Source organism: Piliocolobus tephrosceles, chromosome 11, assembly GCF_002776525.5.
Source record: "Piliocolobus tephrosceles isolate RC106 chromosome 11, ASM277652v3, whole genome shotgun sequence".
Taxonomy (NCBI): Eukaryota; Metazoa; Chordata; class Mammalia; order Primates; family Cercopithecidae; genus Piliocolobus; species Piliocolobus tephrosceles.
Window position 1 is genome coordinate 2689093 of NC_045444.1, and position 71718 is coordinate 2760810.

At 49.1% G+C, this 71718-nt stretch overlaps 1 long non-coding RNA gene across 1 annotated transcript; it reads right to left on the reverse strand.

Moving 5' to 3' along the window:
• Positions 1-13553: 13553 nt before the first annotated feature.
• On the reverse strand, positions 13554-54596 carry LOC111521671. Its single transcript, XR_002725027.1, has 5 exons — positions 54522-54596; positions 53468-53544; positions 17185-17271; positions 13890-14108; positions 13554-13690 (listed from the first exon to the last, which is right to left on the reverse strand). It is a non-coding gene; the product is annotated as an uncharacterized LOC111521671 (long non-coding RNA).
• Positions 54597-71718: the final 17122 nt, after the last annotated feature.

The following is a 71718-nucleotide window of genomic DNA, read 5'->3' on the forward strand; positions in this document are numbered from 1 at the left end:
AGAAATGCAATGCAGGTGGGTTGGGCTGCGGAAACTGGACGGACTCAAGTTCAGGCTTAGCAAGAAGATATATTGGTAGGTGATTATGTGCTTTGTGAAAGCTTTGCTGTACAAAAGGGAACCACCCCCCTACCCCAACCACCACCCTTGGATTCCACCCACCCACGTGCCCTGCCGGGAAGATGTGGCCCCATCTGCTGTTGTGGAATTGTGTTGGAAACCTTTGGGGATAAAGAGGAAAGAGCAACTAGCTTGGCCATCCACGACCTGGAGCTTGTTCTCACCCGTACCTTGCTTTTGGGTAACTTTAGGCAAATCACTGCCCTGCTCTGAGCCCCATTCTCCAACACCTCTAAGGCTCAGCACTGTCTCTTGGGGTGCTTACAAGCTGTGTGTCCTTGTGCAAGTGACTCAACCTTTCTGAACCACAGCCTTTTCAGCCATAGAAAGAGGAAAGTCATGACACCTATCTCAGAGGCGTCTTGTGAGAATTAATTCAGATACCAACGACAGGCGCCCGGAATGAAGAGGCCAGCCTATCCAATGCAGTGAAGAGGCCCAGCCTGTTACAAACCTGGGCTCCAGACTCCAGCCCAGCACTGCCTTCTGAATCACATTGGTTGGTCCCTGGGTGGGTCTCTGTTGCAGAGGGTGGAGGGGCAGCCCAGGGACTCAATGCAACAAAACTTACTGAGCCTTCAGTCAATATTTGAAAAATCAGGAGACCTGTCTCTCTCTCTCTCACTCTCACACATACGCACACGCTCTCTCACACATGCACACATAACGCACATACACACCTTGCATTTCTGCCTTCTCTAGAAAAAATCAGAAGACCTGGCCACCCTCGGTGCCAATTCCTGCCAGATATCAAGCAGCTGTTGCTGAATAGGAGCTGCTCCCTTTGGACAGGAGCAGGAATGTGTCATTTCTCCACAGTCCCGCCCCTCCGGAAGGCCTCTCACCTGGGCCGCGCCCCGCTTCTCTGGGCCTCTGTCACTGATTACTCTCCTGTCTGTTCTGTGTCTATGGGGCTCTTGTCTCTTGCATCTTCGCCCTGCACCCTGACTCCCAGAGCCAGCCCAGGGCTGCGCCCAGCATTGGGTGCAGTGGATGCTTGCTGGCTGTGGTCCTTTGTTCTTTGGTGTGCAGGGCCCTGCATGCCCACCCTACAGGGCTGGCCGGGTCTCACAACCAAGTAGGTGCTCATGGTGGAATGAACCTTTGAGCTCAATGCAACTGAACAGATGCTCATTTCAAGAAGATCAGAACTCGATTTCTGTGCTCCCTGGGGGTATGGAGCAGCAAACAGAACCTGACCTGGCTGGGGAGCAGGGTGGCGGCTGACCCAGGAATGCATAGCCATGTGCTGGAGGCTGGAGCCCCTGTCTTGTTCTCCTTGCAGCCATGGTGTTTGGTGGAGGCCCCGGGCTCCCCCTCTTTGTTCTGTGAAGAGCAGAGGCCACAGAGAGTTTCTGTCCCTGTCTGAGAGGCCAGTAGGACTCGTGTTCCCTGTTTAAAGGAAAGGTCTGCAGATAGGCCCCCATCCATGAGCCGTACAGGTCAACTCTCCAGCCCACCTGTGAGTGCACACTGAGCCTCAGCCGTCCCGAGCCCTGCCCTCTGTGCTGCAGGGATGCCCGGAAACCATTCCTGCCTTTAGGGAGCTCACGGCTGGGATTAGAGTGAAACATGAAGCTGAGGAGTTAGGCCACAGCAGGGGGCTGGGAACCCTTGGGAACAAGTTCTGCGGACACCCCATGGAAAGAGAGGGCTGAGGACTGTAGGCAGGGAGGCAGTCAGGGAGGGCTTCCCGGAAGAGGTAGGGAAGGGACTACAACTCTAGAAGGAATGAGCTGTCTGTGAGTACACTTTCTTTGACTGTTACCATCTCTCCCCTTCCTTAGAGCCCAAGTCCTGAAAATGTCCCCTGAAGCACATATGAGCAGGTAGTTTAGATTTCAGTCTATGCAAAAAAGCAGCTGTAGGAGCTATTCTCCACGGAACAGCATCTCTGGTCACCTGTCAGCAGCTCAGAGGCCCGGCCACAGTCCCGGCTGTCCCTTGTGCCTGGCCTCCACTGCCTGTCTCCGGCCCTTGCCCTCCCCATTCCCTGGCCCTCCACATGGTCCACCCTCCGCCCTTCCGGGTCAGTGTGGCCCTCCGTCGTTCCTGCTGCTCCCCGGCCACTGCTCACTGCCAGCTCTCAGCAAGTCTCTCTGCCCTCTGGATCCTTCTCTGTGTGTTTCGCTGCCCAAAGCCCCAAGAGACAGCATCTGCTTGGCTGGACAGACGCTGGGCACTGTGCCACACTCGAGCCAGGCTACTGACAGCTACCCTGGGCCAATGTCCGAGGCTGGCCTCCCCAGCTGTGGCCAGAGCAGCGGGGTTGCATGGAGGTGCTGGCCCTCCACAGGTCAGCAGCATGGCAGAGTCCTTGGCTGCGTGGGGGGAGCAGTCTAAGAACCCTCACATCCAGTATCGGTCCAGCAATTCCCAGCCCTCGGGCACCCTCAGACAGTGCCACAGCCAGGCGCGAAGAACAGAGGCTGACCAGAGCTGAGAGACGCCATCTCCGATGCTGCTTCCAGTATGCCTTGCACCAGGGCCCCCCGTGGGACCCAGGTGGCAGCTTTGCTGTTCTCGACAAATGCAAACCCCATACTGTGACACCAGCCAAGGAAGCAGGCATCGCCAACAGCTTGGCGCTCACCAAACCGTAAGACTTTTGGGCAAAAGATTTTGTTCTCTCTGCCCCACCAAACACTTGTCTCCTTTGATTTTGCCATTGTTCTTTCCAGGGAAATCTAATTTTAAAACAAAAAAAAAACATGTTTCCTAACCAACAGGACACATGTGTGTGCCAACAAATATTTGATCTGAAAGCAAGTCTTTGCTCAGTGTAAGCTTTGTTTTTAACGGACAGGACAAAACACCGGGACCAGCTGTGCAGAGCATGTGTTCAGCCCCGGAGGCCCTGTGTTCCTTTCAGCTCGGAAATCTGGCTCGAGGTGTCCAGCTGGGACCCCATCGTAAGGGTCACATAGTTTCCAATCTGGAGGGTGAGGCGGGGCCCGGTGGCAGTAAGATCTTCCCTTTCAATAAAGAACCAAAATATCCCGGTCTGCAACATTATGAACCCCGGATGTGTCTCCACACACAAAGCCGCTTGCAAAATAAAGCCACATTTGAGCCCAGGCCAGGGACGATGTTGAAAACAATGCAGCTAATAAGTCACCGGTCGCTGGATGAAATCAAACTGTTTTTGTTTTGTGGCTGTTTCTCAGCTTCTGGGACAGCTCTTCCGCCCCGGGGGGAGAGCCTTGTGTCAGCCACTCTCCTCCTCCGCCCGGGAGATGCTGCCGCGTCCCCACAGGCCTGGGGCTCCTAGGGCAGACCTCAGTAACCCACACATATATTCAGTCACGTCTTCCACAGCATGGGCTAAATCACACCCTAGACCCAACCCAAATAAGAAGAAAAAATACCAGTTCCATCCAGTGGCAAGAAATCTCAAAGGTCAGTGGTGACTGTCGGGTGTCTGGATGTCCCTGGGATCAGCGCTGTGTTGGCAGCGGGCTTCATACCGTGGAAGCACCAAGCAGGGATGTGTGGGGGCCCCCGTGTTAGGGGCAAATCCGCGTGTGAAGTGAATGCCCGCCGCTCAGAGGCTGAGCCTCACACACGATGAAACCTGTCTGGGCTATAGTTTCTCTTTCGTGCCGTGAATGTGTATTTCACCACCTCGTGAGGTCGGAGGTGGGGAGGAAAGGGAAGAAATCTGTGAGGCCCAGGCAGAGGCTGCAGAGAGTCCTGCCCATACACATTCTCCTGGGGCTGCCTTAGAGACACAAGCCTAGTGTTTCACTGAGCACGGGGCCGCCCAGTCTCCCTAGTGGCTGGGTGTGGCCACGTGAGTGACCTGCTGGCTGCGAGCCTAAGTGCTACATGGAGCCTCTGGAAATGTCCTTAAAGGACAGGTAGCAGGCACCTGCGCCCACTGCTTGGAATGTAGAAAGCATGGCTGGTGCCAGGGCCCATTCTGGACCACGAGGCCTGGGCTGCGTCCTGAGCAGGGTGCAGCCGGGGTCCCACTGCGTCTGTCTTGGCCTTCCTCCCTCTGGACTGCTTCTCCACAAGACAGAAACTGCTTTCTCCTTTCCTAAGGGATCTCCACCCTTTCTGCTAGCCCCCGTCTCATGGCCACAGGCCTGGCATTGAGTACGGGAATGAGCTCAATGTTTGTTCTCCAGGGATGGATGTGTCCTGCGAGACCCTGGGGTGACTGAGTGGGGTCTCGGTGGTGTGGAGAAGGTGGCCCACTCCCCTCCGGACAGACAGATAGGGGCTGCAGGAGGAAAGCGGGCCAGTAGACAGATAGGGGCTGCAGGAGGAAAGCGGGCCAGGGGGATAAGCTGCCTTCATTCTAAGGTTATTGTGAAGATGAATGCCAACGAAGTATATGAATTTTGGGGCTTGCTGGCCAACAGGTGGCTGATAAGAGTGGTTAGGAATATTTCCGAGGAGACTGGTTGTCCGAATTTTTTATGCAATGGCTTCAGGCAGAGCACTTAACCCTAGCTCTTGGTCACAAGATTCAGGGGAAAGCATGAATGGCTCAGTGTAAATCCATCCTAAGGGCAGGGACAAAGAGCAGGGAGTGACTGGAGCCACCAGTATCTGCGGGTGTGTCTGTGGCCTATGGGGGGCATCTCCAGGGCAAAGCCTTGGCCTATTGGCCTCTGTCAGCTGTCACGCACAGGAGGTATGCAATACAGTCTTGATGAATAGGTGAGTCATTGTCCATGAGCCCCTAAAAACAGACCTGGACTCTCTCTCCCCAACCCTGTCCATGTGTGTGCATGCTCGCTCACACACGTGTGCACACACAAGCACAGTGGCTCACTCGCCTGGCTGGAGTCTTATTGCACATCTGGGGCTGCCCTGGGAGAGTCAGGTGATGTCACTGTCTGCAGCAGCTCCCTAGCCCACAGGGACTCCGAGTGAAGCACAGAGCAGACGTTCATCACCTGTTTGCAGAACTGCCACCTTGGGCCACAGAACAGGGTTCTAATGGCACTTGCCCTCTCACCGTCACTCCTAAGCTCCTGCTCAAGTGTGGGGAACTGAGGGTTGTCTGTCTTTGTGTTTTCCCCAGTGATATGTACAGAAATTGCTCAGGACTTGCTAACCGGATGGATGCACGAAAGAATGAGGTGGATCCAGTTGGGTAACTGATGAGAATGAATTCTATGCAAGATGGGTGATGAAAACGGTAAGCCACGCGAACCAGTTAGAACACAAGCTCACTATTGCTGTAAAATACAGGCTTGCTGTAAAAAGGACAAAGTAACTGTCATGTAAACCAGATCAGAGTCTACTGGCCCCTCACACGGCGGGCTGAATGGAAGCATGATGGGCTTATCTGGCAGCTCCACCGCACCGTGGACCCAGGCTCTGCTGATTACAAGAATCAGCTCTCACCACTCAGTCTAAGGTGGCTGCTCCTGCTCCTGCCATCACACCCACATTCCTGCCAGCAGGAAGTGGGAAGGGAAAGTGGAAGGCACTCTTTTTTCTTTCGAAAACATGGCCCAGAAGTTGCTGCTGTTCACATCTGACCAGTCAGACTTATTCCATGGGCCACACCCTGCCGTCAAGGAGGCTGGAGAAAGTGGTCTTCAGCTGGGAGGTCCCGTGCCCAGCTTAAACTCGGAGGGGCATTTAATGAAGCAAGAAGGAGAGAACAGACACTGAGGGCATCTTGTTTGCTGTGCCCTGCCTCATTTTGAAAGGTGGAACAGCCTGTGCATTGGCACTTTTTGAATATCACTAAGTGGCCCAGCTGCCTCACATCCTCCATGGGGACCACACTCTGTTTTAGGAGATCCTGGGAGCCCCACATCCTTGCCGGTGCAGCACTACTATTCCTTTAAATTTTGCCCCCAATGTATTCTTGCTGTTTTATTTTGATTTCCCAGGTGACTGAGGAGGGGAAGTGTCTCTTCAGCCATTCACTGGCTGTGAGAATTTCTTACCCTACGAACTGCCCATTTCTTTCCTTTACCCGTTTTTTTTCTACCGGGTTATGTGAGTTTCTACTGACTGACTTATAGAAGCCCATTATATGTTATGATATTAATCTGTTGTCAGTGGTACATGCTTTCAGTCTTTTCTCCTGGTCCATCAGATATCTTTAAACTTTGTTTATCATGTATTTGGCCATGCGGAAGCTTTTTATTTATTTTATTTATTTATTTTTTATTTATTTTTTTGAAACCGAGTTTCATTCTTGTTGCCCAGGCTGGAGTGCATTGGCGCAATCACGGTTCACCGCAGCCCCCACCTCCTGGGTTCAAGCGATTCTCCTGCTTCAGCCTCCCAAGTATCTGGGATGACAGGCATGCACCACCACACCGGCTAATTTTGTATTTTTAGTAGAGACGGGGTTTCTCCATGTTGGTCAGGCTGGTCTTGAGCTCCCGACCTCAGGCGATCCACCCATCTCTGCCCTCCCAAAGTGCTGGGATTACAAGTATTTTACTTTTTTGAGATGGGGTCTTACTCTGTTACCTAGGCTGGAGTGCAGTGGCGCTATCTTGGCTCACTGCAGCTTCCGCCTCCTGGGCTCAGGTGATTATCCCATCTCAGCCTCCCAAGCAGCTGAGATCACAGGCACACACACCCCGCCCGGCTGATTTTTGTTTTTTTTTTTTTTTTTTGTATTTTTGGTAGAGACAGAGTTTCGCCATATTGCCCAGGATGGTCTCAAACTTCTGAACTCAAGTGATCCGCCTGCCTCGGCCTCCTAAAGTGCTGGAATTATGGGCAAGAGCCACCATGCCCTGCCAGAAGCTTTTTATTTTTATGTAGTCAAATCTGTCAAGCTTTTGTTTTATAGCTTCTGGATTTCGTGTCTTGCTTAAGAAGGTTTCCCTCCTCCAAGATCATGTAAATGTGCTCCTCTCTTTTGACACTGTGGTGTTACAGCTTTGTTTTTCCCTTTTACAGTTTTCTTCCATCTGAAATGAATTTGGCAGAATGACACTCCCTTCCTTGTGAAACCCAGTCCTGCCTTGGGATCCACAGATGCCCCGACATGTCCTACCCTCCCCATCCCTTGGTCCTTCATTCAGTCACTCTACAAGCATGTTTTGAGCCTTTGTTAGGCACCAAACTCCGGTGATCCTGCTTTGACTAGGTCATGCCCCTGTCCTGGGAAAGATGTGTTCAATGGAGGAGACCGAGAGCAAACAAACAAACACGTGGTGCTGTGTCTTGGATGTGTGTCCCTCCTAATCTCATGTTGAAATGTGACACCCCCGTGTTGGAAGTGGGCGTAGCGGGAGGTGTGGAGTCATGGGGGTGGGTCCCTCGTGAATGGGTCAGCCCCGCCCCTTGGCCGTGGGTGGTAGTGAGATGCCAGAGCTGATTGTTTAAAAGAGACTGAGGCCGGACGCCGTGGCTCACGCCTGTAATCCCAGCACTTTGGGAGGCTGAGGCGGGTGGGTCACGAGGTCAGGAGATCGAGACCATCATGGCTAACACTGTGAAATCCTGTCTCTACTAACTAGACAAAAAATTAGCTAGGCGTGGTGGCGGGCGCCTGTAGTCCCAGCTACTCAGGAAGCTGAGGCAAGAGAATAGCATGAATCTGGGAGGCGGAGCTTGCAGTGAGCCGAGAACACGCCACTGCACTCCAGCCTGGGTGACAGAGCAAGACTCTGTCTCAAAAAAAAAAAAAAAAAAAAAGAGAGAGAGCCTGGCACTTCCCCTGCTCTCTTGCCATGTGACACACCTGTTATCCCTTTGCCTTCTACTATGAGTAAAAGCTTCCTGAGGCCTCACCAAAAGCTGAGCAGATGCTAGTGTTATGCTGGTACAGCCTGCAGAACTATGAACCAAATAAGCCTCTTTTCTTTATAAATTACCCAGTCTCAGATATTCCTTTATGGCAGTGCACAATGGACTAACATCTGCTCTTAGCACAATTTCAGGTAGTGTGGGGGAAAACACAAGAGTCTGGGGAGGGAGGGCATCACACAGGGCCATATTCACAATGATGAGGTCAGGAAAGGCGCCTCGGAGGAGACAGTCTAAGTCAGATATGCAATAGGGTGGGGGAGCGTGCCCCACCACTGCCAGGGTAACAGTGCTGCGGACAGAGGGACAGCAGGGCCCGGACCTGGGAGGGGACTAGAACAGCAAAGCAGCCCGCAGCTCAAGGTGAGCAGGAGTGTGGGCCAGATCACGGACAGGCCTTGGAGGCCAGGGGAGGGTGTCACTTTATTCTGAATCTGACTGGAAGGTTTAGATGAAGGACTTGGGTGCAGTGTGTGTGTGTGCACGCACGCACGCACACACACACATAGCTACATCTTCCTTATCAGCCTTTTGATGTGGGTGCCCAGGGGCCACCCCTCACTCTCATTCTTGTGGTCTTAACTACCCCCATGTGCAGCGGTGTAGCTGGTATAGCCGGCACAGTGCCTGGCAGGCAGTAGGCCCTCTGTGTGCATTTGAGAGTGACTCAGGTTAACTCCAGTTCAAGCCCTGTCCTGGCCTCCAGTGACCCCCAACTCCTGCACCTCCAGGCACCCCATCGGAGCCTCACTCCAGCATGTCCTGAAGTGAGTTCTTTCCCTCTCCCCAGTCTTCTGCTCCTCCTCTGCAGACCCCAGGGGCCATGCTTGACTATTGCCTGCCCCTCTCCCTATCACCTGCCTGTGTGCCACTGAGGGCGTGGGTTCTACCCCTGCACAGTTGCAGAAGACACTTTCTCACATCTATCCCCTGACTGCTCGCTTTCTCTCCTGGATGCTGAAATCAGCTGCAACCTGGGCCACTCCCCTCAGCCTGGCCCCTCCAATCCATCTCCAAATGGCAGCAAGGTCAATTCCTCTGAAGAGCACCCCTGCCCATCACCCCACGTCCTCCTCAGGTCAATTCACCCAGCTGCACCTGCACACACATACACACACACACACACATTCATCCAGCAGGTATGAGCTCAGCAGGGAGAGTGCAGAGAGTGAGGTGGAGGGGGGTCGGGGAGAGGAGGTGAGAAAAGGAGAAGGAAGGGAAGGAGACAGGATGACAGGGAGATGGAAGGGAGGGCAGAGGAAGCCAGGACAGATGGGGCCGGTAACGGGCCAGGGAACAATAAATAGCGTCAAGGAACAGTCAGGGTATGAGGCCCCCAGGAAAGAGGCTGAGGGATGGGGAAGAGAAGCTGGAGAGATGGGACCTCTGAATTCTAGGGACAAGTAGATCTTTAATAAGCAAGAAGGAACAGATAAAAGAGGGATAACAGCGTCGAGGGCATCTGGGATGAATGAAACAGGGCAAGGCTGAAAATGCCGTTGGGTCTGTCCCTCTGAGCTCAGCGACCTCCACCCCACCGTTTACTAAACATACAGCATCTTCTGGATTCTCCCTGCTGCACTTCCTGTGCCTGGTGATGAACCTGTCTGTGGGTGGGGGACCCTGGCTGACCTATGGCAGCCGTTGATCACCAGCGTTTCTGTTCCTAAGACCCTGGGTGCTGCCTGGTCCTGTCAGCTCTCTAGGCGGGCAGAGGCTGCTTGTGGCGCCTGAAAGGGATGCAGCCACCGAGCCAGGGCAGGAGGCAGGCCCGTCACTTGCTTCTGGCACACCTGATGATCTGCCACACTCACACATCTGTGTCACAGACATGCTCTCCGGATTCAGGGAAGATGGTGTGAGGTTCAGTGACCTGCCCATGGCCACATGGCCAGGAGAGGTGGAGCCTGGAGGGGACCCAGCTCTGCTGCCTGGGTCTGGTGCCATCAGAACAGGACACACAGAATCTGCCCCCTCACTCAACTCAACACTACAAGGGGCATCAGGTGCCACCAGGGCAGTGAGGATACAGCTGCCACTCCAGGGCATGAGGGAGGGAATGGGGTCAGGCTGTCCCTTGTAAAGCCTGCCAGGAGAGTTTTTCGCTATGAGTAGCAGACGACCCTACCCACAGTGACCCCAGCAAGCAGGGCCTGAGGACAGAGGCACCCTCACGCTCCAAAGGCCATCTCTACCCTCATCCTCTAGCACCAGGTCACACCTTCCCCAGGACCCACCCGCTGCAGACCTCTCTTTCCTCCCTACCACCCTCCAGAACTGAGGCTGTGAGCCCTGTGTTAGAAGGAAGCCAGGAGTGCGTGCTTCCCTCCCAGCCTTTGGCGAAGGTCAGTCCCCGGCCACCACATGAGCCGTGCAGAGGGGTAGCAAGTACACCCCACCCAGACAGGAGCAGGCTGCGCCAGAGGAGGCTGGGCGCCAGCCTGCAAGGTTCCCCTTATGTGGGACACTGTGACAGCGCTTCGGCCAAACAGAGTTGTCACCAACACCTTGAGGCAGTCGGGCAGGCATGCAGAGCTGGCCCAGGGTGAAGAGCCCAGAGCCAAACCAAGAGATGGAGGGTGTGGCAGGGCTGGCCCCGGGACGGATGCCTGAGCTGATCCCTGAGGGGCAGCCAGGGCACAGAGCAGGAGGATGCAGAAAAGTGCTATGCTTCTCTTTGGGAACTTTAGTGGGGGTGGGTAATGCATTGAATTCAAGCTCAGGAAGGAGGAGAAGAGGGAAGCGGGGAGATGCGCCACCAAGTGTCAGACCCAGCACAGGCAGGTTACCCAGGGCTTAGCTCACTTTTGTCCACCATCCCATCAGAGAGCTGCTATTATTCAGATTTTACAGGTGGCAAAACTGAGGCTCAGAGTGGCGCCCTGGCTTGCCTGCAATCACAGAGCTAAATGCCCATGCTGGCTTCCATCCACAGCCCTCTCTTCCGACCGTGTGGTCCACCTCATAGCGACAGCCCTGCACACAGACAGGCAGCTGCACCAAGCCCTTCACCATGCCTCCAGCACAGCTCAGCCAGTCCTCCCCGCCACTCTGCCTTGACGCATCATGGCCCCACCCCTGGGCAGAGCTCAGAGGGTCGGGCAAGGTGTCCAAGTTTGCCCTGGCCTAAGATACGGGGTCCCAGCCAGGGCCCCTGCCCTCTCCCCTGTGTCCCTTTCATTTCTTTATTGATCGTTTTCTTAAGAAGTGTCAAGCGAAGCCTCACATGCTCATCTTTAACAGTTCTCGTGGAGCCCGCAGCAAAGACAAGCAGGTCAGCCCATTCTTGGGGAACCTGAGCCAGGGAATCTTGTGAGTAAAGGGAGCCAGGCCAGGTGCCCAAGGTCAGGGAACCCAGGGGGGCTCAGGATGTCAGGGACACTGGCAAGCAAAGTTAGGCTGGCAGGTGCTGAGGCATAGAAGGGGAGCAGGGGAGGTCCCAGGCCAGGTCCCCTCGGTCATGGCTCACCTGGAGGGAACAGGTGCTGTCCCAGGCCTGGGGTCTGCCATCTTTCCCTCATCAGGAGGAGCCATGTGAAGGGGCACACTCAGGAGTGAGGTGGGCAACGGGTCCTCCAGGGGCAGAGGCAGGTGGGAGAGGGAAGCAGGGTGGGTGTGGGAAGGGGCCCCGGCTCTGGATTCGAGAGATCACAACTGCAGTCCTATGTCCAGCATGTTGAATGAAGGAATGATTATACCCGTGGGACACCCATCCTAAGCCATGTCAGATATGGGGCAGCTTAGAGAGAAGGATGAGGGTCCCAACCCCAAGGAGCTCCCAGTGCAGGGGTCACCCCTGTTGCTGGCTCGTCCCCATCAGAACCTCAGCCCTGACCACAGCTTTCTTCCTTGCTTCTAAGCTGCCCCCACTAGCATTCCCACCCCTGAGGAAGCTCCTGGGAGCTAGAGCCACAGAAGGCTGCCTCTGCGCCTACGGCACTCTGAGGCTTTCCTGAGACCATGAGCCCTGGTGCTCCCAGAAACCTTGCTTGTTCCCTGGTTGGAGGAGATCCTGGGTGAATCCAACCTCTGGCTGCATGGTGGGGAGACAGGCCCACTTTCTTGCTGTGGCAGAGATAGAAAAGCCCTGGTCCCTGGGGGTGAGGGGTGTGAGCAACAGCTGCAATAGCCCTTGGAAGATGGAAGCCCGTGGAGCAGGAAGGCTCACAGTGGCGCCAACTACAGAGGGATGATCCCAACACCCAGGTGAGGATGAGCGAGGATCCCCCAGCTCTCGGTCCTGGCTGGGGTTGGAAAACAGTGGAGCGGACACGGAGTGGGAGGGTCCTGAGACCCTCTTTCCCTCTGGAGAAGGCCTTTGGGGGTGCAGGGGCTTCATGCTACCAGCATCCAAATCATCAAGCCACACATCTTTGGGGCAATTCCATGCAATGTAACCACAGCACTTTGGTGACCTTAGCTGAGATTGTTACTGTTGTTTTTAATGGAGTATGAGGCTACCTGACTGATCTGTGTGGCTCCTAAAGAGGAGGAAAGGGGCTGCCAGCAGGTGGAGACAGGGATTGAGGCAGTGGGAGGCTTCCACTGCAGGGGCAGAAAACTCAACCCCACTGGCACCAAGGAAAATGTCACACAGGGGCCGGGCTCGGTGGCTCATGCCTATAATCCCAGCACTTTGGGAGGCTGAGACGGGCGTATCACGAGGTCAGGAGATCAAGACCATCCTGGCTAACACGGTGAAACCCTGTCTCTATTAAAAAAATACAAAAAACTAGCCGGGGGCGGTGGTGGGCGCCTGTAGTCACAGCTACCCGGAGGCTGAGGCAGGAGAATGGCGTGAACCCGGGAGGCGGAGCTTGCAGTGAGCTGAGATCCGGCCACTGCACTCCAGCCTGGGCAACAGAGCGAGACTCCGTCTCAAAAAAAAAAAAAAAAAGAAAAGAGAAAATGTCACACAATAACTCTTGAGGAAGCACAGCACCAGGGTTGATTAATTTAGTAATTCAGTGACATCATGGCGGGCCCAGGCTCCTTCCATGTTTCAAGTCTGTCCCCCACTCAGTATGTTAGCTTTGTCCTCAGACTCACACCCCTCGTGGTCTCGGTATGGCTGCCAGTGTTCCAAGCATCACATACAGATGACACTACTGAGGGAGAGAGAGAGCACCTCTCCCTATGTGTCTTTTTTATCAGTGAGAAACCTTTCCCAAAGCATGCTTTCCCTCACATCTTATTGGCCAGAACTGTGTCACAGGCCTACCTCTAGACCAATCACTGACAGAGAGCCATGTTTGGCTTATAGTAATTAGGATTTACCCTTCAGTCACGGAGTGAGTGTGGACAACAACAAAACCAAGTCTTACCAGGGAGGAAGACTGAGTGGGGGCCGTTGAAGAAGTGACCAGCCTCCAGGGCAACATAGGTTGGGGCCTTCAGAACCACAGTGTCCCAGGGCCTATGGGACCCAAGCACACAGGGTACAAAGAAGGCTGGAAGGCCAGCCCTTGTCTGGGTCCTCAGGGTTACATAGCAACACACACCTGAGAACCACTGTTGCTGGGGGAGGGGACCCTGGCTGGGGCCAGGGCTGCAAAGATGAGGGCCAAGGAAGCTATGTGAATCTGGAGTCAGACAGGCTGGGCCCCAGGAGCCCTTCTGGGTTAATGCCGCCCAGCACGAGTGATGCCTGCTCCTCAGTGTGGGCTCTGCCACATCTATCAGATGAGGCCCTGCAGGAAAGAATAAATACAGCCCGACGGGGTGGGCCTCAGCTCAAATGCCTCTCCAGAAAAGCCCAGCTCCACAGGATCTTCACGGGATGGTCAATGAAGGAAAAGTCCGCACCCTCCGGGACAGCATCCACTTCCTGCCAAGGAATCGTCTCATTGTTTTACAGCCCAGAGGCTTTCCTGAGAGTTATGAGGCCCTCCCCCCAACTATGAGCGAGGCCACATGAGCGAGACCCCGCCAGGGTCGTGTCTCCTCACGTCATTAGCTGCTGCTGTTGGAAAGTCGAATGACCCTCGGTGGGAGGTGGGATGCGGAGGAATATATACGCTGCTTACCTGGGCTGAAGTGGGGCTGCTCCTTCCAACCCCTGGTTGCACTGTCATTTGCTTTTTAAGAGGAGCTCAGGAGGGCCACAGAACTGGTCCCGGACAGGAAATGAACACTGTGCTTTCAGAGATTTCAGGGCCAGCTCAGGCAGAGGAGTTGTGGAAAGATCTTTTTAACTTTCAAGTTAGTTTTCTCATCTATGAGCTCATCTGATTCTCTTCACAGCCCTGGAAGACAGTGGAACCAGAGATATTTACTCATTTGACAGATGAGAGAGCTGAGTGACTCCTTCCACTTTGGAAGAGTCATAGCTGTGAGATTAGAATCCTCCGAGATCCCTACGCTGTTCCACTGGACCATTCGTGATGCTCGTTGAGAGGTGAGCAGGCCTCGAAGTGGGAGGGGGCTTTCGGAGACCCAGGCCCTCCCAAAAGAACGCCCAGATGTCATGAGACCCTTTCTGGAGGCATCCAGCTATCCTATACTTGGTTGAAGCTTCATCTGAAAAGCTGGCGGACACGTGTCGGTTGTGACGTGGTGCTTTGAACTTAGTTCCCAATGCCGTGTTTGGTATGGTGCAATATTGTGACTGGTCTTTAGCAATATAATTGTAGAGGATTGGTGGGGACACGGAGTCACTTGTGCCTGGCAGAGCTGCCCAGACCTTTTCATCAAAAGTGAGGCAGGACTCCACCCAGCTGGCCCCATGAATAGAAAGGGCACATAGCCTAACTGTCTGAAACAGCCAGAGCCACGAGTCACCCCGCCTGGCCCAGTGGCAGCTGTGTGTCTGCTGAGCCCTCCTGAAGGATGTGTGTTTCCCTTGACTACAGAAGGCAAGCTCATTTCCAGGCATCCTTGGTGCCCAGTTGCTTGGGGCACCGCAGTTCCTGGCGGGGCTGAGCCGGCCTCAGTTCTGCCATAGGCATGTGCTGCCCGCATCTGGGTGGATGAGGAAGGCGACCCTTGGCTTCCTTGCTCAGAAGCCACTTGCTTTTCCTCCTGACCCACAGGTCCACACGCCTGGGAAGCTGTGCTGAAGCTGTCCTGGCTTCACGCCCCTCTAAGCCTTTGACTCTGGAAAGGGCTCATCATTAATGGACAGAACGTGCTTCTGGTTCCACCTTGAAACTAGAAATTGAGGCTTCAATTGGCTGTTGTAGCAGCTGCAACCAGGAGTCTCCTTGTCCTAGATCCCTCCCTCCAAGGGACAGGAGGTAGCCCCCAAGGTGCTTGGCAAGTAGAAGGTGTGGCTCTCGGACACCGCGGCCCTCCCATGGGCCTGCTGAGAGGAGATGTATGTACTAGGACACCTTCTAGCTCTTGCCTTTGTGGGAGGAGCAGAAATGACTGCTGAAGCCTCCCTTCTCTCCCCCCCTTCCTCTCCCTTTCTTTCTGCAAATGTTCAGTCAGCCGTGTCATGCTCACAGCTAGGCTGGGAGGGGAGCAGGGGAGATGGGGTGTCTCTCAAGGGCTTTGGTCTTCCCTCAATTTCAAGTCCCCTTTTTAAGGCTTGAAAGCTCATCCAAAGCTCACCCCAACCCCATCCTGAGCCTTCTCTGAGGACACGGCCCTCTCTGAGCTCTTCAGCTCTTCTGGACCACACCAGAAAATCGGCTCCCGAGGGGCCTCTCCCGCACTCCAGCCCTAAGTGCACAAAAGCAGCCATGCTGGGCACTAGCCCACTTCACCTGGATCTCCATCCGGGCTCATCCTGGAACCCCGCTTCCCCTACCAACAATCTTCACATTCGGGGTGGCTGCCGATTACACCTGGGCGTAGCTCCTGAACGTGTCCCTTCTCTCTGTTCCCCTGCACCCTCTCCTCTCCAGGATCCCTTTAGCAGCCTCTTCACTGGTGTCTTGCCTTAGCCCTTCCCCTTCCCAGCCTGCATTTCCCCAGGAGGGAAGACCACTCTGGATGCACACTTGTCTGTCTCTAAGGCCTGTAAGACAAAGTGCAGACACTCCGGCAAGGCTCAGAAGGCCCCTCTTTCCCAGGGAAGAAGCTGATCTATCCCCCCAGCTTCCCTGTTCACAACAGTCCACTCCCCGCACTAAGCCCCACCTTGCACTTCACTTTCCTAACACTGTAACCTCCCTCTGGCACCCCTCTCCTTTTCTTCCTGCTCCCCTTTCTCTTTTAACTCAGGCCTCACCTCCTGCAGGAAGCCTTCTCAGACTACATTCCCATATTCTTCCCCCAGCCTGGGTTCAGGGACCCCGTGTGGGTTCACCTCTCTTCTTGCATCTATCACACCACGTTACCTGTATCTGTTTCCGTGTCTGTCCCCACCTGACAGTGGGCCCCTAAGGACAGGAGCCATCAAGCTGGCCTTCATAGGGGGGCTCCGCATGCAGACCTATCAGGTGTCCCCGCTCGCCGCCCTCACCCCAGAGAAACAGAGCCAGCAAGAGCCCAGGGAAGATGCGGCAGCAACGAGCTCTGGGAGACGTGGATCTGGGACAGACCCTAGGCAAGGCATATCCTCTCTCCAATCCTCTATTGCTTCTTCTACCGTGAAAGGAAAAGGACAAAACTCTCTGCCCCTGTCCCCATCTCCAGGTGGGGTGGCAGTGGGGAGCTGGAGACGCATTGGGTCACAGGATTACCAACATTCCCAACAGGGTGTGTCCCGGGGACACAGAGCAGGGTGCCTTTGCCAGCCGAGGATGATAACCAGGCAGAAATTAGCTAAAGTAACTCCAGTTCTCAGTCTTCTGTGCAACAGGTGTGACCTGCCTCTGTGGCACCAGGACACACAGTTCTCTTAGCTGAAGGACGGAACACCTTCTCCACGGCATAAGCCACCCCCAAACACCTACTGCACATCTCCGTGTCTCCTTTTCCTTCCCCTTCTTGTTCTTCACCCCTGTATCCCCAGAGAACCCCTCCATCTCCACACTTGAGACCAAAACTCTGTCTTCTCTGGGAACCTTCCCTGCTCCCTCTTCAAAGCAGATTCTGGGCGCCACCTGGACCCCAGCATTTAACAGCTGCCATCCTCCCCAGGGTCAGAGCGCTCACAGGCTACTAAAAGTGACTTCAGTCCATACTCAAAGTTCAGGAAAATGCCCTCTACTCCAGCACACTCGTGCGTGCACACACACACGCACTTCATTTGGGAGACCTGTCTCCTGAGCATGGCCGCTGTAGTTTGGAGGCTCTATCTTTTGCAATCGGAGTTGGTCCCACTCTCACCCCCACCCCCACTCCCATTCCCAGGCCCAGTCCAGACCCCCAAAATCCCAGGGCCAGCTACGGGTCCTGGAACTGGCTTTCAGCCTCCAATGTTATCCTTACCCTCTCCAATGCCCTTCTCAGCAGGGACTCCTGTCCTCTCATGGAAACTTGCCGTCCTGTGTCCCATTGCCCAAGATCATCTCCCAGCTGAAAAAGGAGCCGTAATAAATGTTCAAGGTTGAGCAGATCATACATATTTGCAATGCTATTGGAGACGGAGGGAGAAAATGCGTTAGCCCAATGGAATGAACGGCATGGGTGATGTGGATGATGGCAGAGAGACTGGGGCGGGGAGGGCAGGGGCCAGTCCCTTCCTTCACCGCCCTCACTGCGCCTGTGCCCAGGGCTAGCACCACCCTGGAGGTGAGGAGAAAGGCCCAGAGCTTTGCCCCTGATTTCCCCAGCTCCGCCCCACCCCGCCTGCCATCCCTGCATGCAAAGCCAGGCCTCTGGAATTGTGCCGCCAGGCCCCGGGCTGGAAGAGAAAGGGCTGCCAGGGCTTGAGTCCAAGGGAAGCCCACGAGCTTCAAATTTAGAACTTGAGTCTCTCAAGGTCTGAGTCTATTTAGACTCCTAGAAACACAATCTCCGTTCCTCAAACATAACCAGCGAGTGGTAGGTGGGGAGTGCAGGGAGAGAGCATAAAACATCTCATAAAAAGGCTGTGCGTCCTGCAGGACATCAAAGGCCTCTTAAGGAGCGCATGCGGATGAGTTCAGGGTAGAGGAGTCATCAGCATATGGATTAAATTCCCTATTCAGTATGCATCCGCCAGAGCGTCAGGAGGAAACTTCACACAGCATGGCCCCAGTTCAACGAGCCGGAAAACTCTCAGAGTCACGGAGAGACCCCAAAGGCAATCAGCCGCTCCCCGCCATCCTGAATCTTCTTCCGCTGTGGAAAACCCTGTGCTAGAGGAAACCGGCTGTGCTAATTCAGACAGGCTGGCCTCACTCACCGCGGTCAGCCCCTCCACGCCTCTCCAAGGTCCGCTGCAGCCGGGTCAGCTCACCCAGATATAGCTGGGCCATTCCTCTGCATCTGGCCCCTCCTGGCTGTCCCCACCGCCACCCCAGGGCTGTGACCCTATTGCCTGTCCCCATCCCTTCAACGGTCCTGAGAGGAGAGGGAGGACAGAAAGGTGCCCCGCGCCCATCCAGCAGGCCTGTCCTGCTCGGGTAGGTCTTTCTGATTGATGGAGGACCCTGTACGTCCCCTCCCTACGTTCATCCTAGCCCACCTCACAGGTCAATCTCCTCTTCCAAATTCATCCCAGCATCCAGGCCTTCCTGAAATCCCCATGCTCCACGCAGCCCAAGGCCTAGAGTGCTCACTCCTCTGCCGTCTAGAGTTAGCGGGAGGTTCTGAGAGCATGTGCTGTATTTAGCCACAGGACCCAGCAACGCAAGATTCCTGCTCTGCGAATTGCTGCCTCTCCTCCGGGCTCCTCGGCAGATGTGTAGGAAGAAGACCAATAGTAAGGTGGCCACAGGACCTCACTTCAGGAATGGAGGACTTACTTCCCCAGCTGCTAAGATGTCTCCAGTGCCCCCTGCCCTCCTCTTCCTGCAGGCAGAAGAGAGCCCCCTTGCCCAAGAGCACGTCCTTTCCTCCATGGGACCCATCGATGACTGATTGATGGCACTGAGGTACAAGGGCTGGGGACACACCTCCAATGCAAATCTCTATCTCAGCTGCTTCCCAAAGAACCCCACCTGTGACATACCAAGTAGGAAACTAAGAACCACTTCACTAAAAACTGGCCTCTCGTCCAGTATTGCCTGGTGCAGAGCTCCAGGAAAGCTGGGACAGAGAAGGCACTTTGGTCCTCCGGAGTGGGGAGGCTTCCTATCTCCCCACAAGCATGAATCCAAATCTCTCTGGCCAGCCACGCCCAAACCCACACACTTAGCATGCAGAGGAACAAAACAAAGTCTGAGACTAAACCTGGGCCCTCTTCCTGTGCCAAGAGGGACAGACAACTGCAAAGGAGGCGGCCTGTTCATAGCGGGTGGTTTGCATGCGCAGGACCCTGCCTACCAGCACAGGTGGCCCACTGGTGGGCTTTGCCATCTGACTAGAGCACGAACTTCTCTCTTGGAGATGATGGGTGCATGGAGGGAGCCCAGGACTCACCAAAACCAAGTTCCAGGCCCAGCTTCAGAGAGTATTGTTATGAAGCAGGCATTCACCGCAGTCCTAGGTGAATGCCGAAGTCTCCTGACTTCGTTTTCTCAGCTATAAAATGGCATCAATGGCTCCATCCCGCTGGTATCATGGGTAGGGGTGAGGACATACTGGGAGAGAATAGTGGAGACTCCCTGCCCTCGAGGGGTGCACACACGCCAAAACGGACTATTAAGGTGTTGATGAATGGTCTTGCCTTCCCCTCCAGCGTCCCCTCCTCAGGAGGGCGGGGATCAGGCTTCACATCTGGGTTTCCCTCCAGCCAGCAGAACCAGCCTAGACACAGGTGTTCCCTGAAGCTGACCAGAGATGGATGATGAACTAAGGACTGAAGGAATCAAGAAGACAGGTGATGACTCAGTGTGGTGTAGAGCCCAGGCCAGCTGTGAGGGCCCTTCACACAGCACTCCCCTCCATAATCGTTTCACTAACTTTGTCCTAAAATCCACAGCTTGCGAGTTGGTTTTCTGTGTCGTTTGTGGTTAGCCTGAGACTCTGGAAAGGACAGGAAGACGGAAGCACAGTGATTGCTCACAGGGGCTCTGTGCACTTTACCCCCCAGATGGCCTGCAAAACAGGTATCATCACTGCAGGGCAGGCACTGCACCCCAGCACACAGCTGAGCTGGGGCTGGGGGCCAGGGCTCGAGCACAGCCTGCAGTGCACTTCCCAAGCCCTGTGCCCAGAGGAGCAACTTTTTCTAATTCATGCAAAGATGCTCTATAGGTTGGCAGTTCCCAGATACCTAACCCCTATGAGGCATGGTGTCGTTTTTCAGAGGGAGAAACTGAGGCTCAGAAAAGTTCACTTGCCCAAGGTCACACCACAGGTGAGTAGTGGAGCCAGGACCTTGGGCAAGCAAACTTCAGGCTGGGCTTGAGCCCTGGCTTCCCGGAGTCAGATAGACTCTACTGCTTATAGAACACGGGTGTGGACTCCACTTCTTACAGAGTGTGGACACTGTGACCACAGTGTGGCCCCATAAAGTGGCCACCTCTACAGATGTCGGACAGAGGCTTTCTTCACAGGCTGGCTTATGTACAACCCCACCTTACAGTTTGGGCATGCAGATAATTCCTTACATGATGTGTTAGTTACAGTTCTCCTGATTTCAAGTATGAGAGGCCAAACCAGCAAGAGAAAAACTTTGTTAGAAAGATACTGAGAGGCCTGAAGGAACTCAAAATCACAGAAGAACAGAATCCAGGATTGTCCAGGACAGCTTGGAGGATCTCAGAGGTGGAAATTGATTGCCTTTCATCCAGAACCCTGGCATGAGCTCCATTTGGCTTTTAGTCCCTCTGTTACATTTCCAGATTCCGAAAAGAGAGAGAGAGCACGTTGGGCAACTTGGGTCAAGTGTCTCCTTCAGTGAATCATTTCCTGGGGCCAGGTCCCCTGTGACAGCATGACTGCTCACAACCTAACACTGTGATCATGGGCATTTACCATGTGGGGGATGTACATACCACCCTTAGACCCAGCAAGAGGGGCTGCTGCCCCGGCTCCAGGCTCAGAGGACTCTGCATATTATGAACACAGACACACACACACACACACACACACACACACACACACACACACACACATTTCTTTTTTTTTTCTTTTTTGAGACAGAGTTTCTCTCTTGTTGCCCAGGCTGGAGTGCAATGGCACGATCTCGGCTCACTACAACCTCCGCCTCCTGGGTTCAAGTGATCCTCCTGCCTCAGCCTCCCAAGTAGCTGGGATTACAGGCAGGTGCCACCACGTTTGGCTAATTTTGTATTTTTAGTAGAGACGGGGGTTTCTCCATGTTGCTCAGGCTGGTCTTGAACTGTCAGCCTCAGGTGATCCACCCTCCTCAGCCTCCCAAAGTGCTGGGATTACAGGTGTGAGCCAACACGCCCAGCTCCACATACTTCTTAAAAACACGCAGGAGCCAGGCCTCAGTGCTGGTAGATAACAAGAGTAAACATCCATTCCCATGACTGGCACTGCTCAGGCACCAGGGAAATCCATTCCTGTATCTCTTGTTTAATGTCCTCAACACAAAAGGCATCTGAATGCTGGAAAATGTGTGAGTTTTACCTCTGCAGATGTCAGGCAGACACTGCTTCCAAACGTAAGGAGAATTTGCATGGTGGAAGCTCTTCCCTAAGAGAAAATACAAACTGTTTCAGTTGTTAAATCCTCTCAGCACAAATGCAATGGATTTTTAATGACTTATGTTTAGTAACAAAATATTGTTTCCTAGTAACATTGAGCATCTACTTCCTTCTCTTCCTGTTCCAATTCATGATTCTGAAGGCACCTGATAATTAACATATCTTTCACAATAGTGGAGTTGATATTTTGCATGAGCAGTTGAGAAATATATTGCAATATTAAACAATTCATTTTACTCTTCAATTAGTATATATGTAGGTCTACATTAGAAGTAATATGATGAGACTGGGTGCCGTGGCTCACGCCTGTAATCCCAGCACTTTGGGAGGCTGAGGCAGGCAGATCATGAGGTCAAGATATCGAGACCATCCTGGCCAACATGGTGAAACCCCCATCTCGACTAAAAATACAAAAATTAGCTGGCTGTGGCGGCGGGCTCCTCTAGTCTCAGCTACTCAGGAGGCTGAGGCAGGAGAATCACTTGAACCCAGGAGGCAGAGGTTACAGTGAGCCGAGATCATGGCACTGTACTCCGGCCAGGCGACAGAGCGAGACTTCATCCCAAAAACCAAAACCAAACAAACAAAAAACAAAAACAAGAAGAAGAACATGATGAAGTGTAATACCAGTGCTTTCTGTTAGTGACTAGATGCATGCAGAATGCCAGAATTGTGGATAATCCTTGTTTTGTCAAATCATTTAATATGATTTTCTTAAATTTTGAAAAAATTAAATTAAAAACTTGAGCTTTATTTAAATAATTTTAAGATTTTGATAACCATGAATTATAATTCTATTTTCTCTTTCAATTGTAACAGAGAATTTTCAATATTTTAAAGAAGGTTTCTATTGAAATCTAAATTTTTAAAATGTTTTGATTCTATTTACCATAATTTAGGGTTTTTGATAAAAAATAAATTCAAATGTTGTACACTTTAAATGCAATCACCTTTTATTTTTCATTGTATAAGCTGACGTTAGCAAACTTTTCCTTAATGGGCTAGATAATAAATATGGCAGGCAGGCTATATGGTCTCCATTACAAACACTCACCTCTGCCATTGCAGCATAAAAGCAGCCGTGATAAAACATAGGTGATTTATGTGTCTATGGTCCAATAAGACTTTATTTACAAAACTATTTGTTTATATCTTGCTTCATGTGTAAAAACTTTTTGGATATTGAGAGTAATAAAAATGTTTGTTAATCACCTATGAACAAAGATAGAATGCCAAATCTGGCTATAGTGTTCACTGAATATTGATATTCAAAGAAGATCAATTTTGATGAAGTCTCTGGCAGACTTGCAGAAGTTAAAGCTCAAAATTAAAATCTGTGATGTTCTCGATTACCGTCACAGACCAATGGAGTGCAAGCTCCGCCTCCCCATTCTCCTGCCTCAGCCTCCTGAGTAGCTGGGACTACAGGCACCCACCACCACACCCGGCTAATTTTCTGTATTTTTAGTAGAGACGGGGTTTCACTGTGTTAACCAGGATGGTCTCAATCTCCTGACCTCGTGATCTGCCTGCCTCAGCCTCCCAAAGTGCTGGGATTACAGGTGTGAGCCACCGTGCCCGGCGACCAATGTTTTTAAAAAAGATTCTTCCCTTTTTCAAAAAAAAAAATGTGATTTGAAAGTATTAATTCATGATCTCTCTTTTGTACTGCATATTAATTTTACTTTTTATTTAAGAAAATGTTCAGCCAGCATGACATATATATTACATATAGAAAGTTCACTAAAAGAAAACTTTCACTGTCTGTACCTCTTTGCTAGCCATTATTATTATTGACTTCATTTCATGGCGACCTTCTGAGACTCCTGTATATAATGGAAGGGATGTGAAAACTTGAGCCACTCTGTGCAGTGGTGTGCTGGAGCCAGCTTGCTGTGGCTCATGACAACTGATGGTGAGGTCTCTTCCCAGTTCTATGTCCGTAGCTTGAAAGTAGCCACAATGGGAGTATTTACACCATGGAAATCTGCAAACACCACAAATGAGTGCTGGAGCCCCCAGAGAGCTGGTTGTTAAATATTTACCAGTCCACCTCTGACTCTGGTCCTCGACAGGCCAGGTACAGGGCCCAGCCCTGTTTGGGTCCCTCAGGTAGTGATGGAATGCTTCAGGCATGCTCAGTCTTACTGTTTGGCGGGGCTGATAACACCCAGCGAATAAGGAGAGGTGCAAGGCCTCTCTGTCATCTGTCATCTTTTGGTCAGGTATGCAGTTTCTCTCTTTGGGCCCAGTATTCTTCCAGGAGCTAATTGACAAAAGAATAGGTGCTTACTGAACAGATCAGAGCTTTGCTCTGAAATTCTATCAATGCTTTCAACACGCTGACCTACTAAAGAAACTTAGCACCATTGGATCTATTGGGTTATAAGGCCCAATGGGGCAGAGCTGCTTGTAGCCTTGGCCAGCTTAAGAGCTTTCTCTTGCTGTGAGCCCCACCCAGACCGGGGAGTCTTATGGCTTACTCCTAAATGAGTCGGAAGAACACAACACAACCAAACAGGGTGTGCTCCTTACAAAGTGTAAAGAGGTTCACAAAGCCTCATGCCTCCTTTTTGTACAAGGGAATAAAGTGAAACAGCTTCTTCACTTTGGAGCAAATATCCCAATATACCCCAGACCACCAGAATCGCAGAAACTTCAGTGAGGTGGTGGCCTTGTATTTGTATGGACTTTATCACCTATCTTACATCACACATATGCCTTACAAAGCATGTAAATACATGTACTTTTTACTTTCCCTGGTTTCCTAGCTTGATGTCTGCAATGTAGGAGATGAGCATTGCATCATGGGAGATGGTGAGACAATTACAGTGAATTATGCCACAAAACCAGAAGCCTGATGTAATTGGAGAGCAGATCATGAAGGTGTACTGCTATCCTTTCCAGGTAAAATCAAACTACTGAATTCCTGATGCTTTTATGTTCATAGGAACTTTCTTTAAATGACCAACTGTGATGCCATGGGCTGTGTAAATTTGTAAAGGTTCCTCATCTTAAAATAACAGCTGCAATTGAGGTCACCACTTGAATACATTTACAATAATCTGTGGTTACTCTCCAAGATCCACCTGTCTTCTGTATCAACTAAACAGGCAAGTTATATGAGAATAAAATAAGAATCACTACTCTTGCACTTTTTTCAAATATTTTATGTTGGCACTAATATCTGAAATTCCCCAAAGGATACAGAACTGTATGGACTAATAACTTGGTAGGGAGGCAGAATTCCAGGGGCTTCCATGTGGTCCATCCCAGTACTATACTAGGCCTGTGAGAGCCATTATTCCACAAATCAATGAGTCAGCGTAGAGATTCTGTCCATTTCTAAGCATTTCCAACTGTTTATGTGAAAATAGAAAATAAACATGGGATGGGCTTGGGTTCTCATTGCCTTCAGTTAGGTGAATTGAGTCAAAACTCCAATCATCCCCTTAGCCTCAAAATCCTCTGACTGATAGACCACAGTGATGTTTTAAGTTTCCAGGAATTAGTCTTAGCTCAGAACCAACGTTCAACAGTTCTTTCACCAGTGCAATATTACCTAACAAATGGCCCAGGTCACTCTGTGTTAGACCTGGAGAAACATTCATGTTATTACAAGGTCCTGCCTTAAGGCCAATGGATTTATTCCTGGGGGCACTGAGTCTGGGAATTGAATCAAGCCTACCTAGGGATTGGTTGAAAAGCCATGATTTTCTATCATAATGACTCCAGTCAAATCGAAGGGAATCTTAGCAGGCTACCTATCTACTTCAGTCTTTAGGTTCCTAAAACCGAAGAGCCGTAACGAAGATCCACTTGGGTCAGACGGTTATCACTCCAGCCCGACTCTCTGGGATGGTCCCCTCTGATGTTTTCTGCTGCTGTCTTTGGTGGTCATGTACCATTGCTTGTCTCCGCCCCTCTAGGATCTTCCATCTTGAAATCAGGAGCCTGTTTCCACCACAGTCTCTCTGACCTGCATCTCCGGCCCTCAGAGAAAGGCCATTATTCCACTTCCCAATGGGGACAGCACTCTCCTCACCAATGTAGTTCTAGTGAAAGTTGTGTCCTCTTGGGGAACAAAATTAAAGAGAGCTTCACGCATAATAACTTCACTTCAGAACTATAATTCTATGAAAAATTTCTGGTGTTTCAATGTAGGCCATGCCTGAGTCCGGGTGTCCATCACCCAGCAGAGGGAAAGACAAGAAGAACGGCTCTCAGCTGGCCAAGGCTGCATCTCTGGAAAGGACCCCAATACGGTCAATTTTACTCACTCCAAGCCATTTGGTTTGGAAGGTGCTTAGAAATAGAATTGACAGGATTGCTGATAGATGTGGAGTGTGAGGAGAATAAGATTTCCAAAGTGACTCCCAGGTTTTGTTGAGTGACACTAGGTAGATGGCACGTCATCTAGTGACAAGGTAGATTTTCACACTAGGTAGATGGCATGTTGCCTAGTGACAAGGGCAAAGCTACAGGAGCAGCAGTGGTGAGGTAAATGCTGGTGTGCCCACTTTGTAGAAGTGGAAACTAATGATTAAATGATTTAAGTGACGTGCCTCTTTTCACACAGCTAATAAGTGGCAGAGTGGGGTTGAAGTCCATGTGTTCCTGGTCCCCGAGCCCATGCTCTTGCCACCTCACACCTTCCAGCTCTCCTGCTTCCCCACTCTGCCTCCTCCCCAGCCCTGCCCCGTCCCAGATGCAGTCGCTGTGCCTCCATGGTCATTTTGAGGCTTCCATGCTAAGCCCTTGCGTAGCTTTTCGTAGTGAATTCTCTCAACACCCATGTGTGATGGGTTCTGTAGGCCCCAGTATTACAGACGAGGCCACTGAAGTTCAGGCATGCTAGTTAACTGTTTACACCTACCCAAGGACTGATGACAGCATTGAGACTTTATCTCACAGGGCGGTGAAGAGGATCAAAACAGAAAGAGTTAGTGAAAGTCATTGAAAAGTTAGCTGGGTATAATACAATATGACCTGTCTATAGTATGTCCTGTTGTAGTGTCCTGTTTGATGACTCAGCAAACCTTGCTGAATGCCACATCCAGGGGGACCTTTCCTGGGGCTCAGGAATTGGGAACTGGGTCCACAGGTGAACTCGAGGAGGCACTAAATGCCCCATAGTGTGAAGAGAGGAGCCAAATAAGGAGGCCGGGCTCCTCCTCCCAGAAATAGAGCTGTAGCCTGCTATTATCATCAGCCTCTGCTCAGCTCCGTCACTCAGGACAGCACCTGGAGATGCAGCAGGGAGCAGGATTGAGTGTGGCTTGTGGGAGGAAATGTTTTGTGGTGAGAACTTGCCCCTCGTTCCCAAGAGGAGAGGAGGGGGCAATTCCCTGCCTGCCCTGCCGCTGGCCATAGCATTGAGCCAGGTTAAATGATGCAGGTTGCCAAGGGAGTCATCAGCGTTCTGCTCCCCACTTGCGGGCTCCTGCTGGCTGTTCATCAGCATGGAGTAGAGTGAGGGGCCACCTGTGAGAGCTGGCCAGGGTCCCAGCATTTCAGGAGGCCATGGGCATAACCATGGCGCCTTCTTCCCCTTTGGAGTTTTCTGAAGCCACAAGCTCCATGGGTGTAATCTCAGTAGTTGAGCAGAGAACCCCCTGCAGGCTGAGGGCTGAGGGGAGTGTGGGAAGTCCCTGCATTGTCCCAGACCCATAGAGCTCTGGCCAGCCATGGAGAAAGATCCCAAGGGCTCCACAACTCCACCTGCAGGAGCACCAACATCAGAGTGGCTAGAGCTGTGAACTGCCTGGGTGAGGAGGCATCCCACCTAGACAGGGCCAGGGTGGAGGCCAGGAATGGGGACCACACATGATTGTCCTTTTGGGGGAGGATGTCAGTGAGAGAGGGTCCTAAGGTGAAGAAGAACATTTGTCCACGGGGATGAAGAGGGCACGCGGGCTTGCGCCAGCCACAGACTGCAGTGGGGAGGCCTCCAATCACTGGCAAGGGCCTAGGTCCCGGGACACAGCATTTTCTCTCCTGCCCCATCCATGAAGTAGCCAGATCCAGAAGGCAGGGTGGGGTGGGAGGTACCCTATGTCTCAGAAGAGACCACACCCTCCCATCTTACTTCAGGTCCTCCCCGCTATGGGATCAAATCTGAGTAGAGGAGTGAAGGAAGGGATGATGCATCTGGGATGGAAGGTTTCAATCAGCCAGGTGTCTTTTAATAACCAAAAGCTATTTGATCCACTCGCCATGTTGTTAAGGATTTCACATTCAAAAATGTGCTGTCATCGAGCTATGAGTCGATGATCCCAAGGGCTTCACAACTCCACCTGCAGGGTGTATCCACTAGTATCCCACTAGCCAGAACTCAACCACACGGCCTCACCTATGTCCCTCTGGAAAGGCTGCTGGGAAATAGCCTATTTTATAGGCAACATATGCCCAGCTCAAAACTGAGAGTCCTATTACTGAAGAATTAGGTAAGGAATGTTACCTAACTAGGGAGGCAATTGGTAATCCCAGGCACAGAGCAAGCTGGGCTAAGGGATGAGACCATACACATTCATGGACTGACTTGTCAGCAGGGTCAGTTGTTTCAGTTTTCCAGGGACAAATGTGAAAATGAACCACATTTCTGGCCCTGACAGTTTTTGCTCACAATCCATCGGTACACCTTAAGGCAAGTCTTGTAAAACGACAGCATCACATGCTCAGTCTCAGAGGTAGTGTATGGTGTGGTCTGGCTTCAGGCACTGGAGGCAGATTGCCTGGGTTCAAATCTTGGCTATACTCCCTACTGGCTATGTAATCTTGAGCAAGTTACTAGCCTCGCTCTGTGCCTCAGTTTCCCCCATTTTACATTTATATGTAAAATGGGGACCTAGTGTCTCTCTCAAAGTGTTGGTATGGAGATGAAATGAGACAAACTTGCACACCAGCCCTGATGAATAAATGAGGCCACTTTAACACACTTTATCAGCCCTCCTTTCACCAGAGCCTGTCCAGCCTGTGTGTATGAAGGTTCCAGGAGAAGGAGACACAGGCCCATCCTGAGGGAGTGGAAAATCCATGGCTGTATCTAATTCTGAATTAATAACCTGGGAGCTGCACGTTAGAAAATCAGTCATTTATTTGGTGATAATCTCCATTTGCTAAGGAAATTTCGGAATGATAGTTTTTTCCCCCAAACTTTCTTTTAATGACTTTTTTACACAAGAAATAAATCATAACCACACTGTGATAGCTTTGTGAACTCTGACCCCCAGAATTCCTTTTTTTTTTTTTTTTTTTTTTTTTTTTTTGCATGTTTCTGATTAGGGTGGGCTAAAAGGGACGTTCTCATGAGAGATAATTGGAGGGAGGGAGGAAGGTAGGCAGCCCTGTGTAGCACACAGAGTGTTGATCTGCTGACTTGCCTCACTGATGTGAAGCAGCAGCTGGATCACATAAGCATGTGTTAGATGAAGGGCCCCAGCTTCTGCCAGTTTGCCTTGTCACCAAGGTCAGAGGCAACAAGAATGGACACAGGTTTCAGTCCATCCTATGGGGTTCTAGTCCATCATGCTTTCGGGGTTCCAGCCTGCTTGTGGTCTTCCCTTCCTGACTGCTGCCCTGAGGACGTCAAGATCTAGCAAGTGACATGGAGATACTTAACCAGCCCCCACAATGGGTGTGAGCCAATTCCCTATAATAAATCTGTCTGTGTATCCTCTATTTATGTACCTGTTATCAATCAATCTATCATCTATTTATATACCTGTTTATCTATTATCTATTTATCTCTATTTATATACCTGTTATCTATCTATCTATCATCTACTATCATCTATCTACCTTTCGTCTATTTGTCTATCATCTGTCATCTACTGTCTATCATCTGTCATTTATCATCTATCATCTACTATCATCTATCTATCTATCTATCTATCTATCTATCTATCTATCTATCCATCCTCCCATCCACCTACCTATCTAATCTATCTAAAATCTCCACCATATTATAGTGATTTGCTCCAGTGATTTTGTGTTTGAACTCCTGACTGATACACATACTCTCAGAAACGTAGAAAAACTTCCCTGTCATCTGATCCCCTCTGTCACAGCTGGGCAAACTGAAGCACAGAAAGGTGGAATGCTTTACTTGAGGTCACACTGTGAGCTAGTGACAAAGGAGGAAGCAGAACCCAGCTCTCCTGATGCCTGATCAGGTGCTGGCTCCATGGACACGTCTCCATCATCAGCAGTCACCCACTCCACAACAGAAGCATCCTGGGACCCTCCTACCTAGCAGGTGCTGGGCTTATGAGACCCCCTACCTACCAGACGCCAGGCATGAGATGGAGACGTAGGGCCACGTCACATGTGGATCCTGCCCTCCAGCTGCCCAGGGCTGGTGGGGAGACAGGTAAGTCTGCAGACAATTAGGACAGTGGGTAGCAGGTGCCCCAGGTGGGGGCCAGCCAACACAGTAGCCTGTGAGGCCCAGAAGCTAGCCCTTCATGCAAATCAGAGGGATCAGGGGGACAGGCAAGGTGGCTGCGAGATCTGCTCTGAGGCGTCTCCAGAAGAGCCCTTCTCCAACATGGTGGAGAAATGAATCTATTGACCAAGAGCTCCTGGCAGTGCCAATCCTGGACTGTCCTGGGGGTGGGTGATGCTCCTCCTGTGCCCATTGCTGTCCTGGGTCCTGCTCTGTCTCCTGATGTAGGACCTGGTCTCCTCACGCCCTCCCCCTCCCATCCATACAGCCTCCAGGAGGAGCTCCTGGCTGTTGAGAGCTCCCCAGTCTGCTCTCAGGGCCCAGACAGCAGCATCTGAGCCTCCCCTCTGGTGATGAAGGCTTTGTCTCTTAGTAAGAAAGCATGGGAAGCGAGGGGACTGGGGTGGGCTTCTGAAGCGGCCTCTCCCTCTCCACTGCCGGCCTGAGATCTCCGCAGAGCGGGGGTTTCTGGGCCCTAGGCAGTGCTCTGTGTGAGACAGTTTCAACAGTGCTTTGCTCAACTAACTCTTCTCCAGTGCTGACCCTGTGTCCATCATCGCACTGGACATTGGGGGTCCAGAAAACGCTGAGGCCCCAGGCCTTGCCTGCCCCCTAAGGCTGGCCCTGAAGCATTCCAAATGCTCGGACTGACACCCTAAATCCTGAAGTCCTGACCTGGGGTATCCCGGAAACACAAAGCCCCCAGGGAACAGGCTGCTGTCACCAACCTAGGCTCAGGCCAAGCACTCTCCATTGTGCTTTGGAGAACAAATGACACACTGATTTGGTGACTGATGAGCTAAGGAGCCAGGTAAGGGGGTGGTAGGGTGGGGAGGGACAGGGCTCAAGCTACTTGTCCCTATTTACTCTCTGAACTTTCTGGAAAGCTCCTGGGACTTTGTTTTCCTGAAACGATGTAAAAACAGGTCGGACTTCTCCAGTGTTTACTCGAAGACTTAATTACCTAAGTATGAGCTGGGCTGCCCGACACGCTGGCAGAGGTAAGGTACGGTAAATACCTCAGCCTCTTGTCTGGCCCAAAGAAGTCCCAGGAGGTGGGCCCCCAACCCAGGATACAAGTGTCTCTGGGGAGGAGGCTTAGCTGGGGCTGGAAAGAGGCCCGGCTGTCTAGTTACAATGCTGTGTGGTTTTGAGCAGCTTACTTGACCTCTCTGTACCTGTTTTTGTTTGCTAAGTGGAAATAGCACTACTTCCCTTGCCAGGTTGTTGAAGGATTAGCACCCAGCCCTCAAAGTCCTCATTCGGTCAAGCTGTTGTGGGAGAGTGGCGGGGGTGCTCATCTATTCCGGAGACCCAGGTACCACCCTTAATTTCCTTCACAGATGAGTGCTGTCCACACGTGTCGCCTCACTGCCCACCCGGTGCTTCCTCCCAGCCTCACTGCTGCCAGACAAGAACAGCCCCCCTTCGAGGTGTCTGCAGAGGAGGCTGGTGGGCATGAAATTGCCACAATGACGTGGAAATACTCCTCGCTGCTGGGAGAAAGTTCTTCCGGTTCAGCTCTGCGAGCCAGGGCTAGCTTCCCCCTGCTCTGCTCTTCTGTGGTTCTCAAGGAGCCAAGCTCACTTCCTGCGTCCTGGTGGCATCCGGCTGCCTCTTTCTTCAGTTTCCCAAGACCACGAAAATGTTGCTGCTTGGCCCTGGCACCACGGATTGGAAAGAAATGCAGACCCAAGTACACTGAAATTCCTCATGGGGCTCAAGGCTCTGCAGATGGCCTAGAACATGTTTAAATGTGTTTTTAGACTAACATGAAAATGAAAACACAGCTTTTTTAAATTCTCAGAGAGAAGCTGCTGACCCAGTCAGAGAAATCCTGAGTTGGAGTCAGCAGGCCCTGGTGCAATGCCACTCAAGCCTCTTCCTCACACGTGGCACCTCGCGCTTCTGCCCTTCGGGGCTTGCGGGTGGAACAGTGGGTGTCAGCTGGAGCCTGCTGGGGTGACCAGAGGGAGACTGTAGACGGTGGCCACATCCCTTACTTCTCCCTGACTCTAGTCAATGATGTTGCAGCACCTTCCTCAAGGGGGTCTGTTCCCAGCTTGGAGTCCAGGCTGGCTTGAGGCTTGCTTTGACAGGGGGACACAACAGAAATGAGGTGCTGGGTTTGTTGGAGCCAGGGTGGTGGGGTGGGGGTGCCCCTCTCTCGTTCATTTCCTCCCTTTAATCCCAGTTTCCTTGACATTGGTAAAGTGACTCAGAAACCAGAGCTCTGAGCCCAGACATGCTATGTCCCTTTCCAGAGCAAGTGACAGGCGGGCTGGGACCATCTCTTGCTCAGTCACTTCTCAGCCTCTCCCTAGGAAACAAATAAGGGCCCTGCTGCCGGTGCTGCCTCCTGCACCTCCCCGTAAAACCCACAACAGCGTCAGTCTGAGGCACTCTCTTTGAGAGCCGAGGTCGTGTCTGCTTCACTTCTCTGTCTTCCTGGTATCCAGCACCACATCTGGCTGGGGATGTGAGGGGCCCAGGACAGGGTTGCTAAAACAGCAAAGCTTTTCTGACTTCTTATTACTAGGTGCAAGTTCAAAATCCCATGGCGTGGTACATACACCTCTCCTGGGCAGTACTTTAAACTGCCTATAAGTAATTATTTCTGTATGTATGTCTGTGAATATATGCATGCATGTATATGAGGTAGACACGTGTCTGTCTTTATCTGCTTGATTGTGAATTCCCTGATTGCACTGACATGGACCATGAGGTAGATAGATAGACAGATGGGTAGATGGGTAGGTGGATGGGTGAATGGGAGATGATGGATGGATTGATGGATGGAGGGAGGGATGGGGGATGGATGGGAGAATTGACAGATAGAGAAAGATGATGGATGGGTGGGTGAGTGGATGGATGGGTAGATGCACGGACAGATAGACGGACAGATCCATCCCTCTGATGCTAAGACAGTAATTTGTTCATAATGGGCTTAGTTAACACGGAAGGAAGGAAGGCAGGATCCAGGGCAGTTCTTATCCCTAGGGGAGCACAGAGGAGCTGGGGAAGGGAGAAGGCACTGAAGAGCAAAGGTCCAGGCCTGGAAACCGGAGGGCCGAGTGTGGCCTTAGTCACCCCATTTGTTTGATTTTCAGTTTTCCTCTCGGTAAGAAGAGAATGGTGATAATAGGGCCTGCCTCACAGGAGTAAGCAGGAGATGAGGGTAAGAGAGCACCCTGTAGAAATTTGCAGCGTGGGTAAACCAAGGGCCTTGAATTCAGGCAGTGATGAGGTCTGAGGTCCTGGCTCCACCACGTGTGGGCAGGTGAACCTTGAGGACATTTCTTGAACCCCCCTGAACCTAAACTACAAAATCAGGAGAGGAAGTTGCTCCTTGGCAGGGCACTGTGAATATGAAGAGATTCCGTGTGCCGAAGCCCACGCTGTGGTTACTGGTGCTTGATGGTAGCAGCCACTGTCACTGTGGAGCTCACCACGTGTCACAGAGCTGCAGGTGGAGAGACGGCTCCGGCCGGTAACAGCGCTGCAGAGAAGGCCTGCTGGGGAAAGGCTCTCTGGACAGCGCAGGGGTAGGGAGAAGGCGGGTGGTGGGGGCAGACTGGGGAGGTCAAGGAGCGCTCCTTGGAGGAAGCGGGAGGGTTCATAAGGAAAACCCACCCCTGCCCAGCTGACGTCCAGAAAAAGGAGGGGAGACGTTGGCAAGGTGAGAAAAAGAGAAATATTTTTAAAACACAAAAAATGACAGTTCTTGGGGAGACGCCAATATGTGCCACCAGTGGATGTGCTCCCCCAGGAAGGGGGTGGGACTTGGCCCCTGGAAACAGCTGCCAACACAAACAGGGAGGGGCAGGCTTCGCTCTGAACACAGGCCTGGAGCGAGGCCAGGTTTCAGGGGACCCTGGGGGGCTCTACACCCAGGCAACTCGGAGCAGGCAGGGAGAGCCCGGGCAGCCGGGGGGTCCTACATTCTTCTGAGCCTCGTGGGCCTCTTGCTCCTGCTCGGACCTGAAATGATTCTCTGCCCTTGGCCACCATGTGCCCAGCTCCACACTGTGCTGCGCTTGTGCTGTGTGGGGAGGGGCTCAGCTCTTTCAGAGACACAGCCACCTCAGCTCTCTCCCAAAGCTGCAGGGTTTGGCCAGAGCCTGCTCCCCTTCCCCTTCCCTGCCCGTGGCAGGGGCCTGACAGAGGGTGGCCAACTCAGGCGTGGCTGCTGCCCCTGGGTGCTCTTTTCTGTGGATGTGAACTTGGAAAGCTTTTGCCAGCTCTCAGAGGAGATGAAAGGCTGAGTGTGAGGGCTGTGGTGCTAAGCAAAATGGTGAGGAGGGGAGGGGACGCAGGGGCTTTTTGTGGTGGATGCAGGAGAGTGGAAGAGGAAGGGTGCGAAAGAAGGAGGGAAAGAGGAAGGAGGGAAAGAGGAAGGAGGGAAAGAGGAAGAGGACAAGGTTGCGGATTGGGGAGATCCATCCATACCCAAAACAACCTCCACAGGGCCCCAGTGTCGGTCCCCACAAACCTTACATTAAATCCCATTCTTTTTTAAAATGTATGAACTTTTTTTTAGCCTTTTGTATTTTGAAATATAATGCATAGAGAGAAACGTGCATAAAAATAAACATACAGCTTAACCAACGACTTAGTGAGCCAATTTCCAGGCCAGCTCAAGAGCTGGGAGACGGCACTCCCAAAGGCCCCTCAGCAGCTCCCCTTCCCCAGGCTGACCAGGAGTCCTGGCTCTTCTTTATAGTCCTATGCAGCCAACAAGGCACACAACTGGAAACAGCACAGTTCAGCCCTGCCACCTCCTTCAGCTTTACATAAATGGAATCATACCTACGTGTGCTTTTGAGTTTACCTGCTTTCACTTAATGTCAGTTTCGAGGTTAAATCCTGTTTGGCATGTAGCTAAGATGGTTCCTTCCGGTGCTGTACATGACTCCACTGTGTGACCACACTACAATGGGCATGTCCTTTCCGTGGGTCCATTACATCTATTCCATGGTTGATGTGCCTTTGGGTTGTTCCCACGTGGGGACGATTGTGAATAACCCTTCTTGTGCTACCACAGTTTCCAAGAAGATGTCTGGTTTTTACCATCCAATAAGCAATTTGAACATGGGGACACCAGAGAAGTTGGAGTCCTACTGAGGGGCTCATTCCTGGGCCTCTCAGAGAATGGAGGTTCAGGGTCATTTAACCTTCTGGGCCAAGAGGTCAACAAAGACTTTTTGAGCATCTGGAAAGTCTGAAGGAAGGGCATGCCCAGTACATAGTGGCCACAGGAGCATAGTGCCTCAGGCTCTGGGTCACGGAGGGCTTCCAGTCTTTGGGATGGGTGGGCTAAGGAGGAGGATTCGTTCAGAGTTAGTTGGAAATTATTTAATTCAGTCCTTTTTGTGAAAGTGCCTCCAAACACTCGAGTCTCCTGGTTTCCTTGTCTCCGCCGGCCAGGCAGGCACCAGGGCTTCTTCTGTCTCTGTCTAAAGAAGCACCCGGCCCACACCTGTCTGGACATTGAAACCCAGTGTCCACACCTGGAGAGCAACGGGGGCCAGTACACTTAACCGCACTTAACCTGATGCAGCCATTTCTAGTTTCTTTCTTCCATTGTTGACTTGTGGTCTGCCTCTCACATGAGACCGTAAGCTCTGTATGAGCAGGGCCTTCTCTGATCTGTCCATGGCCACACCTTCAGTGCCTCATGCAACAACACTTTTTGAGTGTCTGGTTAAGTATACCATACACTTAACCGCACAACTTATTTTTGACTTTGTATGTCAAGAACATCTTACTGGGTAAATACCTAGAGCTCAGACTTATAATCTGTAGAATGGATAGAACATAGATTTCCAAGCTATTAATGCACATACAGGTTGTTTTAGTTTTTTGCAAACAGTGATGTAATTAATAAACACCCACGGACATATGTTCTCATACTCAGCAGTTTTTAACACAGGTCAGCTCATGTCACTGACTCCTTTAAGACAAAACACAAACTCCTTGCCCTTGGTATTCAAGCCTGTGTGACCTGAGCCTGCCACGCGCTGTGAGCTCACAGTGTAACACCCTTTCTATGCTCATTTGGCACCAGCCATGCTGGCTGTATTGCAAGTCCTCAAAACTCACCAAGTTCAATCTTGCCTTCAGGCTGCTGCATGGCTGTTCCTCTCAGAATGCTCTTCCTTGATTTTTAGAGACTACTTTCTCCTTAGTTGGAGCTCGGGTTTTAAATGTCACCTCTTGGAAGAGGCCTTCCTGCCCATCCAAGTTTAAGTGACCATCCTCGCTCTCTTCTGTTCTCTAAGTTCTCTGCACAGCCTGGTGTGGGTTGAGTTGTGTCCTCTAAAAAGACATTAAAGTCCCTAATACTTGTGAATGTGACGTTATTTGGAGACAGGGTCTTTACAGATGTAGTCAGGTTAAGATGAGGTCATACTGAAATTGAATGAATCCTAGTCAAATTACTTATGTCCTTATAAGAAGAGGTAAATTTGGACAAAGAGACACACAGAGAGAAGAATGTAGTGTGACGACAGAGATTGGAGTGACATGTCTACAAGCCAAAGGACGCAAAGGATTGCCAGCAACTTGCAGAAGCCAGGAGAGGCATGGAACAAACTCTGGCCCAGAGCTCCCCATAGGAACCACCCTGCCAACACCTTGGTCCCAGACTGCCGGCCTCCAGAGCTGTAAGGAACACGTTTCGGTTCTTTTAAGTCACCCAGTTTGTGATCATTCGTTACAGCAGCCCTAGGAGCCGAATTCACAGCCCTAATCCTGATGCAGCCATTTCTAGTTTCTTTCTTCCATTGTTGACTTGTGGTCTGCCTCTCACATGAGACCGTAAGCTCTGTGTGAGTAGGGCCTTCTCTGATCTGTCCATGGCCACACCATCGGTGCCTGATGCAACAACACTTTTTGAATGAAGTGACAATGTGTTATTTCTGAAGAAAACAGATTCCTGTAAGTGGGGTTGCTAAGTCAGAATGTCAGTTCCTCTTACTTTGGATAAACTATCAGATTCCTTTCCCCATCTCACTTTGGATAAACTGTCAGATTCCTTTCCCCAAAATGTTGCTGTTGCACTCTGACCAGGGGTGAGAATGCCCATTCCCACATCCCTATCAACCCTAGACAGCGTTAATTAACCTTTTAAATTCTAGCCACCAGGAGGTGGAGCATGAGATCCCACTGTTATTCCCAACTTCTGTTTTCCTGACTATTGGGAAAGGTAATCATCTTTTCACAGATTTATGTGCTATTTGTACTTTCGTTGTGAATTCCTTTTCCATAATCTTTGTTCGCTTTTCCTGTTGGGATAGTGTGGCAGACAGAACAATGGCCCGTCTAAATCATCCACATCCTAATCCCTGGAAGCAGTGACTATGTCATCTTGCATGGCAAAGGGGAAGTAAGGGAGCAGGTGGAAGAGAGGTTGCTAATCAGGTGACCTTGAGATGGAGATTTTTATCCTGGATGCTTGGGGTGGACCCAATGTGATTGCAAGCATCCTTATAAATGGAAAAAGGGAACTACAAAGAACTAGAGAGAAGGCTGCATGGGCCTCACCTGACTTTGCTGGCTTTGAAGATGGAGGGAGACGCCAAGAGCCAGGGAGTACAGGTGGTCTCTAGAAGCTGGAGAGCTTCCAGGAAAAACACAGCCCTGTAGAAATCTTGATTTTCTAGCCCCTGGGACCCTTTTGGACTTCTGACCTTCAGAACTACAGACAAATTTGTGTTGTGTTAAGCCCCTAGATTGTAATAAGTTGTTAGAGTAGCAGCAGGAAATTGGCACAATAAGTCTAGATTTTCTTATCAATTTTCAGAAGTCCGTTCCATATTAGGGATGCTAACTGTTCATTTTCTTACATCCAGGCTATCCTCATTTTCTGGTACTGGAATTATTGGCTTGTAATCTCCTCCCTTCTTGAGCCCTCAAGCATAGGGTCCATGTTTTATCTTTGTATTTCTACTGCACCAACGTGGAGGCGTCCCATGAAAGAGGGAACACGTGAACTATGGGAATATCCCTGTGGTCTATCATCTCGCCAACTGCATCCTCCCCATCTCAGCTCTCCACGAACGCTGAGCCTTCAGATAATTGGAAAACATGGGTCATCCCATCGCTCAGCCCTGTTCCCAGCTTTAGCTTAGAGGAGAGTCTGATCATAGATGCAGCTGTGAGGGTAGACACAGAGTGAGATGGTTCCTGAGTCCCTGAGTACACTGCATGCCACAGGCCACAGCAGGACATTTGCCCATGAGGATGAGATTGGAGTTGCTGTGACTTGACTCTATAATTTAGCAAAATTGGAGTGGCCCGAAGACAGGGACCAGGACAAAGATGAAGACAACACAAGGCGGAAGCCAGACCGGAGAGATGACTCCACGCGGGGCCAGATATCCCACTCCAGGGCAGTTTTGGAGAGAAGAAAAGCCCAGGCTGGCTGAGATTGGAGGTCTACCACTTAGAGCACTTGGGGCTTAAACATAAATGGAGTTGACTTATTTTTAAAAAGTCACATCTCTTGCATGCCTGAGATTTGCTTCCACTTCAGAGAATTGGAAGGAGATTGGACTAATGAAAGAGCCCAATCGTATCAATTCTGTCCTGGAAATGGTCAGGAAGGCCAGCTTCCCTGCAGAGGCAGCCCTGGGGAAGAGCAGCACCCCAGTGGGGTCAAAGCAGGCAGGGCAGGGCCCAAACATCCACAGTGGAAATTTCTGCTTTCCAGGTACTGGCTCTAGGGTCAGACCCAGGCAACGGAGTGGTGTGTGTGCGGGCAGCTGCAGCCCCACGTCTCCTGCACACACCTGCTTCACAGGTGATGGTGAGGATCGAGTAAGACTGGGGCTGAGAAGGGGCTTTGAGGACCATGAGCGCCCCACACTCACACTCACAACAGGGGTCTGCATCTTCCCAGCATCCTGGCAGCTTCAGCCAAACCAAGTACACTCGGAGCCCAAATGTGGATAGAGAAGTGGATCATAGCTCAGTCCATGACCTAGACTCGGTCAGGTCTACTCCAGCAGATATTTGGGCCTCCTCAGAATCTAGCGACTTGGTTTACAGACAGTCATAACTTGCTGCATGTCTTGTTTTCTGATCTTTCACTTACTGAAAGTTCTAGATTAGAAGTGAGGGGCCAGGCACTGCATGACCACTAGCTGCCTGATGCTTAAGAAAGAGAAGGAATTCCACCAGAAAGCACTTGAGCTCAGTTTAGAAACCACGGACAGTGCACCTACTATGAGCCAGGTGTGCTCCAGGTGGCAAGGCTCTGGCAATGAGAAAGCCAAGGAGGGGCACAGGGCCCAGTGGGAGTCGGAAGAAGTGGGAGGACACTTGGTCTGATGATGAGTAAGCTTTCTTGGAGGAGATGACCCCTGAGCTCAGCCAGGAAGTGTGCATGAGACTGGCCAGACTCTGGAGTGCAAGCAGGTCAGGGAGGGGAGTGGCAGGGGCGAAAGCAGGGAGGTGTGACTTAGCACACTTGGGCACGTGATGTACAAGGACAAGGATCTTCACACGCTTCCACAGGCCCCAGGAGCCTCACCATCCAGGCTGATGACCCCAAGCCAAAAGAGGTGGCCATGTCCAATATGCTCTTTGTGTAAGAAAAACATTTGTTTGTTCAGACCAACATGCAGGCTTTGATTTATGGAACCCAGAGCACACTGCGTGGGCTGTCTCTTCCCCTCTTGGCATTGGCTGGTAAGGAGCATAGGAATAAATTTAGCCCTTGATATGAAAGACTGTTTAAGCTTCCTGAAAAATGATCTGTTTTACTCCTTTTCTTTTTCCTTCTTTATACACCTTTTTAAGATTTGGTGTGTGTATGTTTTTGATAAAAATAAAATCTTAAAAAGCTGTAGAAAGTGTCAGCTAGTTTTACTGAGTGTGTTCAGAAATATTAGTCACTTCCTGAGGAGGCTCATGAACTAAGCCATTACTTTAAAAGCTAGTAAAATAAAATGACAGAATCAAACATTTACCCTGTTTTTCCTAGAAGACCTCTATCACAATGTAGCCAAATAGATGAGAAGTGTCATTTTAGAGAAGTATTCTGAATAGGAAATGAAAGCCGGATGATAAAATTAGAGCATAATTAGAGTGAATTAATGAATCTAAGCTCTGATCAATAACTGCTAATATGACTAAATGAAAAACATTCCTGTCCAATATGTCTCTTGATGGAAGAATATAAGATCCCCTATGATAAAGATCTGCCAAAAGGAGACACTAACGCTGAAACTGATCAAGACTGCACTACAAGACTGCAAGCAAGTGCAGAGGACAGCGGAAGATGTTAGCCAAGTTCATGAAGATACAATTAGAAATATCCAGCAAAAGGCCAGGCGCTGTGGCTCACGCCCGTAATCCCAGCACTTTGGGAGGCCGAGACGGGTGGATCATGAGGTCAGGAGATCAAGACCATCCTGGCTAACATGGTGAAACCCCATCTCTACGTCTCTACTAAAAATACAAAAAATTGCCTGGTGTGGTGGCAGGCGCCTGTAGTCCCAGCTACTCAGGAGGCTGAGGCAGGAGAATGGCGTGAACCCAGGAGGCGGAGTTTGCAGTGAGCCGAGATCGCACCACTGTACTCCAGCCTGGGCAACAGAGCGAGACTCCGTCTGAAAAAAAAAAAGAGAGAAAAAGAAATATCTAGCAAAAGCTGTAGGTAGGATGGCCTGTTTCAACAAACAAATAGCTGGCATGGAAGTGGAGAGGGATACACAAAAGTGAGAATGAGAACTAGAAAGAGAGAGAAGGATCCTTATTTGGATCCTGATTTAATTTCTTTTTTTCTTTTTTTTTTTTCTGAGACGGAGTCTTGCCTTGTCTCCCAGGCTGGAGTGCAGTGGCGTGATCTTGGCTCACTGCGACCTCTGCCTCCCAGGTTCAACCAATTCTCCTGCCTCAGCTTCCTGCATAGCTGGGATTACAAGCATGCACCACCAGGCCCAACTAATTTTTGTATTTTTAGTAGAGATGGGATTGTACCACGTTGGCCAAGCTGGTCTTGAACTCCTGACCTTAGGTGATCCGCCTGCTCAGCTTCCCAAAGTGCTGGGATTACAGGCATGAGCCACTGCACCTGGCCCCTGATTTAAGTTCTAACAAACTTTTTAAAAAAGAACATGCATTCAAAAATTGAAATTTTGAACTGACTGGATATTTGATATGAGATAAGTAATATATAAAAATGTATGCATGATATAAAAAGAACATATAGACATGACTTAAAGGGTTGACTAGATTTACTGGATTTGCTAAGAAGCTTTCTGCAGACCTCTTCCACTACCCTCTCCCATTCCCTTTTCACTACATGCTATCATGCCAACCCTTTTAGCTATTTCTCTCTCCATCTCTACAAAGAACATGTGAGTATTGCTATTTCCTGATGCTTTCATTCTAGGCATTATCCATTGACCCCAACTCTGGGAGACAAGAAGACGTGAGTTTAGCTCTCCTCATCCATACATCGCCACCCTTTGTTCCCACCACACACACTTGCCTCTCCCTGAAACTCCCAGCAGAGATCTGTGGGATATTGGTTGGATAAAGATTCAGTGTCTTTGGTGTTATGACAATTTGTTCAGAACTGACCTATGTAATAAGCTACATTTGTTTTTCCTTCCTGCACATCCCCCCTGCCACCACCCCAAGTGTTAATAATTATCTTGTTTTGTTTGTTTTCTATGTACTGATCACTAATTCAATGCCAAACTCTCCACTGTCTAACTATCTTTGCATTTGTTCTTCCCCATCAGGTATTCTGTTAATTTTGTTAGCCTGGAGAAGGCCCTCCCCGAGTCTTCTGACCTGCTGGGTACAAAGCTTCATCCTGCTATCTTTCTTCTCCGTAATCTTGGGAAAATCCCTCAGTCTCTCTTCTGGGGAAATGCCTCAATCTCTCTCTTGGGCTGGCTCTTCTGTCTCTTGGTTTACTCCCTTGTTTTGGTGGAGCCGGTCCTCAAGTAGCTTTCTTAAGAAGGGTGTTACAGAGGTGACATTTTTGAGACCTTGCATGTCTTAAAATACCCTTATTATATCTTCACACTGGCTTGATACTTTAGGCTGGCTATAGAATTCTCAGTTGGTATAGAATAGGCAGCCTTTAAAATGGCCCCAGTGATTCCTACCTTCTGGTACTCACTCCTTGTGTATTAGTCCCCTGCACTATTGGTCTGTGACTAAGAGGACATGGCAGAAGTGGTGGAATGTCACTCCTGAGATTAGATTGTAAAAGACTGTCTTGGGCTCCCTTGATCTGCTGGATCCGTCTCTCTGGGGGAGGCCACATCTGGAACAGCCCATGGAGAGGCCAATGTGCAAGGACCTGAAGCCTCCTCAAGCACATGGGTGAGCTTGGAAGCAAAATGCTCAGCCCCTACTGAGCCTTGAAATGACTACAATTCTGTCACACAGCTTGACTGCCACCGCATGGGAGACCCTGTGCCAGAACAGCCTAGCTAAGCTGCTCCTGAATTCCTGACCCTCAGAAATTGTGAGATAACAAATGTGTGTTGTTTTAAGCTATTAAATGTCAGAGCAATTTGTTATGCAGCAATAGACAATGAGTCTAGTTGGAAATCCTTCCCCTTCATAGTTTTGAAAGCTTTATTCTAAGGCCCTCTAGCTTTCTGGGGCTGCTACTGAGAAAGTCAAACAATTCTGATTTCTGAGTTTTTGCACATGACCTTCTCCGTCCCGGGTGTTCTAGAAGTGCCCATTGGTTTGCCTTGTTGGGTCTGCATTTTCCATTTCCATTGTTCTGGGGCCCTGGTGGGCCATTTCAGTCTGGCAAGTCCTGTCTTTCAGTCTGGGGGGATTTTCTTGAATTGGTTTGCTGACAATTCCTTCCCCCTCTATTTTCTCTATTGTCTCTTTCTAAAATTCCTTACTCTTCACATTTTGGATTCCCTGGATGAGTTCTTACTTTCTTACTCACCATTTGATTTGTCTCTCCTTTCCATTTATGTGGGGTTTTTTTTACCTGCTTTCTGGGTAATTTCTTTATCTTCCCATCTTGTAATAAGATTTGTATTTCATTTGTTGTTCTGTATTTTCTGTATTCCCCCTTTTTATTCTTGCTTTTGCAGTGTTTCCTTTTGGTAGTATTTTGTGCTTATGTTATGGATGTAGTGTCTTCCCTTAGGAATCTAAAGATGTGAATACTATTGGTTTTGGTGTTTTTTTTTTTTTTTTTTTTTGGTTTATTTCTTTAAAAGTTTTCTTCTTTCTGCATTGGCTGTTCTTTCAGGTTGTTTTGTTTATTTTCTTTGATCTATTTCTTTTATGTCAGAATTTTCCTCATGTGTCTGGTAATCTTAGTGCATGTGTTTCTGTTTAAGAATGGAACAGTGGAAAAATGACAGGAAGCTCTTACCCTCCATTTGGGTTGGATTTGTTCCCTGAGTTTCACCTGGGGTGGTTTGGGTGAGCCTTTGACATTTGTTCCAGCCACCTACCACTGTGGAAGAAACCACTCGAAAACTCAGTGGCTTAAAACAACATTTGTGTTGCTCACAAATCTGCAAACCGGACAGGGCTTTGTGGGGGCAGCTCATCTCTGCTCCATTCAGCAGCAGCTGGGCACCCTGAAGACAGGTGGATGAAGGCGGGCTCACTTGCCTGGTGTCTGGGCTTTGCATGGCTGGAGCCCCTTGGGCTTCTCTCTGTCCCTGTGAACTCTCTCCACATGGTGTCTCCAGCATGGGGGCTTCGGGGCAGGTGGATCTCTAACATGGTGACTCAGGGTTCCCAAAGTGCATGTCCCAGAGAAAAAAAAAACCTGAGCAGAGGCTATATCAACGTTTATGATTGAGCATTGAAAGTCCCACTATTTCTTTCCTCAGAGCAGTTACAGAGGCCCACACAGTTTCCCAGGAAGGAGAACAGACCCCACCCCTGATGGAGGAGTGTCAAAACTCTGGAAAAGCTAGTGGGACTGGAGATACTGTTACAGTCATTTTTGATACAAACTATCACAATACTTGAGTATACCACATTCTGGAACATTCATAGTATTCATTTCCTATTGCTGCCATAACAAATAATCACAAGTTTAATGCTTATAAAAGCACACACTTACTCCCTCACAGCTCTGAAGGTCAGAAGGCCAAAATCCAGAGGTGAGCAGGGCCAGGCTACTTCTGGGGGTGTCGGGGAGCATCTGTCTCCTTGCCTTTTCCTACTTCTAGGAGTCTCCTGGACTCCTTGGCCTTCCTCTGTCTCCAAAGCATGTCACTCCAACCTCTGCCTCTGTTGTCACACCTCCTTCCTCTGATGCTGACCCTCTCACCTCTCTCTAAAAAGGATCCACCTGATGACATAGGGGCCAGTGGGTCACCTGGGATAACCTCTTACTCTGCGAAGTCCCTTTGCCATGTAAGGTGACACATCCACAGGTTCTGCGGAGTAGGACGTGCGCATCGTTGATGGGGCCATTGTTCCATTTACCATATTCACGGACGTGGAGCAGCTCATTCCTTAGTGACTCTGCAGCTCCTAAATGTGTGATTTGGGTGAGTCCTGAGGGGCTACTCCAGTGGCCATAAAGACCCTTCACCCTTATCCCTGGGGTGCCCACCTGCTCCTTACCCTCAGCCCTGAAGCTTCTTGCACAGTGTCCAGCCTGCCCTGGGGTCTGCAGAAGCTCCTGACCGGCGTCAGCGCTAAGGGCCCTTCTTCTCTCACATCGGCCCACCCTCTGCCCCGGAATTCTGAGCAAGTACATCTCCGTGTTTCCTTGGCAGCCTTGACTAATCCAGAGATGCTGTCGGGGGCACCGTGGAAAGATTCCATTCACACATCTGGTGGGGACCTGGGCCCCATGCTGCCCATCTTTGGGCTTCAGTTGCCATGCCTTTAACCTGGGAAGCTGGACAGAAGTTGAGAGGGGTGACCAAGGAAGGGTCATGAGTCCTTACACAAGAGATAAGCTTAGTCCTAGCCATGGCCATTTCTCACCCACTCAGTGGTGACAATTATAGCAGTGTTTGCTTCCAATTTTTTAGACACAAAAAATTACAGGTACATTTGAAGTCTCCTGTGAATCTCTTCTCAGTTCCTTTCCCCTCCCTACACTTAACCCCGCTGCCCCGGAGGAACCACCATCTCAACTCAAAACAACTGTCCAGGGTTTTATTCTTTCTACAGATGTTTGTGACCATAAATAATAGATATGATTGTTCTGTTTTAAAAGATTACATACATAAGGCAAAGCCATGTACACACACATTCAGTGCAATCCCTATTAAAATTTCAATAGCTTCTTTACAGAAAAAGAAAAGCGGGTCCTCACATTCCTATACAACTGCAAGGAGCCTCAGTCAAAACAACCTTTAAAAAATGGTTGAGAGACTCACACTTCCTGACTTCTAAACTCACTGCAAAGCTGCGGTAATTAAAATGCTATAGTGGGCTGGGCATGGTGGCTCACACCTGCAATCCCAGCACTTTGGGAGGCCGAGGTGGGCGGATCACAAGGTCAGGAGTTTGAGACCAGCCTGACCAACATGGTGAAACCCTGTCTCTACTAAAAATACAAAAATTAACTGGGCGTGGTGGCAGGTGCCTGTAATCCCAGCTACTCAGGAAGTTGAGGCAGGAGAATCGCTTGAACCCGGGAGGCGGAGGTTCCAATGAGCTGAGATCACGCCGTTGCACTCCAGCCTGGTGACAGAGTGAGATTCTGTCTCAAAAAAATTTTTTTTAATAAAAAGCAAATAAAATGCTATAGTGTTGGCACAAGGACAATTGTATATGCAAAAACACTGTTAAAAATGAAAGAATAGAGAGCTCAGAAATAAACCCTTCCTTACATGGTCGGTCAATTGGTTTTGCTCTGTTACCCAGGATGGAGTGCAGTGGTGTGATCATGGGTTACTGCAGCCTCTACCTCCTGTGCTCAAGCAATCCTCTTGTCTCAGCCTCCTGAGTAACTCAGACTGCAGTTTTGCACCACCATGCCCAGCTAATTATTTTTTGGAGAGATAGGGTATCATTGTGTTGCTCAAACTGATCTCAAATTTTTGAACTCATGCAATCCTCCTGCCTTGGACTCCCAAAGTGCTGGGATTACAAGCATGAGCCACTGCACCCAGCCCGGTCTTAGTTCTTTAACTTGCAGAATTATAGGTTTTTTTTTTTTTGGTAGTAATCACTTCTTTTTATCTCTTAATATCTACATGATCTTCTTCATTGCTGATATTGGTAATGTGTTGTCTCTTTTCTCGTTTTTGGGTTTATCAAGCTTATTATCTTTTCAATAATCCACTCTTTGCTTTGCGAAACTTTTCTGTTCTATATCTGCTTTATATTTCATTAATTTTTGATCTTATTTTTATTTCCTTCTGTCTTCTTTCCTTGGGTTTACATTGTTATTTTTCTAGCTTCTTGAGCTAGAAATTTAGATACTGGTTTTAAACTGTTTTCTCCTATTATGTATGCATTTAAAACTGCAAATTTCTAATCTCTGCTTTTGCTGTTTATCTCAGGCATTTGTATATAGTATTTTTATTTGCATTCAGTTCAAAATATTTTCTAATTTTCTGTTCGATTTATTTCTTGACTGCAAGTTATTTAAAAGTGTTCTGCTTAACACACAAACATTTGGGGTTTCTAATAATCTTTCCTTTGTTCATTTCTTGTTTATTTCCACTTCGGTCAGAGATCATCCCTGCATGATTTCATCTTTTGAAGTTTGTTAAGACTTGCTTTACAGTCCAACACATGTTCTCTTTTGGTAAATATGCACTTGAAAAGAATGTGTTTTCAGTTCTCCAGTTGCTAGGTGTAGTGTTCCATATAAATGTCTGTAAAGCCAAGTTGATTCTGTTCTTCATATTGTTATATTACTTATTGACCTTTTATCTGATTTTCCTATCAGTTGCTCAAAGAGATTTGTTAAAATCTCCAACTATGATTACAGATTCGCTTGTTTCGCTTTCTTCTATTTTCTGCTTCATTCGTTTTGAAGCTCTCTTACTAGGTACACACAAGTTTCTGATTGTTATGTCTTCTTGTTGAATTAACCCTTTTTTCGTTAGGAAAGGTCATGTTTCAACTCCATTACTACTTCTGGCACAAAGTCCACTTTGTCTGCTATTAATTTAGCCACACCTTTCATCTGGTTAGTGTTTGCACGATACAACTTTTGCCATCTTTTGACTGTTTACCTTTCTATGTTTTTGTATTTAAAGTGTGTCTCAGCCCGGGCTTGGTGGCACGTGCCTGTAGTCCCAGCTACTTAGGAGGCTGAGATGGGAGGATGGCTTGACCCCAGCCAGGATTTCAAGACCAGCCTGGGCAACACAGTAAGACCCCAACTCTACTAAAATAAATAAATAATAAAATTTAGCTGGGCATGGTGGCATGTGTCTGTAGTTCCAGCTACTCAGGAGGCTGAGGTGGGAGAATCACTTGAGCCCAGGAGTTTGAGGCAGCAGTGAGCTATGATTGTACCACTGCACTGCAGCCTGGGTGACAGAGCAAGACCCTGTATCAAAAAATTAGATTAAATTAAAAAGTGAATCTCAGAGACAACATACAATTTTTTTTTTCAGTCTAGCCTGTCAATATTGTCTTTTAATAGGAGTGTCGAGGACAGGTTAAATGTACCATCTTACTTTTAAAAAAATGTATCCCATCTCTTCTTTAAACTTTTATTCCTCCTTTTCTGCCTCTGGTTGCGTATGTTCCATTTTACCTCTTCTGTTAAGTTTTTAATTTTTTTAAATTAATTTTTAGTGGTTTACTCAGAGACACATCATTGACTTTTGGAGTCTACTTTAAATTGGTACTTTTACCGTTGCACGAATAACAGAGGAAACAGAACAGTTGACAGCCATGTGTCCCCATCCTGCCTTTGGTAATTCTGTTGTTGTATATTCTACTTCTACATATGTTATAAATCCTACAAGACGCAGTTATTGCTGCTTCAAATGATCACTCGTCTTATATCTGTGCACATACCTACCTTCCTGGTGCTCTCTGCTCCATTCTGTGGCTCTGTGTTTGCATTTGGGGTCAGTTTCCTTTTGTTTCTTGTAGTGTAGGTCTGCCAGTGATAAGTTCTCTCAGCTTTTGTTAGTATGAAAATGTCTTCACTTTGCCTCTGTTTTTTAAATTTTAGCCTTTTTAAATTTTTGAGACAATCATAAAGTTATAGAAAAGTACAAATTCCAATACGAAGAATTTTTTTAGCCTGAACCATTTGAGAGTATTTTGCCAGCTTGATGCCTCATCACCCTGAAGGCTATAGCATATATTTTCTTTAAATATTCTCTGGCAAACCAAGGTACAACCTTAAACATCAGGAAATTAACAATGATGCATTATCATCTCAGCTGACACCCTGTTTAAGGTGTGCCAATTGTTCCAATGATGTCTTTAGAAAAGGAATCATGCTTTGCAATCATTCGGCAAGAGTCACCCTGTCTTTCTAGTTTCCTTCAGTTTGGAACAACTTTTCGATCTTTCCTGGGCTTTCCTGACCTTGATAGTTTTGAAGTTACAGGCTAGATACTTCACCGAATGGTCCTCAACTTGCAGTTCTCTCGTAATCTGATCTGCAGCATTATATTCAGGGGACGTGTCTTCAGCAGGAAGGGGGGTTGCATTCTTCTCATTGCATCCTAGCAGGTGTTGCACAGCAATTTGTCCCATCCCTGGTGATGTTTACTTTGATCAGTTGATTAAGATGTGGTCGGCCAGTCTTCTCTAATATAATGTTATTCTTTTCCCCTTTAGAGATGCTTTTTTTTTTTCTTTTTTGAGACGGAGTCTTGTTCTGTTTCCCAGGCTGGGTGGAGTGGCACGATCTGGACTCACTGTAACCTCTGCCTCCCAGGTTCAAGCAATTCTCCTGCCTCAGCCTCCTAAGCAGCTGGGATTACAGGCATGTGCCACCACACCCGGCTGATTTTTGTTAGTAGAGATGGGGTTTCACCATGTTGGTCAGGCTAGTCTCAAACTCCTGACCTCGTGATGTGCCTGCCTCAGACTCCTAAAGTGCTGGGATTACAGGCGTGAGCCACCATGCCTGACCTATTTTCTTTATAGTTGTATGAGCTCATGTTTTCCTGTTTCTTTGAAAAAATTATGATCCATTGTTACTATTTATTTTGATGTTCTGATTGTGCCTGGTTTGACCAGTAAAGGACACTTTAAAGTGGCTTCTGTGTCCTTTTGATGTGTCCCCATCCTTCTTGGGGCGCTTCCTTGCATTTTGGCACCAGGTATGGTGGACTCATCTCATACTTTCCCTGCCCCAGTCCTGAAATCAACCATTTATCCAAGGATTTCTGGTTCCCTTTTAGTGAAAAATGTTATTTAGAAGCCAAAATCTGGGTAATAAGTATGTATGTGTAGGTGTGTCTATTATATATGTGTGTGCGTATATATTCATAAATCCACACAGATATCCTGTTCCAAACCAGTATCACAGAGTTCTTTCTATTTTCTCCTGTATAACTCTCTCTCTGACTCCCCAAGCTGAACCTACTTCCCCCGACGTGAGGATTCCCGACCAGACACGGTGGCTCACACCTGTAATCTCAACACTTTAGGAGGCAGAGGCGAGTGGATCACCTGAGTTCAGGAGTTTGAAAGCAGCCTGGCCAACATGGTGAAACCTTGTCTCTACTAAAAGTACAAAAATTAGCCAGGTGTAGTGCTGCATGCCTGGAATCCCAGCTACTTGGGAGGCTGAGACAGGAGAATCGCTTGAACTCAGGAGGCAGGGGGTGCAGCGAGTTGAGATCATGCCATTGCACTCCAGCCTGGGCGACAGAGCAAGACTCTGTTTAAAAAAAAAAAAAGGATTCCCTCCTCACCCTGCTTGGGCCTTGACTCTCCACACCACACCAAGCCAGCCTCTCTGAGTGGATGCCCTCTTCATCCTGATGAGTCACTTGCATCCCACATTGGGCTGCCCCTATCTGTTTGACCCTGCCTCAATCTGTTTGACCCTGACAGCCTGCTCTGAGCTGTGGTGACTTCCTCCACTCTCCCTACCCCAAAACCACAGATACTTACCTTGCTCTGCCCCATCTAATGACTTTAGAACTAGATTGATCAGGAAAGGAAGAAAAGGGAAGGCAGTAGAAAGAGAAACATGGATTACCCTATTTTTTCAGATAATTTTCACTGGGTATAGAATTTTACTGCATCTAAAGATGCCATTCCATTGTCTCCTGGTTTTCATAGATGCTATTAACAAGTCAGCCATAACTCATTGTCACTTCTTCAAATGTAATGTGTTTTATTTTTCCTGGCCGCTTCTAACATTTTCTTCTTGTCTTGGTTTTCACAGTTTGATTATGATGTTTCTATGTGTCATTTTCTTTGTATTTATTCTCCTTTGTATTTATTTACTAAGCTTTCTAAATCTGTAGGTTGATTTCTTTATCTGAATTTGAAAATTCTTGCCTATTATCTCTTCAAATATGACTTGCCTTATTATTTCTTCTTCCTTTCTTTCTAAGAACCCAGTTATATGTGTGTTATATCTTTTGATTGTGTCCCAATAGGTGTCTTTTACTCAGATATTTTATTTTCATTATTTTCTCTCTCTGTACTTCAGCTTAAGTATTTTCTGTATACTTGTTTTTGAGCTCATTAATCGTATCATCTTCTGTGTTCAAGTTGCTATTAAAACCATTGAATTAATTCTTAATTTCAGATTGTTGTCTAACAACCCATCATTGAACTATTTGAATTTTGTAGATTTCAATTCTCTCTAGAAATTCTCTTTGTATTTATCTTGTCTATCTTTCTATATTCTATTTATTTATAATAACTTTGTTCAGATTCTTTCCTAATAATTCCAATAGCTGAATCATCTGTGTTGTGGTGGTGAGATAAACATCTTCACCCTAAATTTGGCTTAAATGTCAAGACTGATGACATCACACACACACACACACACACACACACACACCCCAAGAGGATATGATATGAAAATGTTATTCATATTTGAGGATTTCTGTGAAGAGCCTGGAAACTTCTCAAGAAAGACCGAAAATGGCTTCAGATAGCTGAAAAGGAAGACTGGCCTTGGGGTTATCACACGGTGGAGCTGAGGGTAAGGGTTTCCATGCATGGGCCAAATCTTGCATGGTTTAAACTTCCTACTGAGGCTAAAGGAGGGAGCACCTGGGCTTTCTTACTAGTTGGCCCAGATGTAAGACCTGATGTAAAAGAAAGAGAAGGTGGTGGAGCTTTAAAACTGTCAGCACTCAAATATCAAAAATGGAGTCAGAGTAGTTCGAGTTCAGTGGTATGTACAACTAATTGATCATAATCCGTAACAGATTTACTTGTTCCTTCTCCACTGCCACAGCTTCATTGGGCTAGCCATGAAAGAAATAAAGAGAGAGAGAGTGAGGGGCAGAGAGAGGGAGGGAGGGAAGGCAGGAAGGAAGGCAGGAAGGCAGGAAGGCCTGAAGGCAAGAAGGCAGGAAAGCAGGAAGGCAGGAAGGCAGGAAGGAGGAAGGCAGGAAGGAGGAAGGCAGGAAGGAAGGAAGAGAGGAAGGGAGGAGGAAAGAAATAAAGAATAGAAAAGAAATTTTAAAAATGTTTAATGGTGTCAGACTCTTTATGACAATCTGTGTTATAGATTGAGTGTTTATGTCTTCCTCAAATTCATATGTTGAAGCCTTAACCCTCCATGTGATGGTGTGTGGAGGTGGGACCTTTGAGAGGTAATTAGGTTTAGATGGAGTCATAAGGGTGGTGCCCTTGTGATGGGATTAGTGCCCTTATAAGGTGAGAAATAGACATCAGACTTCTCTCTATCCACCTTGTGAGCACACAGAGAGAAGCTAGGAGGCTACAAGCCAAAATTCAGTCCCGCATCAGGAACTGAATCTGCTGGCACCCTGCTCCTTGCGTTTCCCAGCCTCTAGAACTGTGAGAAACAAATGTCTGTAGTTTAAGCCACCCAACTCATAGGATTTCATTACAGCAGCCTGAGTGAACTCAGACAAACTTGTAATCTGTAAGTTTACTTCTATTGTACTTTTCCCCTATGCGTTATGCTTTTTGGTCATGTTTTTTCACTTATTTCCATCTTATAATTTTTAAAATGAATTTCTGACATTATGTATAAAAGAATCCTAGAACTTAAAGTCATTATTATTCTTCCACAGAGAGCGGTCACTCATCTCCTATTAAGCAGATCAGGTGAAGGTTGATCACTCCAATCCTATCAGGCGCTGAGCCCGGCTGGAGGTGGATTCTGGTGTCAGAGTCAGTCCAGCTCTGGTTTCTGATGTCTCAGGAAGGAGGTATGTCATGGACTCCTCGCAGTCTCCTCCTTCTAGTAGGACTTTACCTCCCAAGCACGAGTCTATGAGGTTCAACTTCCTTCTCAAGCATGACCCTCCTGAGTTTTTGACTGTGAGACCAGACTTTGTCTCTTTGGCCTTGAAAGTTCTGTTCTTCAACGGTTCTGAGCTTAGCTCTTTTGCCTCCTTGCACATGCAAGGAAAATAGCTGGCAAATGTTTTAACGAGGATATTTATGACATGTTCCTTCAAGGCCTTTTACTCTAGTTGAATTTTTCCTTCCAAGGACTGAAAACTGTGCCTTGGTAGCCCAGCCCCCCAGCATCATTTTACCCCCATCCCCAGCACTCCGTGTTCCATGGGGACAGCTGGCAGTGAACTTGAGGCTCCACTACTCTCTGGCCAGCCAGGCCAGTCCACATGACTGTCAAAATCTCTGCTGTTATCTCCTTCCCCCAGGAGCCCTCCTTGCTTACAGCAAGCCCAATACTCAGTCAGCAGATAGCCTCATGAAAGAAAAAGGACCAGTAATGTCAACTCAGCTAGCAATGCTCTTCCCATCTCTGGAACTTTAGTTTTATCTTGCCCACTTAACTTCCACTAATCTCCAATGTCTTCAAAATACATTTTATGTAATCTATTCAAGTTTTTCTAGGTGTCAGGGCATGAGAAGGGGTTTGCTACTACCTACTGCACTCTATCCTAAAGTAGAACCTGTCTAGATGCTTTATCTTCACTGTGATCTATCACAGGACTATCCTTATTTATGTAGGAGGTGGTGAAATGGTGATGGTTGTCCAAACAATAACATAATTCAGCAGATGCTTTAGCTAGGTGAATAACTCTAGTGGAACTTCCAAACATTTTTTCTATTCTCAATCATGCTATGGAATTATTGCTTTCCTCCCATACAGGGAAGTTTGCATTTTAAGATTCTCACGGCTGAATGTTTAGCCCAACAAAACAATTGTCACTGGTAGTGTTTCACCCATCTACAATGAGTTGAAGCGGGAAAATGTATTTGGGGGCATAGGGCCTTATTGTCATTCCCGAAGTCTTTCTCATTAAGTAACTACTGACTTCCTCTATTCCTCAGACTGGCTCAGGATCTGAAGGAACAGTAGAATAACTGATTGAAAGAGAGTGTATTTGGAGTCAGGTAGAACCTTGCTCTTAAACCCCCATGCTACCTAAGGAAGTTCTTCAACCTCCTTGAGTTTGGTTTGCTCCTCTGTAAGATAAGGCAAACAATGCCTACCTCCTTGGGTTGTGGTGAGACTTACCTGAGATGTAAAGTTCCCCAAATACAGGAAACAGTGCGTTGTCCTCATCAGTCTTCTTTAGCCCTTCGTTTAGTCCTCTGCAAAATTAGGATGATGCCAACTTTACAGAATTGTTTTGATACTGTAGTTAAAGGAGACCGTGGAGGTGAAGGGATTTTCAGATGTAAAGGGCTGTGCAAAAAGAATATTCAGTGCCCATGTCAGTGGTGACTCTGGCACTGACTGAGTTGCCACGTGACTGATCTCATGTGAAAGCCTATTCTGGCCAATTTTGTTCCGATGGCATCTCGGCTGTCAGTGTCACCCTAAATTCCACTATGTCTCCAAAGAGCGGGTGAGTGCCATCTCCCTGGGACGTCATTTCCCTGGGATGCCTCCTCTGAGCAGACCAAGCCGGTACCTAGTGTGGCGGTACCTCCGAGCACCCTCCGGTTGTTGTCATCCCTCCAGTCCCTGGGATAGGCCCACCACCCAGCTAGGTGCCACGGGGGTGCAGTGCTTGAAATCACACACAAGAGGCCAGGCGCAGTGGCTCACGCCTGTAATCCCAGCACTTTGGGAGGCCGGCCGAGACGGGCGGATCACAAGGTCAGGAGATCGAGACCATCCTGGCTAACACGGTGAAACCCCGTCTCTACTAAAAAATACAAAAAACTAGCCGGGCGAGATGGCGGGCGCCTCTGGTCCCATCTGCTCGGGAGGCTGAGGCAGGAGAATGGCGGAAACCCGGGAGGCGGAGCTTGCAGTGAGCTGAGATCCGGCCACTGCACTCCAGCCTGGGCGACAGAGCGAGACTCCGTCTCAAAAAAAAAAAAAAAGAAAAGAAAAGAAAAGAAATCACACACAAGAACGATCAAATCAGACCTCTGAATCGTGCTAGTTGTGTGACCGTGGGCAAGCGCATGAACTCTCAGCCACTACGTTGTAAACCGAGGGGATAATAATATCCGTTTTGCAGGGTTGTTGTAAGGGCTGAATGAAGGAACGGGAAATCTGGGGTGCGTGGGAGATAGTAAATGGCAGCTGTCCCTGTGCGCCCCCTGACAGTCCTAACCTTGTGCTGGGTCAGTGTCAGCATCCTTCCACGCGTGCTCTCTGCCACCGCACATCCAAAGACGGCGCTTCTCGGGGCTCTCACCTACGGAGCAGGGGAGGGCGCAGAGCTCAGGCAGCTGCGGGGAGGACTCATGAGAGCCAATGAGAGCGCGGAAAGCAGCGCGCGAGCCAATGGACGCGGCGGTGGGGCCGGGGGCGAGGCCTGGGGCGGAACGCGCTGAGTGCCCTCTCTGAACGCGGGAAGCGTCTGGGCCTCCCCGCCTAGCCGGCTCTTTTACGGCGGCGCAGGTCGCGCTCCAGGCCAGCCACCGGCCCCTCCACACCCTGCTTCGCAGCCCGAGCGAGAGGGAATAAATTAAGCTATCTTAGTAGGGCCTGAAAAGGAGCCCTTTCTGACTACTAAAAAAAAAAGTTGCGTCCGTCTCTAGTTCTCAAACCCAAGCACAGTGATGTGGGTCGCCTGGTGCTGCAAGAGGTGGCCCGAGCAGACACTGAGTTTCAGGGCTCCCAAAGGAGCCTCCTGGCCAGGAGCCAGGTGCTCTCTGCTCTGCTAAGCTGTGGCGAAAAGAGAATCGGCTGGGTTGGGGCGAACCGGGATGCTGGCGGCAGGGAGCTTCGGCCTTTCTCGGGCTCCGGCCTCCCCAGCCCTCTCCCTGGCTGTGCCCCTGCGCCGCCCTAAGAAGGGACCAGGAAGCAGGGCTGGCGCTGGCACTGCGGACGTCAGAACCTCGGCTGTAGTCCCGCCCTTGCTCCAGCTTCTTCAGGGCTCACTCGCCCACCTCTGCCCCTCCTGTCCACCGCCCATCTTCTGGCCTTCTTTCTGCACCCCAGCCCTTCCCCACTCTGCTTCAAGCCTCAGGCTCTCCTCCCCTTCACTCACTGCGTCTCCCTTTCACTCACTCTGCGTTTCCTTTACGGGCTAATGTCAGTAATGAATAATCATTCATTCATTCGTTTGTGGTCTACCAGCTAGATGCCAGCTCCACCAGGGAAGCACCATGCAGCCTTGTTCACAGGTGTATACCCTGGAACATAGTAGACACTCAGCAAATACCTGTTGAATGAATGAACAAATCCAAAATATGGCACTAGGTGCCCTAGACCCTTCTGGAACCATTCTTGTTGCTGAGTGATGAATCTGACCAACAGCCTCATTCTCCATAGCCACCTGAAGGAAAATCCTCATTGATGGGGGGATATATGAAGGTGGGGTCCTTCTACTGAATGCCAGTCTGAGTGGAGCTGTGGTCTAAACGTGCCCGTGTGGCTCTTGCACACACCTAAAAGGAAGACGAGCTCCTGCCAACATCTCAGACCTGGAGAATTTTCTAGAGCCTTCATGGTCTAGATGCCCAGAAATTCCTGAATATTATATTGATATCTTATTGAGTTAGAGTGTTCATGCTTATCAAATTCATAATCAAAGTGGCTCTGCATGTTCCCCACACTGACGATAGCCTCTACAGAAATGCCACAAAATAAATGATTCATCTCGTTGAAAAGGATTCTAAGGCCCAAAGAGTTGAAGTGACTTATTCAAACTCACGCAATGAAACCACAGCTCAGTGACCTGCTCTGTGGCAAGCTGCCCTTCACAGCCACTAGCTAAGCCCGCCCCACAGGGGTTGCACAACAGGCCCCAGAGACAGCAATTAATCAGGGAATTGGATGTCGAAAAAGGAGTCTCCGGAAGATGAGATCGTTGGTGGAGCAGTACACTTGGCCCTAAGCATCACACTTTGGATTTGCTTATTTATTTGTTGAGCGTCTGCTATGTGCCGGGGATACACCCGTGAGCAAGACAGCGTGTCTCTACCCAGGCCTGGTGGCACTGACACTCTGATTGAGGAGTATACCATAAGCAAATGAATTCATAATTACATATTGGGACGAGATCATGAAGGAAACATGCAGAATAACAGAACAGAGTGACAGGGAGGGAGAGCTGCCCCACAAAAGGGTGTTCCAGAGGGACTCTCTGAGCAGGCAAGAGGACAGGGATCTAGAGGACAGGCCTAGTGAAGGTCAGCGCATTGCTCCTGAATTTCAGATTCTCACATACAGAGCCCAGGGCCCTCTGCTCAGGCAGGAGAATCGGGAAGGGGCCCCATCCCAAGGCCGGGTGTCTGCCACTTCCCTGCCACCTTCCCACAGTGCCCGGCACCGCCCCACACTTCCCCTGGGCTTCTTTATTTATTTTACCACATCTGAGGAGTTTTTAATGGGGAAAGGGCCTAGAAATGGGGTTGTTTGAGGACAAGGAAACGAGCCACTTGCTGTGATGAATGTTCTTGAAAAGCAATTTATTTTTTCACGGGTAGCTCGCCGGGCTTGGGAACAAAAGTGTTTTGGCTGCCTATCAAATATGAACAGAGGCTAACTGTTTCTTGGGCATTTCTCTTTCCCCGCACACGCTCACCCGCGCCTCTCCCTATGCATGACAGAAATGACATCGGGTTCAAGGGCTCCCTGGGGTCCCCTCGTAAGATAAAGTGGCAGCTGCTTTCATGGGGCCTGAGGCCCTCTCCCTCTCCCTTCTCTGCTCACTCTATTCCAAGCAGCAACGGCACTCGGAGGATATTCTCCTTCTCCTGATGGGATGGGAAAGGGTGGGTGCCCCAGACATCAGAGGTCAGGTGGGATCCCTGAAAATGCCAATGCTGCCCACAGCAGCCAGGAGCCCCCTGTGCTCTCCCCACAGTTTAGCAAGAGAGGATATAAATCTGCACCTTTGCCCCTCGTCTGCACCCGCATCCCCCACCGCAGCTGCCACAGTCACATCTGCAGGCAGCTCTTCTGTCGGTGTTCTCAGTCTGCCTGTGCCTCTTACCCGTGCACAAACATCTCCCCCAAAGGTGGGCTCTCAGGCGTCATGGGGCATCAGTGGGGAAGACCTCGTGCATGGTGGTGACAGAGGGACCACCCATATTCCTAACAATCTGCTGAAAACGTGCATTTGTCAAGTGATGACTGCGCTTGGCTCTCTGGGGGAGTCCTTTAAGTCCCTGGGAATTATGATGGCTAAAGCAAAATGAGGGATTCGGTTTTGAGCTGGGCCTGGAAAAATTATTGGGGAAAAATTACAGTGTTTGAAATTTACTATTATGAGAGTCTGAGTTTTAGCCGGAGTTCCAGGAAGCCAGGAGTCTCCTGCTAGCGTGAACCTGGCAAGGAAGACCAGGCCACTCCCTGCTTCCCTCCCCTGCTCACCTCCGAGCTGACTCTTGCTTTTAGATTTGCCAAAGGGGCAGTTGTCAAAAATAAGAGGCCAGCTTTGGATGACTCTCAGCCTGGACAGGAAAGCAGACATTCCTGCTTAATTACAGCAGAGATGTGTTTGGAAATGTGACTTGCCTTCTGAGGAAGAGGGATTTGGGTTTGCTCTTCTGAAAGGGTAGTGGCATTTTAAATCTCACTGTTCGTGGAACAGAAGCCTTTATTCTCTATAAAAAGAACTTTAGACAAGTAGCAAGGGGTGGACTTCCATTAGCGCATTCTGAGGACTCCAGTTCTGGAGCCTGGACAGTTCTTCATTGACTGAGACCCCCAAATCCAGCTTCTCACATGTTTCCAGAGGAAGGGCATGTTCTCTTCCTTCCTTCCAGGATGAAGATAGCTAGATTCCAAAGATGGTCATCCGAGGAGCTTAGTCTATTGGTATTCACTTTCATAGTCCCCTCCCCTCCAGTATGGATGGGCTCACCTTGTAATTAGCTTTGGACCAGTAGGATGCCATGGAAGTGATGCCTGTGACTTCCAAAACTAAGTCATAAAAAGTCTTGCAACTTCTGCCAGGGTCTCTTGGATCACACATTCTGGAGGAAGTCAGGCTCCACGTGAGAAGCCTAACTACCCTGCCTCCACCATGCTGTGAGGAAGTCTCCATAGTAAGGACCCATGGAGAGTGCTACCTGGCTAGTCTCCAGTCCTCCCAGCCATCCTGGCTAGGGCACCAGACATGGGAGTGACAAGCCATGTGGGAAGACCTGCCTGGGTAAGGCTCAGGACTTCAGCTTCAGCCACAGCCTAATTGCAACCAAGGGAAAACCACTCAGCTGAGCCCAGTCAGTCCATGAAAGAGCAATAAATTGCTAATGTAAGCCACTAAGTTTGCAGGGGTGGTGTTGTAATGCAGTGATAGAAAATTAGAACAGAGGCCCTGGCATGAGAAGCAAGAGGTTTTCAAGGAGTTTCCTGCCCAACAGGCCAAAACTTTCGAGCAGTGGTTTCTAAACTTAGCTAAGGAATCCTTTGCCCACTGGAAATCATAATTAGATCTCTGATATGTCAAAGAAACAAAAGCACAGTGGCTCTCCTTTTAAAAAGGTGGGAGGCCTGACCAAGCTCTCCTTTTGCCATGTGCCCCTGCAGCATCCCCTGGGAAATGAATGAGATCTCCATCTGATCTCCCAGATCTAACTCACTCACTCTCTCTCTCTCTCTCTCCCCCCTCCCTCCCTAAAAAGAATCACAGCAGACTTTGTTCATCCACACTCCCCTGGTCCAGAGAGAATCCTGGCCACAGTGTGGAGTTGTGCTTCTAGTAGCCCTGAAAAGTTGCATATTCTGAGGACCTTCCCTTCTTCAGCAGGTAGGCAAGGTCCTGGGTGTCCCCAGTACCCACATCCTCACTGATGGGCAACACTCTGCCTTCCTTCTCCAAAGGACAAAGGGTTATGGTTCAGCAAGCCCTCCTGGGGTGCTAAAATAACTTTTCTGCCAAGAGACACTGTCATCAGCCTTTTGCTTCTGGCCTACCTTTTTGGTGGAGAAGGAACTGGTATATATAAGCCCTGTTGTCCTGTAACGAAAAAAGAGACCCAAAGAGGTTCAAGCTCTCAGTAAAACAAGAGTAGAGATTTCTCCAGCCTCAGTCCAAGCCTATCTTCACAGCAGTATCAGCCACTGCATGCATGAAGATGGTGGTCATGGGTATGGGAGCAGGGATACACATTTCTCTTCCAAGGCCAGGCCACGCTGAACCCCAACTCTTCCCCCAGATCTTTCCAGAGCAGAGTGACCTAACGTGGTCCCTCCCTACCTGGGTTATTCTAAGTGATGTGGAGACTGACTTGCTCTAGGTGGGCTAGTGCCCAAGAGCCACAACTCTCCCCGTGGAGACGGTATGTACTGCATAGATCTTGTTTCCTTTTTGTCCTTATTGCCAAATCCCCCCAAACTCTGTTTTGCTCATCGTGCTGCCTTCATCTGAGGGAGAGCAAGGACTTGCATAATAAGCACTTGACTCTTCTCCAAAGCCAAGGTTTGTTCCAATGGCTTTGACTTTCAACCTCTCCACGTCTCCTTGAAAAGATGAACCGCACTTTTGTACCACAGGACATGCCAGGAATAGCTCACATCGAATGCTTTCGGGAGGGGCGCCCATGAGGAAGAGGCCGCAGGTCAGCCAGACAGCTCAAAGGTACCATTAAGATGATGGACGCCTTTTTCCATGGTGCTTGGGCAGGCTGCTGAGCTTCATTACTCATCTCTTCCGCAGGGAGGTCACCATGCAAAGGGGGCGTCTTGTGCTCCTCTAGCCAGGATGCAAGCCCTGGGGACCACATTCGCATCCTTGGGAACAGAGGATGTGGGAGCAGAACTTCAGATGTTCTAACTCGAAAAGAGCCCGGCTGCTCAGTGTATCCCTGCCTGAAAGCAGAGCTCAGGCTAAATGAACACAGGTCCCTTCCAGGCCACTGCGGCGAGTCACAATATCTCTCCCCACCACTCTCACCTCTCCCTCAAACCAGCAGATTCTCAACAGCCTGCAACTCCTATCAAGGGAAAACCTTCAAAGGCAAAGCCAGATTTCTGACCAATTTTGAAATGCCTAAGCAGGCAAGGCATAGTGGCTCATGCCTGTAATCCCAGCATTTTGAGAGGCTGAGACTGGAGGATCATTTGAGGCCAGAAGTTCGGGACCAGCCTAAGCAACAGAGTGAGATTACGTCTCTACAAAAAATAAAATGAGCTGGGCATGATGATGCGTGCCTGTGGTCCCAGTGATTCAGGAGGCTGAGGTGGGAGAATCACCTGAGCCCCTCCCAGGAGGTCCAGGCTGCAGTGAGCCAAGATTGCATCACTGCACTCCAGCCTGGACAACATAGCAAGACCCTGCCTTTTAAAAATGCCTAAACACAACACACAAACAATACCAATAATAAGAGCTACCAACAACACAGTCACTATAATGACCAAGTGCTGTGCAGGGCACTTTACCCCACCTGCAAAGTAGGTTTGGCCACCTTGTTTATCCAGAGGCTTGGAGAAGTAAAAAGTTTGTTACTTGGTAGGTAAGTGGCTGAGCTGGGGTTAGAAACGGCGCCTGTCTGGTTCCCAGGCCCACCATGCTCTTTCCATGAGCAACGCTGCCCATGTGATTCAGAGGATCAGAGTTTGCTGTGACAGAAACAGAACCCAGAGGCTGGTTTCAAGGCCTGGGAGGAGGAGCTGGGTCAGGCCTGAGCCAAATAACAGGGGTGGGCCACCTCTGTGCCTCCCAGGCCATGTTCCTTGGCTGGCCTCCAGGTTGGGGGCAGGGCCAGGCAGGGGTGGAGAGTTTGAAACTGGGCGTGTCCTGGGGAAGTACCCAGCCCCTCCTTCAGTGACCCGTTGGGGAGTAGGTTAGGAGCAGAGGACCTGCTATATTCCAGGGCTGTCGCCGCAGGATCTTGGTACACCTTAGAGAAAGCCCATGAGAAAGCCTCACCCATTTCATAGTCGGGGAAACAGAGGTTCAGCGGTATCACAGGACCCCAAAAGATATGCAGATTCCATCCCAGATGTGCTGGCTCCACGGACTGTGCCTTCTCTCTGTTGCCGCCCCTCTGTGTGGAAAGAGCCTGCCTTTGACTGGTAGCCAGGGCTGCGTTATCAGTTGGTTGGGGCACTGACGGAATAGGACTACATCCTATCTGCCTCATCCCAGAAGCCCCTTTAGGATGGTATGGGATCACATCTGTGCAGTTGTTATTAAAAAAGGACAACCAATAATTCTGTCATTATCCAGAAATAGGTTTGACTGTTGTGCTGGAAAATACCCCCCTCCTTTGGTACATTAAACCCTTTCTTCTGAAATATTATAATTATCCTTGTTTACACAATCGACTAGCGTTTTAAGGTCTTTCTGTGTAAATACAGCAAAGATAAATTTCAGCCAAACTCCCGTCTGAATTATTCAAAACCTGAAATGCTGAGGGGTCAGCAGCGCGAGTGGGCTTTGTGCATTGAGTTGTGAGAGGAGGAATACATTACCCCTGACCTTTCCAAGAAGAACGTGATGGTCGAGCCACGCCCACTGGGAAACAGCCCAATGGGACAAGCCTTTCTCAGACTCAAGCCGGCTCTGCAGCGACCAAGGCTCCCTGCCAGAGCCTGGAGATGCACTGCGTGCTGAGCAGGGTAGGCACATGAAAGAATTTGCTCCTGGTCTGTGCTAGGCATCCACAGTTTGCAGCTCAGGGTCACTCTCCATCCACCTTGTTCTCTGCCCCAGGACGCAGACTTGTCTGGTTTGAACCAGCAGGCTCCCTGGCCCTCGGCCTCCCAGTTGGGTTTGGCCCGGGACGCCCCCACAGGGATGGAAGGGAGAAGATTGATACTGGGGTCTTTATTTCCTTGGGGCCCTCTCCAAGCAGGCCCCAAGGCTGGTAACCCGGTCCACACAGGCTACCGCTCAGCCTCTCCCCAGCTTCTGTATCTGGATCCGCATTGTACTGAATCCTTTGGACTTTTCCTCTCCTCATTGACCTGACCTCCTTCTCTTCTCCTTCTGTCTCCGTTTCACAAACTTGTTCACATGGTTCTGATAGATTAACAAAGAACTCTGTCTGCATTTTAGACAAGGAATAAGGAAAATTCTCTAGAGAAATAATTCACACAAAGGAAATCAAGGCCATGTTGAAATCAACGCTGAAAGGAAAAAGTACAGTTGACCAACGATTGAATCTTCCTTATTAGGCCGAGACTTGCACAATGTGAACAAAGGGCATTGGACTTGGCATAAATAATGGCTAACACACACACATACACACCCATGCACAAACACTCTCACGCTTACATGCCCCACGCATTCATGCACACACCACGCATTCATGCACACACACATGCATTCACATACGCACTCTCAATAGCAGAAGCTATAATCAGTAAAATTATAAATGGACAAAACCAATAGATGAACTAGTTGCAAAATTTTCTTATAAAAATTAAGCAGAAAACTTACGTGATGAAAACCATTTCAATAAAATATCAAAAGAAAGCATAACAGAAAGGGTAATTGTACTGTACTAAAAACCCGGGATTAAACTAGCATGGGATTTGGTTTAAAAAATAGTTTCTTCATGAGAGTTCATCTGTGTTGGCATCATCCTATTAAAATATAAATATTCAAGTGGTTTTAGGGTCACAGCCTTGGCATCAAAGGAGCAGAGCCAGAGAGAAGACGGAACGCCTCACCTCGCCCCCTACTCTGCAGGCCAAGGGGCCCGCAGTGTCCTGCACTGCCACTGTCAGTCCCAAAACTCCACCCCAGCCCATTTTCTGCCACTCAGCCTGTCTCCGACGCAGGCTGGGCCCCTGTGTGTGATCTCCTGACTCATTTTCCCTTCTCAGCCTCCACTCAGCCTCAGCCTCCTCATACACCAGAGTTCTCATGGCCAGGACCTGTCGTCCTTCCTGTGAGTGTGAACTGAGTTCTCTCTCGGCCTGTCATTGCCCACCTCGCCAGGCCCAGACAAGCTCCAGTGACTCCTAGGTGACCTTAGCCCAGGAAGCATGATTTCATCAACTTCACCCCAAACACAAAGGCCCCAGCCGCTTATTACTGCCCCTAGAAACTTCCTGGACCTTCACACAAACAAAATCCCCAGGTTCCATCTCAGACACCAGAGCTCTGAGGAAGGAGCCAGGCTGACTAATTAGAACATCAACAATAACAAAGTAAAAGTCTTGAGTACCTGCCACTTGTCAGACATTCTTAAGTGTATCACATATACAATTTATTTTTCTTTTTTTTGAGATGAAGTCTCATTCTTTTTGACCAGGCTAGAGTGCAGTGGCGCAATTTCCGCTCACTGCAACCTCCGCCTCCCGGGTTCAAGCGATTCTGCTGCCTCAGCTTCCCGAGTAGGTGGGGTCACAGGCACCTGCCACCATGCCCAGCTAATTTTTGTATTTTTCATCATGTTGGCCAGGATGGTCTCAAACTCCTGGCCTCAGGCGATCTGCCTGCCTCGGCCTCCCAAAGTGCTGGGATTACAGGTGTAAGCCACTGCACCCAGCCACATATACAACTTCTATACCTTGAATCAATCCTGTAGAGCAGGCATTTCTCCTTCTTATGGAGTGATGACTGGGGCTCAGAAAGTTTGAACAACATCCAAAGTTACTCAGTTATTGAAAGGTGGAGGTGAAATTGGAGCTCATATCTAACTGGATCCTGAAGTCCATCATGATCTCTACTCTAGTGATAGCAGACTCCTGCTGAGAACCACCAGTAAAGCTAGAAAAATGGAAAGTAAACATCTGTGCAGAAGGCTTTGGTGCACTCCCAAGCAGTGGGGAATTGTAGTTGTAAGATCTGGGAGTGCAGAGAGGCCCAGGGTGCTGTTTCTTGCAAGTGGTTGCTTTTCTCCAGGAGCCCCTGAAGAAACTGAGGACAGAGATGAGAGGCTGACTTGGACTTTTAGCAGATTCACAGGGATCTGGAACAAATATTGGAATTCAGGGCCCTCTGGCAAATATAGTGGGCCTCCAGTTGAATCCCAAAAGGCCATACCACAAGAATAAGAGTGAACCAAATACATTTCCCACTTTCACTGAGTCTGAAGCCCAACATTAGATTGGATTCAGGTGATCTAGAATTGTGGGACCCCCTAGCCTAGTAGGTTGCTAGAATCAAGCGTAAATCCTCTCTTAAAAATTATAGCATCAACCAGGGATTCAAATTAAACTAGAGTGTTTAAAATACAGTGTCTGGCATGCAATTGAAAATAATGAGGCATTTGAAAAGACCAGATGACATAAACAAAAACTAGGAGAAAAAACAGCCAATAGAAACAACAGACCCACAGGAGATCCAGATAGTGGAGTTATCAGACACAGGCTTTACATTCCTGTTGCACATGCTCAAGGAAATGAAAGACAATATTAAATTTTCGGCAGAGAATATAAACTGTAAAAACTTCTAAAACAAAAAAAAGGAAATTAAAAATTTGATGGATGCATATAAGAGCTAATTAGGCATAGCTGCAGGGAGGATTGGTGAAATGGAAAATACATCAGAAGAAAATATGCAGAGAAAAGCCCAATGAAACAAAGAGATGGGGCAAATAGAAAATAGCATAAGAAACATATGAGATATGGAGACAATACAATGCTTCTACCTGGAATCTCAGAAGATAAGAGGGAGAATGGAGCAGGAGCTCTATCTAAGGGGGAAGTGCTGAAAATTTTCCCATGTATGTGCTCTTCCCATTTAATCCATTCAAAATGGTTCAAGCTTCTGGATTCTTTTGTCTTTGCCTTCTCCATTCTATTTCCCATAATTTTTGTTCCTAATTGTCACTTTTACATTACAATTATGGTTCAGAGATTAGCCACATACAACACTAGTGAGATGAGAAGCAACATTTTGTGGGGGCTTCTGGAAACTTGGAAGGGATGATCTCATCTTCCCTGGGAAGCAGAATGTGAGGTCTGGAACTGCAGCAGCTATTTTCTGAACATAAAAGAGTAGCTTTGGGAGGAAGGTGACACCATAAGAGAGAGAGAAAGTTGGTCCTGTTCTCATTAGATCATCCAATTAAGGCATGCCATGAAGCCAATGATAGCCCCCGTTCAACCACTACCACCACCACACACACACACACACACACAAACACACACACACATACAGAGACACATACACATACACAACTTTTTTGACTATTGGGACAATAAATTCCCTCTTAAGCCAGTTTGAATTAGTTTGTGGTCACTTGCAATCAAAACAACCCCAAGTGATAAAAAATCTTGGAAATAAAATTGCTTTCCAGAAAATTGGCAGCAATCTATAATCTACCCTAACGTGACCACTCCCTTACAAGGACCTCTTTACTCTCTCCAACATTCCATGTTGTCATTTACAAACTGATTGACAGGCAAAACAGCACAATTTTATATTTAGTTTTAATTCGCCTACTTTTTTATTTCCAGTGAGATTGAATTTTTAATGCTTTTATTAATGTCGAATTTCCTCTCTTATGTTGTTTTACTATGGCAGTGATTTACTAAGATGTTAGTTTTCCATTTCTTTCTTTGCTTCCTTTGTTCAATTTAATTCAAATAAATAAGCAGGTTTTTTTAAAAGACAAACCTAACCAGACAGTGGGCCAGGCACTGTGCTACATGGGGCGGGAGCCACAGAAATGAATGGGACAGGTTTCACTCCTGGAGAGCCTGACCTGTAGTAATGGTGAGAAGACAAAGAGGCAAACATGGGGCCCAAAACTCTGATACAGGCATGAAGGAAGAGATACAAGGCTACACTCATGAGAACTATAGGAGATTTTATCTGGAATTATTTCCATCACCTAATTTTGTGATTTCTTTATACGTCCTTTTCCACTGCTCATTTTTTTTTCTTTCTTTGTCTTCATTGTATTAAGTTCCCTTAGTTCTTTTCTGTTTCCCCATTCCACTTGTTTGAAAGTTATACCTTCTATTTCTATTCTTGTAGTGCAAACTCCTACATTTTAACACGCATATCTAAGGCTAGTCAACATCTCTATCCTTCAGCCAAATGATAAATGGGCTTTACAATTATTCAACTTTAACCAATCATTTAACATTTTTCATGTTATTCCCACATAGCATTTCACTTTCACCTGACTTTTAACTGTCCCTATAAATTAGTATTTTTTAAAACAATAAATACTTACTTAAGACTTACCAACATGCTGACTCATTTCTTTGCTTACTTTGCCACCTTCATCACATTCCTTCTTTCTGGATTCAGTTTTCTTCTTACTGAAGAAAATCCTTTTCTAATTCTCCAGTGAGAAGTTATGAATATAAATCCATTCAATCTTTGTTTCAAAACTGTCTACTTCATCCTCATTCTTGAATGACTGTTTAGTGGACGTCAGTGCTCTTCAGTCAGATCTTTAGTTCTGTGATGATCTTATCCCATTGTCTCCTGGTATCAGTTGTTGCTGCTGAGAGGTCTGCTGTTGGCTTAATTATCTTTCCTTTTTCATCAGCCTGTCTCTTCATTCACTCTGTCTGCTGTGTTTGCAGTTTTATAATGATGTGTCTACCTGTTGTTTATATTTCACCGGCTTGGAACTTGATGTGCTTATTTAATCTTTTTCCCCTATTCCCTCATTCTGGAGAGAATATACATCTGAACCATCTCATTCTGTCCACCAGTCTCTTCACATAACTGCCACATTTTCCATCCCTTAACTTTGTGTTTTGCAGTTTTTTTCAGATCTACCAACCAACTCCCCACTTCTCTCTTCAGCTATACCAAATCATCTCTTTAACTGATCTATTGAGTTGTTAATGTTATTTGTTTGTTTGTTTTTGTTTTATTTTTTGTTGTTTTGTTTTTTGTTTGTTTCTTGAAATCTGATTATTGTTCACATTCGTCTTTTATGATTGTTTTCTTAGTTTATCTTTTTAATGTTTTAATCATATTTATTTTACTATTTCTCTTTTTCATTGTTAAATTCTAGATTGTTCAATCATTTCTAGTTCTTGGAATAAGAGTTTTCTTTTTGTTGACTCTATTCAAGATTGTTTTAATGGTAAGGAACAGAAAAGCCCACATAAACAGATCTAAGAAAAAGTGAATTAATTGTCCTAATAACCAAAAAGTCCAGAGTTGTAGTTATAGTTAGTCCATTTGATTTAGGACAAAAACCCGGGGCCCAATTTCTCTGTTTCTCCATCTCTTGGATCCACTTCTTCTGTGCTGGCTGTGTTCTCAGATAGATGACTCCTCATGGTGACAAAAGAGCTGCGGAAGCAGAGATTCTGCCCTCCTCCGTGTTCAAATATGGCCAGCTAGATAATCTTCTTTCTAATAGTTCCTTCAAACATCCTGAGATCAGCTCTGCTTAGTCTAGTTTAGATCACATGCCCATCTCTGCACCAATGACTGTAGTCATGGGAATGAGATACCCTAGTTGGCCTTACCTGTGGTGGAGCCCCATCGGTCTGCTTGGTACAGAGGAGTGTGATCACCAAATGTGCCATTGGAAGAGGAAGGAACAATAGATGCTAGGGAAGTTTTGTTTGAATCATGAGTTCCCCCTCTACACCCTGTCCTGCTACATACCCGCCTGCACATACACCAAGATGACTGGTCCCCATCAGCTATATCGATGAGCACACTTGGCCCAGAAAGTTCCTTTCCTAGTGGTTCCCACTACAGCCCTGGGGCTAATTCTTTCTGACTAGATTTCCCTAAACTCAACATGGTCACTCTCCCTGGCCATGCCTGAGTCATGTTCCTTCTTTGGAGCCAGGGGGCAGGGTCAATCTCATAGAGGCATATAGTCTGAGAGTTGAGGAGGGATAGTCCCTAAGGAAGAAGAAGTGCTTACACTAGATAAGGGAGATGGATACTGTCAAGCAGAAAAATTTGCTGTCCTTTTCAAAAGGGAACCCACCTCTTCCTGAAAGCCTGTCTCTTCCTATTGGGCAGTCCAGCCTGCCAAGCCTTGATCGGTCTCCTTGTGCCTCCCATTCAGAATCTCTCCTTGCCACGGACATTTCATGGTCTCTCTGGTATCTCCTATCACATATTTATTTGGAAACCTTTCTCTGATTTCCAGCCTGTACCATTTTCTAGAATAGTGAGCTCCAAAATGGGTCATGCACTCTCTAAAATAGTGCTTTGTCATTTACTGGCCATAATTAATTCTCATCAGTACCTCTTTGGGAATCCCTGGTCTAGAAATGATGGATCCCATATTTCTCTGATAAAATGTCTTCCTAATTCTTGACCTCAGGTGTGCCCCTCCTTTCCAGAGAGAAGCCCATCATTTGAGTCTGTCCTCAAGATCTAGACCATCCTTCCGTGACTACCAACCCTTGGCCAGTCCCTTCTGTAGCCCGACTTCTCACTCTGTTGTCACACAGACCCTGTCACTTAGAAGCTGTGAGACTTTTAGTGAGTTACTGAGATTCTCTGAGCCTCAGTTTCTTCACCTGCAAGATCAAGATAATAATGTTCATCTCCCAAGGTCAGGAGGAGGAACTACTAATGGAACCACGAACAGGAAACTCAGGCATGGTACCTGGCTTGGAGAGAGTCCTCCAAATGTGCACCCTCCCTTCCCTCCCCTGGCTCGCAGCTTCTAGCTCAAGGTACTCTTGGTCACTGTTCCTTGGTCTCTGGCCTGCCTTTGAAACTGACCAGTCCTTGGCCTCTCGTCCTCAGCAGCCTTTGCCATGATATAACTTTGCATCTGAGCCTTGATTACTGACACATGGCAGCTGCTGCTCCCACCCTGAGATCCACCATCGGCCTCTCCCCTCCTGTGATTCCTGCCACAAACTCCAGGCGTGGGTGTTGTCCTATTAGAATGTGCTGGGGGAGAAGCAGGAGGCGGGGACAGGTGACATACAGGAGGTGATGAAGGTCACACCAAGAGAGGTCCCTGGTAGTTCTTTTTATCTTGAGAGAACATCTGTGGCTTCCATGTTGTCACAAAACAAACAGAAGTGAGTTTGAAGTTTCCCAATCCCCGTAGCCGGTTTCATGGCTCTTTGACAGTCCTTTCATGTCCCTGACAGTGGTGAGCTTTTTCCCTTGGGAAGTTAGGGGGCCTGTGTTGCACCCCTGCGGCCCACCTCGCCCCGGTGACGTTATCCTGGCACTCCCAGGTTGATGACACTTAGCTGTCACTTTTCATGCGTGAGCAGCTGTTGCCACCTGTGTTTCCAGGTGGCCGAGCCCAGTCCCTGTGCCTCCCCTTCCTGCCGCACGGGGGACCCTCTGACGGGCTGGCTCACCCGGTTCTGCTGCCCACGGAGGGCTCTGCCTCTCTTGGGCAACATTCCCAGTTTTCAACGAAAGCCTTCCGCTCACAACAGCCCTTTCCTGGGGCGTGTAGGGAACTGCGGGTGGGGTGGGGGCGGGTTCACCCTTCTGCTCAGGTTTGAGTGACAGCCTGCGGGTGCCCAGGTCTACGCTGAGATCTCAGACTGTCCCTCAGTTCCAGGGCCATTTATGTTTCTGACGTTCATTTCTTCCTGCTCCCTTCACCTCCCCGCTCCCACGTCTCCTCTTTGACAAAGCCACCATCAGCCCCACAGCAGAGGCCGTGTGTTTCTTGCCCTGACTTTCCCATGCTGGGAGCTGGGCTTGCATCGAACCCCTCCTGCTCCCTCAGCGGCTGCGGCACTTCCCGTCCTCCTGCTTGCAGAGCGCACGAGAACCAGGGAGAGCTGTGAGGCCAGAAAGAGCCCCCTCTCACAGCTGCAGACTCCAGTGGTCAATCCTCAGGCAGCTCTGCCCTTCCTTGAGCCTCAGTTTCCTCATCTGAAGAGTAAAGACAGCCATCTGCATCCTGCAGCACGGCAGTGACAGCTCTGTGAGAAAAGGTGCCCAGAGTGGCATTTAGCAGCTCATCATTATTACACTACAGGATAAAACGGCTGCCATTACTACATGCTCACAATATCCCGGGCCCACGGGGCACAGATCAACTCATCCAATCCGCACTGCAAAAAACAAGGAAGATCCCACAAGAGGCCCAGGCAACGATGAGGAAATTGATGTTCCGAGAGACCAAGTGACTTTCACAAGGTCACACAGCTGGTCAGCGGCAGAGCTGGCTGCCATCCAAGGCGGGTGTCCCCCCTCCCTCCAGGAAGAAACCACCCCCATCCTCCAAGGATGTTCCTTTTCCACGTTGAGGGTATCTGCCCTTCAGAGACTCCTCACTACCTCGGGGCCATTGCTGGGCCTCCCTGGCCCCCATCACCCCAGCCTCCAGCTCCGAAGGTCATACCGACTCCAGGAGTTTGTCTGGGGCGGGCACTACTCCTCAGACTGCTCCAAGTGCCTCTTTCATGGGGAGGCCAGTGACTCAGGTCTTCTGGCCTCTGTTGATCAGGAGGCTGAGTTTTTTAGAAGGTCTCCCAGTCAGCTCTGGGACAGGAGCCAAACAGTGGCTCTCGGTCCCCTCCTTCCCCAGACAGGGCTCTGGAATTGGGTGCCACCCCAGGAGCCAGCAAGGGGCCGCTATCCCTGTCCCTTGACTGGCCCTGAGCCTGCAGGTGCTCTCCAGGAGCAGGGGGAGGAGGGCAGGGCCTCGAGGACCGCAGGCAGAGCACGCAGGCAGAGCACAGGAAGAAGGTGTCTGTTGTTTCCTTCTTCATCTCCGGGAACAATTCGCCTTTTGAGCTTCTTGGCTGAGCGAGCTGAGAGATGCTTTCTCCAAGGCATCAGGACAGATTGATTTCTCTGTTTCAGTAACCTGGCCTTCCTGAGAAAGGGTGGCTTCATGCCAGGGCAGGCGTGGGCACCAACCTGGAGGACCTCCTCCGAGGACGGCCTTGGACCTCAGGCTGAAGTGTGGACCCCAGGTCCCTCTGCCTCCCCTGGCTGGAGACCGAGCGGGTGAGAAGGATGGCCAGTGGGAGCTGCAAATACCCACAGGTAGGCAGTTCTTCACCGCATCCTCCCGGGCCCTCTGCTCCCCAAGCGGCTCTTCCTGGACCCATCTTGTGACTGTGAAAGTTGAGTCACTGAGAGGCGACTGCCCTAAGCAGTAGGCAAGAAGCTGAGATCAGACTTGAACTCGGGGTTCTGAGGCCTCCACACCTACCATCACCTACCTGAAGAAAGAAGTTTGACCCTCAAACTCCAAGGAGCTGCAGGGCCTGGGCTGAGAAGGCCACGGCTGGCAGCCCTCCTGGGGCTCCTCCTGCCTCCTAGAAGGAAGGCCTGCTTCCTGCCTCTGCTGTCCACCTGCAGGGCCCCACAGCCCATGGCTCACTTCTGTTGCAGCGCAGACCCCATCACTCACCTGCCTTCCCATCATTCTGCCCATTCCTCCAGGCAGGGCGCCCAGGGCTTGGCACTGAGTAGGGGGCTAAATTGAGAAGGGAAGGGAAGGAGGAAAGAAGGAAGTGAGACAGGGAGAGAGGAAGGTAAGGGGAGGGTCCTCACACCCTGTGGGTGTGGGTGATGC